This window comes from Pagrus pagrus, assembly GCF_965226575.1.
Source record: "Pagrus pagrus genome assembly, contig: HAP1_SCAFFOLD_198, whole genome shotgun sequence".
NCBI classification, from domain to species: domain Eukaryota; kingdom Metazoa; phylum Chordata; class Actinopteri; order Spariformes; family Sparidae; genus Pagrus; species Pagrus pagrus.
Genome location: NW_028175265.1, coordinates 179 through 72,267, shown reverse-complemented (window position 1 = coordinate 72,267; position 72,089 = coordinate 179). Strand labels below are relative to the sequence as shown.

At 40.9% G+C, this 72,089-nt stretch overlaps 2 protein-coding genes and 1 long non-coding RNA gene across 5 annotated transcripts in view; 2 read left to right on the top strand and 1 right to left on the bottom strand.

Annotated features, from left to right (window-relative positions):
• Window positions 1-6,394, top strand: part of LOC311254055 (uncharacterized protein) — a 15,936-nt gene extending 9,542 nt beyond the window's left edge. For both annotated transcript variants that reach the window (XM_084384477.1, XM_084384476.1), the window contains one exon: window positions 6,150-6,394. In XM_084384477.1, coding sequence (XP_084240603.1) covers window positions 6,150-6,295 — 146 coding nt within the window. In that variant the 3' untranslated portion in view covers window positions 6,296-6,394. The remainder of the gene's footprint in view (window positions 1-6,149) is intronic.
• A 33,102-nt stretch (window positions 6,395-39,496) lies between these two features.
• On the top strand, window positions 39,497-41,197 carry LOC311254054. The gene is made up of 3 exons (XR_014622171.1): window positions 39,497-39,582; window positions 40,424-40,515; window positions 40,965-41,197. It is a non-coding gene; the product is annotated as an uncharacterized lncRNA (long non-coding RNA).
• Window positions 41,198-44,749: 3,552 nt separating this feature from the next.
• Window positions 44,750-52,772, bottom strand: LOC311254056 (uncharacterized protein). Of its 2 annotated transcripts, none has more exons than XM_084384478.1 (7): window positions 52,539-52,772; window positions 50,754-50,862; window positions 48,378-48,590; window positions 46,958-48,010; window positions 45,676-45,844; window positions 45,083-45,591; window positions 44,750-44,982 (listed from the first exon to the last, which is right to left on the bottom strand). In XM_084384478.1, the coding sequence occupies exons 3-6, from the start codon at window positions 48,586-48,588 to the stop codon at window positions 45,456-45,458; spliced, it is 1,569 nt and encodes a 522-aa protein (XP_084240604.1). In that variant the 5' UTR covers window positions 48,589-48,590; window positions 50,754-50,862; window positions 52,539-52,772; the 3' UTR covers window positions 44,750-44,982; window positions 45,083-45,455. The 2 variants fall into 2 exon arrangements, with proteins under 2 accessions (XP_084240604.1, XP_084240605.1); XM_084384479.1 differs by lacking the exon at window positions 52,539-52,772 and adding an exon at window positions 52,439-52,510.
• Between the last annotated feature and the right edge of the window lie 19,317 nt (window positions 52,773-72,089).

The window sequence follows — 72,089 nt, the reverse complement described above, 5'->3', positions numbered from 1 at the left end:
CCCGTTTCTCTCCCAGGCCAGTACGGAGGTGCTAATGCATGCTTTTATTTCCTGTCGCTTAGATTACTGTAATGCCCTGTTCTCTGGTCTTCCCAAAAAGAGTATTTTAAATCTCCAACTATTACAAAACTCAGCCGCACGCGTGCTGACGAGGACCAGAGGGCGGAAGCACATTACACCGATTTTAGAGTCGCTGCATTGGCTCCCCGTCCACTTCAGGATTGATTTTAAGGTTCTTTTACTGTTTTTTAAATGTCTTAATGGCCTTGCGCCCTGCTACTTATCTGACCTGCTTTTACCATATCAACCCTTGCGGAAACTGAGGTCCTCTGGCACCGGCCTTTTATCCATACCAAAACCAAGAACTAAAACCCATGGTAAGGTGGCATTTAGCCACTATGGCCCCCACCTGTGGAACAGCCAAAAAATTGTATTTGTTTTATTTATCTGCGGTATTACTTTATTTTATTCATTATCTTATGTATTTTTATCCTTTAACTGTTCACTCTATTTACTTATCTTTTGTCTGGGTTTTTATCCTATCTTATGTTTTTAGTCTTTAAGGTTTAACTCCAGTGTTTCCCCAGGGGGTCCTCCACAGGGTTAGGGTTAGGGTTAGTTGTGTCTGGGCTGCTGCTGGGGGTGCTGTCCTTGGGTCCCTTCGGCCCAGCCTCGGGTCTGTTGGGGTCGGGGGGCCTGAGCACTGGTGCCCCCTGTGGCACAGCCTGTGACTCCTCCCAATATGGACGACCCCAAAGGTGGCGCTTCCTCAATCCTCAGTGCCTTGCCATGTCTCCCAATTGTCAGTTGTGTGTGTGTGTGTGTGTGTGTGTGTGTGTGTGTGTGTGTGTGTGTGTGCAGTATGGAGGGTGGGAGGGAGGCGCTTTCTTTATTATTGTTTTATCTTTCATGTGTAAAGCACTTTGTGCTGCACGCCCGTGTATGAAAAGTGCTATATAAATAGTTTGATTTGATATGAATATATGCTTTAAGAACTTTAATTCTACGCATGCACCATGGCGTCTCAATACACGCTTATTTTCAAATGATAATTTTGTTAACTTAGGGTTAGTTTGTTGTCTCACAACAAATTGATTTTTTTGTGAGTTTTAATAAAACACCCGATGTATCTGCCTCGGTACTATGGGAGGCCTTAAAGGCATACATCGGGGGGAGATAATCTCCTACACAGGTTATGAGAAGAAACTTAGAAAGAAAAAATTAACTAAGCTGACACAACTTATATCTAAACTTGACAGGTTGTATGCTACTTGCAAACCTCCAGAGCTATATAAATAGCGCCTCTGTTTACAGGCAGAATTCGATGTTCTGACGACACGACGTACTACTGAACTTCTCCTACAAACAAAGTCCCAGTTCTATGAGCATGGAGATAAGGCCAGCAAATGGTTAGAGCACCAATTACGTCAGGCATCAGCATCTCACCTTATCCCACAAATTCAGACTAACTCATGTAACACCACTGAACGCATGGAAATTAACAATGTGTTTAAGGAATTTTACACGTCTCTCTATTCATCTGATCAAGATGTCACTCCTGATTTTGACATTTAAAAAAAAAAAAATTTGGTCGTACCCTCGCTTGAGCAAGCAGCTGCGGAAGAGTTAGAGAGGCCAATCACTATTACTGAACTTAATACAGCTGCTTCATCTCTGCAAAATGGGAAGAGTCCTGGGCCAGATGGCTTTCCCTCCAAATTTTTCAAAAAGTTTTGGCAAAAGTTTTTGCCCCTTTGTTATTGGATATGTTCAATGAATCATCTGAATCGGGCCGCCTTCCTCAAACTCTCAATCAAGCCTCCATTTCCCTTCTCCTTAAAAAAGGCAAGGACCCGTTAGACTGCACCTCTTATCGTCCATTAAGTTTATCGAATGCTGATTTTAAATTGTTATCCAAACTATTAGCCCTACGCCTGGAATCCTTCCTCCCTTCCTCCCTTCTATCATTTCCTTGGACCAAACGGGGTTCATTCGAAATAGGCACTCTTTCTCAAACCTTAGACGTTTGTGTACTTTACAACGTCCTGAAGCCATAATTTCGTTAAATGCCGAAAAGGTATTCGATAGGGTTCAGTGGGATTACCTCTTCTATGCCTTGGAGAACTATTTCATGGATTAAGTTGCTCTATTCAGCCCCACAAGCTTCAGTCAGGACAAATAATATCCAATCAGAATATTTTCGCCTTTATCGCTCTACTAGACAGGACTGTCCTTTGAACCCCTTATTATTCGCAATCGCCAATGAACCTCTCTCGATAGCCCTTGGTCTAATCCCCTTATTACAGGCATATTTAGCAACCATACTCAGCTGAGAGTTTCCCTTTATGCAGATGACCTACTTTTATATGTTTCTGACCTGCCTGTCTCAGTTCCCGTTGCTCTTGCCACCCTTCATTCATTTGGTCAAATATCTGGTTACGAGTTAAATCTGAACAAAAGTGAGATATTTCCCATTAACCCCGCTGCTAAGATGTATCCCCTGGAAAATTTCCCCTTTAAAGTTGCCCATTATAGTTTTGTATATCTTGTAGTCCATGTTACACATACATTTGAAGACCTCTACAAAGCTAACTTTGCCCCCCTATTGACCCGAATCCAGAAAGACTTTGAATGATGGTCTCTGCTCAATCTGTCTTTGATTGCATGTGTCAACTCCGTTAAAATGAATATACTCCCTATACTCCCAAGACTCTCCTACCTGTTCCAGTGCTTACCAATCTTCCTCCCTCAGTCTTTTTTTCCATAAACTAGATAGCCTGATTTCAGAATTTATCTGGAATAAAAAGATTCCTAGGCTGCGCAAACAATATTTACAAAGACCAAAGCCACTGGGAGGGCTGGCCCTGCCAAATCTTAGATTCTATTATTGGGCTACCAATATCAGGATTCTTAAATACTGGCTTCAATATGAGGCTTTTGATCCTCCCCCAGCATGGCTGGTTATGGAGGCAAGTTCAGCAAAGCCAGTCTCCCTGAAAGCCTTAGTGCACTCCCCTATCCACTCCTCCACTTTTCCCTACACCAAAAATGTGATTAAGACCTCACTCAGGATCTGGGTTCAGTTTAAGCGCTACTTTGGCCTACAGACTTTCTTTATGTATGCACCACTTGCAGCTAACCATGCATTTCCTCCTTCCCTTATAGACAGGGTTTTCTTAAGGTGGACACATTTTGGCATTCATAACTTTAAAGACCTGTATATCAATAATGTCTTTGCTTCATTTCAGCAACTTCCAGACAAATTCTCACTTTCTAAGCAACATTTCTTTAGATATTTACAAGTCCGAAGCATTGTCATGACACTTTTCCTAGCTTTCCTAATTTACCCTCTGACTCAGCTTTGGAGGATTTTCTTGATACCAATCACCACTCTTAAAGGCTCCATCTCATATCTATAACCAAATGATTCTTTTACGTTCAGAGCCCTTAGGCTTAATAAAGTCTCTCTGGGAGGAGGACCTGGGGGTAGCGATATCAGAGGAAGTCTGGACAGAGATTTTGAGACGGGTACATAAATCTTCTATTTGTGCAATACAGTCTTAGCCAGTCAAACCAGGTATTATAGGTACGGTATACTAATTTGCACTGAATAACATTTATGAGGGTGTGATAGGTAACTCCAACTTGTGATAGGTGTCAGCAATCTCCTGCAAATGCTCTGGCATTGTCCATCTCTATACAGACCCTTTCCAAAAAATTAGAATATCATGGAAAAGTTTATTTATTTCCATAATTCCATTCAAAAAGTTAAACTTTCATAGATTATAGATTCAGGGCCCACAATTTAAACGATTTCAAGTATGTATTTGTTTATTTGTACATAATTTGTGCTTCTGGCTCCCACGGAAACAGGAATTCAAAAAATTAGAATACTGTGAAGAAATCACCATTTACTTCTCAGTTTTTGCAGGAAAAAAAAGAAATAAATTAGGATCACATCAAATCAACCAAAATATGGTACTTTCAAAACGATATGTCAATCTTCAATACTTGGTTGGGAATCCCTTTGCCTTAATCACTGCCTCGATGCGCCGTGGCATTGAGGCAATCAGCCTGTGGCATTGCCTGGGAGTTATGGAAGCCCAGATTTCCTTGATGCTTGCTGTCAGCTCTTCTTTGTTTTTGGGTCTGGTGCCCCTAATTTTCCTCTTGATAATACCCCATAGATTCTCAATGGGGTTTAGGTCCTCACACGTCTTCCTCCAAACCCTTGGACCTTGGTTCCCGAATGAAAGGCACACTTTACTTTCATCTGAAAAGAGGACCTTGGACCACTGGCCAACAGTACAGTCCTTCTTCTCCTTGGCCCAGTTGAGACGCTTCCTACGTTGGCTCAGGCTCAGCAGTGGCTTGACCCGAGGAACCCGACAGTTGTAGCCCATCTCCCGGATGTGTCTGAATGTGGTGGTTTTTGAAGCTGTGACTCCCGCCTCATTCCACTCTTTCTGGATTTCTGCCAGATTCTTGAATCTTCTCTGTTTGATAATCCGCTGAAGCCCACGGTCATCTCTTCTGCTGGTGCATCTTCTCCTGCCACATTTCGCCCTTCCACTAGACTTTCCATTGATATGCTTGGACACCGCACTCTGTGAACAGCCAGCCTCCTTAGCTATGAACTTTTGTGGCTTACCCATCCTATGGAGGGTATCAATGATGATTGAACCAAAGTGAAGCAATTTAATGACACCTGGGGAAACCTGTGCAGGTGCTTTGAGTTTAGTAGATGATTAGTGTGTGACACTAAGTTTAAAACATTCGTGCCCTGCAAAATTTGGGCTGATTTCTTCACAGTATTCTAATTTTTTGAATTCCTGTTTTCGTGGGTTTTATGAGCTGGAAGTCCAAATTATGTACAAATAAATACTTGAAATCGTTTAAATTGTGGGCCCTGAATCTATAATCTATGAAAGTTTAACTTTTTGAATGGAATTATGGAAATAAATAAACTTCTCCGTGATATTCTAATTTTTTGGAAAGGGTCTGTATAATTACTGGACTGAGATTTTTAGAGAGAGGTGGATATGTTATTTCTGCTGTGATGAGGGTTATATGTCGCTACTTTGACTTGGGATTTCTGTTGCTTTCTGTATTGCAGTTTACTGTTACCTGATTGATGTGCCTGTATTTCTTATTTGTTTCTTTTTCTTTTCTTTTTTTTTCTTCCTTTTTCTTTCTAATTGTCTATTTCTGTCCTAGTCCTACTTTTCAACTTTTTGTATTTAATTTTCTTCATTGTGGTTGTTCTAGTTTTATACAAGTTGTTCGGGCATGCAGCAATGCCTCAGTGACCACTTTTTCTTTCTGTTGTTTTTCTAAAAAGAAAAAATGTATACTTAACTCCTTGTAAATGTTTTGATACAAATGTATACGTCTGCAAAACCCAATAAAAAAAAAGTTTAAAAAAAAAAAATTCTGCTGCTGCCATTTGTATAAAGGGAAATGGTGTTTGAAATGGAATGTCTATCAGGTTTATCAAATCAACTGACAGAATTTAAGGACATGTGGTCACTTTTCTGTAGTTTTGTTTTTTTTCCCCGTATATCAAATGACCACAAAACTATATTATGATATTTAAGGACCTTGTCCACCAAAATGGCGGACACTGACAAAGTCTAATGCAACCTCTGCCCCTCAAATTACCAGCTTACCATTACCATGCACCATTGTATTGATGGTGAACACGTCAAATATTAAAAATACAGTAAACAGTAACCAATGTAGGCTTCTTGTTTGTCACCCATGGAGAAAGTCCCCAAACTCCCTGAAAAAAAAGCTCAATTTTGTGAGTTGTTGAATTGGGAGAAACTTTGTGAAACACTGTCTCTGACAAATTCTCTATTATTTGTGATTTGGTGATGTACGTGTTAATCTGTATAGTGCAGTAAAGTGAGATGTGATCACAAGTGGTCACTCGGACGCATGTTAATGTCAGTTGTGAACTGACAGACAGAGCTGTTTATATCAGATCACTTAGGACATATGGTAATACCAGGTCTGACCAGCCTCATAATTTCACTTTTACTATAGATGTAGGTATACATATACTCATACAAGACTTGCAAATTATAGGAACTGTAGCTCCTTCCATTTACTTTTATTTAAACATTTGTTTTTGTCCTCACTTACAGGTAAAGGAACACCCTGGCAGCAAGCAGAAGTAGAGGCAGTAGAGAGACGAATGAATCGATTCATCCATTTTTGTATTGTACCATCAAAGAGTGAATGCGAGAAATGTTTAAGGGCTGAACCACAAGCTCTGAAGAGTCGGAATTGACAGAAGTTGAAATGTTGTGTTTATAACCGCATTACAGCCCTCAAAAGGAAAATTCAGCTTAAATAGTATGGAGAATACAATGAAAAGGCTGGTACTGAAGCATTGTTTTTTTTCCTAAAGTCTGATTTCTCAGCAAAACACTGTTCCTGAAATTGTTGAATGTCAAATTAATTTCCCATGTTTAAAAATAGAATTGTAAGGAAATCACCTTATTTGAAACTAACTTGCCATGTACTCCATCACAGTCTAGGGTGTCTTTTGAGAAAGTCTAAATTATTAATTTGTGGTAATGTATTTGTGAACAGGAGAACTTGGTGTGTCATGCATGCCCTAATTTGGCACTAAAAGTAAGCCTGTCCTTGTAACAACATGCATGTTTCTTGTTGTTTGTTTCTGGTATAAAGTGTTCTGATGCAGTTTGTAAATGCAATGGCTTTTGAATAGCTGATCAGCGTGAGTGTTCAGCGTCAGGCTTTCAAAACATTCCATGGTCTCAGCAGTATTGCTAAAACCTGACTAAATCACAGATGGATTACTTGGCTCAGATAGAGATTCAAGTCTGGTTTATTCTTCTTTGTGTGAAATGGCTATCTTTAGGGAAATGTAAACTAGGTCTGTCTTTTCTAATCAGTGGCCATAAACCTGTAAATTTTATCCTTCAACATGGACACGAGAATGTTCTTAAGGTATTTTGGTTTTACACGTTGAATAGGGACTAACCATACAAGAGTAAAAAAAAAGTCCTTTTACAAATGTAGGGAAACATGTCCCTTGCCTCTGCTTTTAATTGCGGTTTTGTTTTCTGAAAGGCAAACATTCCTTTACAGATATGAGCTATCCTCTTCACCTGGCAAGGAGGACAAGTAGAGGTTCATCATCAAATTAATCCACTCTCCAGACATCAAGAGGAACAGAAGAACTGTGACAATCATGTGTTATTTTATGTCTTAGCCATTGTTCATCTCATTTACAATTGCATATTTGCTATGTTCTCTCCTGATCCAAATTAACATACACACACGCACACATTCCCAGAGTGAAGGTCTGGTAAAACCCCCCTCTTCGTTACTGATCTGGGTCAACAGCTCAGAAATTTACATTCTTGTTTTTCTCATCGGTTGCATTCCACTGTGAAGTTCCCCACACTTCTCCAGATTTCAACAAGATTCTAAATAGCTATTAAGCCAGAACCTCATCTTCCTAATTTAAAAAAAAATTATTAAACAGAAAAGTTATTTAATCTGATTTTCTTACATTTCTCTACGATTAAGATTGACTGAGATCAAATTCAACGTGTAAAATGTCCTGTGTTCCGTGGAACCACAGTACCCTCTAAGGATGAGTCCTGGTATGAATGGGAAGAACTTTTTAATCATCTTGTTAATACATTTTTGGATTATTACCAGTGAATTGATATGCCCTGTTTAATAAGTAAGAAATATATGAGTGGTTAGTTCTTCTGTATAATCAAGTGTGTTTAGATGTTTTGATCCAGTTTTAATTCCTTTTTGAATGTTAAAGTGGTTTTAATAATGACATGATTTTGTGTAAGACAAAGTCCACATATTAGGCCATGGTGACATTCTGTGGATGCATGGTTTTGAAACATTTAAAACTATAGTTTAGTTTTAGTAAGTTCCTGTGAATTTTCACACTTTCTACTATCTACTTGGAGACAATAAAGCCGGCAGCCCTGCCCCCAGGCACGCCTGCCATTTGGAGACAACAAAACAGAGACATCACTTCTCTCTACTCTTACTCTTAAAGGATAAGTACCGTTTTTTACAACCTGGACCTTATTTCTGGCAAAAGATATGGTCATTTACTCACCCAGATAACTTTGGTGTCATTCGGCGTCGTTCGGACGAAATTAGATCCAGTGTAGCGGCGATATATCCATATAATGGGAGTAACGGGGCATCGACACACAGCCTCTATATAACACATTATCTGCCACGAAACTAGTTCATTTCATCAATATTTTGTTATGAAATGCTAGCGCTATTAGCCTCTGAGTCCGGGCTCGTCTATTGTCAACATCCGGGGTCTGTAGGCTGATCTACTACCTCTGACCTGGAAGATGTCGTCTCTGAGCTGCGCGCGCACCCGCGACAGCGCGCCTTGTTTACCTGTAGCTGCTGCTGCTAGTTTGACCCCGGATGTTGATAACGGACGAGCCCGGACTCAGAGGCTAATAGCGCTAGCATATCGTAACAAAATATTGATGAAATTAACTAGTTTCGTGGCAGATAATGCGTTATATAGAGGCTGTGTGTCGCTGCCCCGTCTCTCCCATTATATGGATATATCGCCGCTACACTGGATCTAATTTCGTCCGAACGACGCCGAATGACACCAAAGTTATCTGGGTGAGTAAATGACCATATCTTTTGCCAGAAATAAGGTCCAGGTTGTAAAAAACGGTACTTATCCTTTAACGCTCTCTCTTGAAATCTCTTACTCTTAAAAACCCTCTTCTTTTAATTTTTCCGCTCTTTATTTTTTACTTTGAAACACGCTTCAAGACAGCGATCTCAGCAGAAGTGCTCACTCGTTGATTTTTCTCACTATATTTTTCACCACATTAACTTCTTTTTATTAAGTTTCTAGCAGAACAAAGTTCTGTTTTAATTTGTTTTATACAGTTAAGTATTGTAACCTGATTTAGAGGAAGTGAACTTAATTTAAATGATCTTGTATTGAGTAATAACGGAATGTATCATCCTCAGTTATTTTATTCAAGAAGTTAAATTTAGTTTACAAAGTCACAGCCTGAGAGCCACTCGAAGGAACAAAGAAGTACATCTTTATTAAAATCATCATCACGACACTACAGCAACTTGCTGTCCTAAACCGTGCAAGCGGTTTCCAGCGAAAGAAACTCTTTGACAAGCCATACCGGCTCTGACCCCAACGCTCACTAGCAGTACCATCCCGCTGGGCATTGAGCCAAGATTGTCACCGGCTCGGTAATGGACGAGCTGCGCTCTTCCTACGACATCGGACCGAGGTCGCCAACCGGCGGATACCGGACGAGCTGCGACACTCGGCCATTGGACCGGGACTGCCAGCTAGAGTCGCAAATCACTGGAGAGAAACCTGCCGCTGCTGACTCCACAACTCTGCAAAGAAAGTAGGTTCTCCATCGCTCATAACAGCTTGAGTCACACATGAAACACGAGTTGGTGTCTTTTGGCTTCTGATTCATATCTGTTTATCTTAAGAGAAATTCGGTTAGGGTTTTGTTAGTACCAAAATTATTCTTGTAATATTTGAAGGCTTCACCCGACCCGCGATCTTACCATCCGCACATGTTCATATAATCCCATTACCTTTATCATTACAGACTCCAAATTTACTGTTATCTTTTGTTGTTTAAATTACCATTTCATTTATTCACCCTGATTTATCTAGTTAAACATATTTAGCCGTATGTCGTTGTCTGTGCAGGTTTGTTTTTAATGTGGAGAACCGATGGATACTGTAGAAATCACTACTTCAGCTATGAGATTGAATAAATTGATCTGAAATTGATTAGAATTGTTACAAGTTAACCTTGTCCAGTCGGATTTGATTAATTCCCCCCGGATTATTCAAACAGACAAACCATGGAGGTGGTGCCCCGTCACATAAAGCGAGTGCTTTATTGATCGCCAGTGATTAATAAATAACATTTATTATTAGTGTATCTGTCACCGAGTGGAGTGACTGGGACAGGGTGCAAGACCACAATTATTTCTGTTAGGGGAGCAACCACCCCAAACAGCAGAGACCAGAGGGGAATGTTCTTCTACAAATATATTATTTTATTACAAGGTCAATAATATGAATTAAAAGATACTTTTAAGAGTCCATTAAAAGAGTCCACAGTCAGTTTTGCTTCCAGATCAGGGACGTGCTGAGCTCCTGGGCAACAGGTCTCAATCCCACTGGTTGTAGATAGCTTTAAAGGAATAGTTCACTCTAAAACAAAATTCAGTCATTATCGACTCACCCTCATACTGATGAGAAGTCCGGTGTAGTTTCTTTTTCCTCAAAGTGCAGCTGGAGACCCGAGGGGGGTACTCTCCGGCAGGAATAATCCATATAACGAGTAGGGCTGAGTATCAATCAAAAATGTTCGATACCGGCACCAATACCGATACCTTCATTTCTATACCGGTTCCTGAACGATACTTTTTTCGATACCAATTTTATAATATTAGTTCTAACACAAATAATATTACATAACACATTACAGTACAAATCTTGAGTTTTATTTTTCAGCTGTTTTTCAACAGATTTACAGTATTTGATTTAATTTTTTTCATTGCAGGCAACACAAAACTTTTTTTTTTTGCAAAACAATGATTTTTGTGTTCACTGTCTGATAACTGAACAGGTCCATCACTCAACAAAATATAGAGAAATGTCCCACAAAGCAACATCACATGACCATACTGTGACCATACTGTAAGGTAGTAACTGGTCGTGTCTTCGGCAACTTATATGAGGAAAAGCCTCTGGCCCCCTGTCTGTCCGACCGACTCTTCGTCACATTTCTGGCCGAAAAACAGCATCTGTCCCTGTCAAAAAACTTAAACTCACGAACTGTATGTCAACCCTCACAGGCGCCGACTTTCTGTGTGAATTATGCTCTGGTTCGTCTTTTACGCTGGAGCTGCTCGGCTCTGTGTGAACAACCAATGGTGGAGAATTGGCGAACCGCCGCTACGGCGATAATGCGGCGTCTGTGTGAAAAGGGCTGGTAACTTGTGGTTGTGATGGTAACTTGTGACCTTTGCTCGCACACTGTACTCCAAAATCATTTTCCCGGTTCGCACATACATTTTTCAAGGGGCAAATGCGAGTGAAATACTCGCAGTATAGAGCCCTGCACAGGCGGACTTAAGTGCTGAGAGGAGGATGGTCGGTCCGCTTGTCTTGCAGTCAAACACTTCCGGCATGCCGTAACGTTACAGCCAATCATCGGCAGCATTATCAGATCTTGATCCCGTGATTAACCTCTGGGAACCGAAACTTGGCATCGAAAGACAAGGCATATTTTGATACTCGGTACTACAGAAGCATTTCGGTCGGTGCCATTAAAGACCCGAAGTTCGGTACTCAGCCCTAATAACGAGCGTCAATTGTGCCCGAGAGGAAAAGGTCCATAAAACTACACAAAAACTTTGTAATATTCCTCCATACTGCTCGTCCACTGGAGGCACACTCCGCGTTAACGCGAGTCTCCCTCACAGCTGATTGCACAATGGAAGCCGCGCCGGACAAGATGAACAAGACTCGCGATAGTTCAGATCGACTTAGACTTTGCCCCAAAGTGAGGTTTAAAATGGCCAATGACATTTTACTTTAGGGTGCATTATTCCAGTTTCACACCACCATCTTTTTTTACAGTGCCATGACATGTCATCAGCTCATCCAACTAGAGCATTTGACCAAATGAGTTTAATGTCTGAATTACCTCACCCGTCTTGCTCATCTTGTGTATTGATGTGATATCTTCCTCTTTCATGCTTATTAGAAGTGGTTCTGCAGCCACATCAATTGACTTGACACCGTTGTGAATCTCACATGTGCATCCCCCATTAAAGTAACGGCACAGTTGACTGATAACTTTTCTCCTGTTTTTTTCCCCCTTTATTTTTATAGTTTATATGAAATGTGTGTCTGGCTAAGCTGCTATGTTGCTGGCGAATGTCAGTTCAAACATTTTGCTCTCCTAGCCCTGTCTGTAGGACTTTTAGATGGTGATCATAGTCCATGAGGCCTACTAGAGGTTCCCGGGAGTTGGTTTTGTTATCTGTGTTTATTTATCTGATGTTTTTTCTTCTTCTGTGAAGGACTTTGTAAGCTTGTTTTGTGCTATATAAATATGTGCACATGTAGTAAATTAATTTGTTAAGCAGTGTAAAAGTAAGTCTGGATTCAGTAACGATGTTATCAGTAGTGTACAAGCTGTTTTATTTTTCTGATCATGATTATCTATCATCATCAGTCTAATGACACCTGCCAGTGAAACAGGCAAAGGTGAAGACGCATAAATCCAAAGGAAGATGCAAAATTTTATGTGACTACTGGAAAGGACAAAGTGGGACTTGACATCAAATACATCAATGCCTTCAAAGGTAAGTTGAATCTTCTGACTTTTTAGTCATGATTAAACTTTAAATTATGATTTTACTATATGTCACTACTTTGCTTTTTGTGTCTCAAATAGGTCTTGGCATCTTCACATCTGCTCCATTTGACAGAGGAGACTTTCTGTTGGAGTACATCATTGTTCATGCTGCATGTTGTAAAGGCTTCTACCCATAATGCACAGCATAGCAGGCTATGGGAGGTGGTTTAGTCGAAAACATGCTTAATGCTTCCTGCAGTTGGGTCGGATCGAGGTTGGATCATGTTCTCACCACAAACGAATCGTACCAGAGTTTGTTTGAAATCGGACCGAGACCACCTCTTCAACAAGGTCTCGGTCCAGTTGTTTTGGTCCGCACCCGAGTGCGATTGATGTGTTCACACCTTCCCAAACGAACTGCACCAATAGGGTAAACGCTCCAGGATTCGCCCTAAATCTTTCGTCCTCTACATCAACAGCACTGAAGGTTTTCCACTTCACCATACTCTGACACTTGTTTCATTACATCAACTGTCTTTAGCCAGTCAACATCAAGCAACCAAGTCCTGGCTAAGACAAGACCCCTGACATAATCACTGACTGTTAAAAATACAAGATGAAAAAATAAAATGTTCTGTGGCCTTGAAGACCTGGATTCAGAACCACTACACTACACTGAATGACACTGATGGTACTCTCACCTCATCCGTCTTACTGCCCTCCTCATCAAGGCTGCAAGGATCAATTTCTGACACACCCTCCCTCATGGGCTTCTGCTTAAAAAGATACATCACAGAAATTGCACAATTTTGTATTAAAAGTGTTCATACTGATAAAATAAGTAATTTTTTCCTGTTCAAATGTAAAAAGGGGTCAAACCTTCATCAACACATTTTTCAGAATAATCAGATAACCTTTGCCTGGTAATCCAGACCCTGATTAGACAACCTAGATACGTGAGCTCTGCATGATTTTACCCTAGACTTGTGTGCAAGTTAACTTATAACTGTAACCACATCTTGAGAATCCAGTCAACTTCTCTTTTAATGGGGATAGCACTTTTCTAACTAGAGGGACACATGGAGAGGACAGGAATTGGGTTCAAGTACAAATGTAATAATGGGTTTCTGCTTTAAAAGATACATCATGGAATTTGTACAATTTTGTGTTAAAGTTCTCATACAGAGTGTGCTCATACCGAGAAATATGGAGAGAATTTTGTTCCTTTTTTTATTCAATCAAATAGAATAGAATTGAAACCAAAAAAGAGATGTGAGAGAAAGTGGCAATCAATTTATTATTATTTTTTAGATCGAAACAGAACAGGTTGCAATTTAAAGACAAATGTTAGAGAGCAAATTTCTTCAACTTCAATCAAAACTAATGTTTGTAAGTAAAAACATACAACCATTTTGGGTCTGGGTATGAAAGTATAATCCGTTTTTCTGTCAAAACCAAAAAAACGAATAAACGGAAACAGCGCCACTTTTTCCTTTTTTCGTTTTGAATCAAAAACGGTAAAACGTTTTTTGCTGTCAGCATCAAAAAACGAGAAAACCAAAAAACCAAAACGAAATAACGGCCGAAATTTGGTTTTTGCAAATTCATTTTTTTCGTTTTTCGTTTCTTTATTTTTATGAATATGACGGCAAATATGACGGAGGACAGACCGGAAGCGGAAGTGAAGTGTAAAACCGTCAAAATAATAGTTTAGGTGCTGGCGCTAACTTCTTAGCATATTATAGACTACCGTCCTCTTTCTACACCATATGGTTCACATTTATTTTACTTCTGTGAAACTATAACAGCTGGTTGTTTGGAAGAACGTGTTAGGCCTATAATTATAATTTTAGCCGAGTGTGTGAATGCACTTTGTGGAAAAACTTTACTATTAGCTAGGCTTTACGTTCCCTGCCTAAATTAAGAACATCTATCAAGTCACCCACAGTCAAGACTAGGTGTCCTGACAGTGCAGGTCTGCAGCCAGACTGTCTTGAATGATTTTGAAAATGAGAACTTAAGTGCAGTTGTTTAGCCACAGGGTGGCGCAGTTTTTACATGAATAGTAGACCTCAGGGCTACCACGGCGGATAATGGCCAACACAGCCAGGCTCTGTGTTCATGATGCGGCTCAACAAAAACTAAATCCCCTGACAGACCCAACTGGTGTCACGGCGGTGATGAGCTGCGCCCGTGATCACTTCATTTCAGTCGGGAGGAGCAGGTTGATTTAATGGAGAGCTGTGAGGAATAGCCTACAAAAAAGTGATCACAGCCAAATATGACAATGAGGCAAGCTTTTAATTTCTGACAGCTGAGCATTGCAGATCAACCTTCGCCCATTTAAACAAAATAAACGATAGCAACAGCTATCTGTTTTCTTCCTTTTGTCTTTACCCTTGCTGCCGCGACACAGTGATCAGTTCCACGATAGCCTCCTGGAAGGGGCGTGGTTGTTGGTTTACAGTAGGGCTGTCCCGATTAATCGACCTAATCGATTACGTCGATGACGTAAATACGTCGACACGTGCAACATACCGTCGGGTTGTTTTCGATTACGTCGATGACGTAAATACGTCGACACGTACAACACACCGTCAAGTTGTGAAGACGTGCAGCGGCAGCAGAAGAAACGAAAATGGCGGAGGCTCCAGGTCCCAGCGCTTCTGGCGAAGAAGAAGGCAGTGGCACTTCAAGGCAGCTAAAAAAACGCTCAAAGAAGTCTAAAGTATGGACTTATTTTAAAGAAAAAACAAACGACTTGGTCATCTGTAGCCTTTGCAAAGCTGAGTTGGCGTATCACAGCAGCACCACGGCCATGAATGAACACCTGAAGCGGCGACACCCAGGTGTGCTGCTGGAGGATGACAGAAAGCAAAAAGCTGGAGGATCGTAAGTCCAACTAACATACTTGGGGGGGGGGGGGTGGTCGGTGGTCGGATTATCCGGCGGGGGACGGGGGATTTCAACACTGTACAATTAGCGCGATATAGCGCATTACCGTTTATGTACCTGTCCATGCACCCGTGTCTGTGTGTGCGTGTACGTGTGTGTGTGCGCGCGCGAGAGAGACGGCACTCTGCTTTATCTGTCTATTTTCCAGGTTGAAGCAAACTGATGTGGCTCAGTTTTTCCCCTCTAAAAGAAAAGATGAAGAGGAATGCAGACCTGAAAGAGCATCTGAGCTCACACAAAGTATCCTTAACATGATTGTTAAGGACATGAGACCGATGGCAATTGTCGATGGTGTTGGATTCAAAGAAATGATTAAAACCTTTCATCCAGGGTACCTGTTGCCTTCCAGACACCACTTCACTGATTTGATGGAGGAAAAGTATAAGGCTACTCTTGAGAAAGTAAAAGCAGAAATAAAAAATGCAAACTCAAAAATCACACTCACCACTGACTGTTGGACAAGTGTCGCCACGGAGGCGTACTTGGGAGTAACTTGCCATTTTCTAAATGAGAAATGGATGTTTACTTCATACATCCTTACCACCATGCCACTGGAGGAGCGCCATGAGGCTGAAAACATTGCTGCCTGGTTAGAACAAGTAGTAGAAAAGATGGGCATCTCCTTCAGTAGAGACATCCTGGCTGTTGTGCACGACAATGCTGCCAATATTGTGGCAGCTCTGAGGATCCTCAACGAGAGGCATGGAGTTGCCTCACACAGGTGCGCTGGCCACACACTTCAGCTGGTGATAGGTCATGCCCTAAAGAAAGATCCCCAAATAAACAAAACACTTGGGGCTGCAAGGTCACTTGTAGAGCACTTCAAGAAGAGTGAACTGGCCAGCAGCAAGCTAAAGAGCAAACAAAAGTCCATGGGCGTTGATGAGAACAAATTAATTCAGGATGTATCCACCCGCTGGAACAGCTCTTACTACATGGTGAGACGCCTTCTGGAGCAGCGATGGCCAGTGACTGCAGTCCTGTCAGACCCAGACATCACTAAAAGGGGAAAGCACTACCTGGATTTGAAGACTACCCAGTGGGCCCTACTAGAAGAACTTGAGGTAGTTCTCAAGCCTTTTGAGGAAGCCACAATCTTCCTAAGTTCAGAGAGTTATGTGACGGTCTCTACACTACCTCGCCTGGTAAAGGGTCTCCAGAAATCAACGCAGAATAGATCCTTTGAGTGTGCTCCTATCAACTCATTTCAGGCAGCTGCAGAAGAGCAGATAGCTTCAAGGTGGACCAGAGAGACCACATTCACTGAGGAGGATGGTCCAAATGTGTGTGTCCTTGCTACTGCCCTTGATCCCAGGTTTGTGTGTTTTATTATTGTTATTGTCTGGCATGTGTATAACCTTGTTTACCTGTTGTTATTACTACCTGCTGCTTGTTTTTGTTTTCCTGTTTCCTTTGCTTTTAGTGTTTTGTCTATATGTTTATGCTTTATATTATGGAAAGTGTTTTAACATTTTTTTTTAATGTTGTGTATTTTTATTTTTATTAAAGGTACTGCAAACTTAGTTTCCTGTCACCCAATGAGATCCAAAAAGTGAAAGCTGAACTTCAGGTTCTTGCACGTGAAGCAAGAAGACGGAAGAGCGAACGGCTTCAAGCAGGTATGGAGCAGGGTGCCTCAGCCAGTGACCAACCAGGAGGAAAGCTGCCCATCAAGGGTAAGAAGTCTCTGCTGGACACACTGATGGACTCAGACTCAGATGACAGCAACAATGACGATGACCAGGAACATGAGGGTGAAATGTTGAGAAAGGAGGTACTAATGTACTTTGAACAACAGTCACTTAAAAAGGACAAGAGCCTCTGCCCACTGCAGTGGTGGAGGAATAATGAAGAAAAGTTCCCCAACCTGGCTCTGCTGGCCAGATCATACCTGGCTGTCCCCGCAACATCAACACCATCAGAGCGTCTCTTCTCAGCTGCTGGGAACATTGTTACAAAAAAAAGAGCAAGCCTGACACCGGACCATGTGGACATGCTCACATTCCTTCACTTCAATGCTAGATAGATAGACAGGTAGACAGGTAGACAGACAGGTAGAGAGACAGACAGACAGGTAGACACTAGACAGATCTATCTATATAGCATTGAAGTGAAGGAATAACACATCCTGTTGGGGAAAAAAAAGTTCAATTTTGCACTCAGGAGAAGGACGTTAGTGTCTTAAAGGAGTTATTTATTTTTTAGTTATTTATTCTTGTTAAATTTTATTCTTAATTATTTTGAGTTATATATATTCTTGTTAATTCTTTGAGTGTTCTTTTCAATACTTGAAGCTTGAAGTTCAAAACTTTGTTGGGTTTGAAAAAATAAATGAATAAATGAAGAATTTAAATAAGAGAAGTGTTCAGAAGTGTTTTTTTTTGTAAATGACTAATCGTCAACCAAAAAATAATCGTTAGATTAGTCAAAAATTAATCGTTAGACTAATCGACTAATCGAAAAAATAGTCGATAGATTAATCGGAAGAAAAATTATCGTTTGGGACAGCCCTAGTTTACAGCATTGTCGAATAAACTGCATAAAATTATAATTATAGGCCTAACACGTTCTTCCAAACAACCAGCTGTTATAGTTTCATAGAAGTAAAATAAATGTGAACCATATGGTGTAGAAAGAGGATGGTAGTCTATAATATGCTAAGAAGTTAGCGCCAGCACACTAAACTATTACTTTGACAGTTTTACACTTCACTTCCGCTTCCGGTCTGTCTGCCGTCATATTCGCCATCATATTCATGAAAAAAAGAAACGAAAAACGAAAAAATGAATTTGCAAAAACCAAATTTCGGCCGTTATTTGGTTTTGGTTTTTTCGTTTTTGATTCAAAACGAAAGAAGGAAAAAGGGGCGCTGTTTCAGTTTATTGGTTTTTTGGTTTTGACAGAAAAACGGATTATACTTTCATACCCGGACCATTTTGCTTATAAATCAGTCCTCTTTGCTTTAAAGTCAAAAACCTTTGCTTGCTAATCAGTCCACTTTGCTTGCGAGTTATAAAGTTTTGTTTGCAAATCAGTCCTCTTTGCTTGCAAGTTCTAAAGTTTTGCTTGCAAATCAACTGCACTTGATGCGCCCACTGCTATGGCCCTGCCTGACCGTGGATGCGCCCACTGCCATGGCCCTGCCTGATCGTGGATGCGCCTACTGCTATGACCCTGCCGGATCGTGGATGCGCCTACTGCCATGACCCTGCCTGACACCCACTACTACTGTCGCTAATATTAGTCACATCTGTTACATACGTTCCACTACTATTATTGTAATGCATTACTACATACTATCCTTACCATTAATCACTACTACTGTTATCACTAGTAATCACATTTCCATGTGCATTTCATTATTATTGCTGTAATACATCTTTATGTACTTTCACTCCTGTCAACCATCGCTTATAATTGAATACATTGTGATCTCGTTGATCTGCTCTGTACATGCGACATCTATTGCACGTCTGTCCGTCCTGGGAGAGGGATCCCTCCTCTGTGGCTCTCCCTGAGGTTTCTTCCGCATTTTTTTCCCTGTTAAAAGGGCCTTTTTTGGGGCAAGTTTTTCCTCACTCGAATCGAGGGTCGAAGGACAGAGGGTGTCGTCTCTGTACAGATTGTAAAGCCCTCTGAGGCAAACTGTGATTTGTGAATTTGGGCTATACAAATAAAATTTGATTTGATTTGATTTGATTTGATGGGCGAGGCCTACGCTGGTGGATAAGAGAAGAATTTCTATTGGTTGGTTTGACCTGGCTCCAGCGCCAGCTACGCTTTTCGCATTACACCTACTTCTCCCTTGTGCTGTGCTGCTTGGAGGTAGAGTTTAGATTCTCTGGCCAAGCCCGAGCCCAGACTATCCTCAGGCCGGGCCGGGCCCTTGATCAGGCATTTGTGTATGTTTTTTTTTTTTAAAATCATTACTTTATTCATTTGTGATCCATTACGTTCTGAATGAACAAACAACGCAGTGTACATGCTTCGTCCTTGTTGCATTATTCATTAAGATAATTGTAAACAGATTTCTGTAGTTCAAACAACTCGGAGTTGTAGTTGAGAACATCAGTTATAACAGCCCACTGTAATGTGGGCTGGTGAAGGGGAAGGTGATGGTCCACTTTAGTGCGGGTGCCTCCGTTTACTCAAGAGACAGCAGGCAACATGTGGGGGTTTCTGCACGGCACTTTTATTCATAATACTGACCATACCATGCCAGGTCTCTACGGCACTAGATTTTACAGGCATACATGCAAATAATCCAGGCAGAGGTTCTTGCACCAACACTTAACAAAATAAAATGGGGAGTCTTTGCTCTGTCGGCAGTATCCTTTCTCTAGGGGAGCGGAAGTACACCTGCTCTTCTTCATCATACAGGTTACATTACCCACTAAACAAAAGGAGGCGCCACCTAGTGGCGCTACATTGAATAACTCTGACTGTTACACCACGTATTAAAAAAATTGGCGCGTTTAAATCGGGCTCATAATTACAGTTAATGTGACGGGCCGGGCCGTGCCAGGCCGGGCTTGGACACAACGTACACAGGCTCGGGTAGGATCGGGTTTGATTTTTTGGGCCTGATCTAAGCTCTACTTGGAGGTAAGTTGATAGCCCGTTGCTTTTGAAACGTTTCCCATAAGTAATGAATTGCGCTATATATCGTTGGCTACAGCCTGCCGTACAGTCACAACAACAACAACAACAACAACACAAGTTATGAATTATAATGCCCTGCTGCTGCAAGCACACTGATTGGCAGCAACATGGTTGTCTCTGCTAGTTACGGCCTGAGCAGAGTAGCCTAATGAGTGAGTGAATTACAGGGAGGCATATACAACGTAGGGCTGTGATTTAAACATTTAGTGTTGCATGGTACTCGCGGTGCCAAAACGTCACGGTTCCCACACAACAATACTACTGTGGATTACTAAACTACAGCTGAACGCGGTGCCAGTTTCCACTGTGTAGTGGGCTGCCGCTACTCCTCCTGGATCCGGTTCTCACTACAGCTGTTCTAATGTCAACAAACACACATGGTGAATAATTTAACAATGCCCTTTGGTCTGATTATACAGATCAGTGGTGCTGATATTTGCGTTTCTCTTCTATAGCCTACACATTCTACATCTCGGAGGTCAAAAGCATCATTCAGTGTCATTTAAGTCTGACCGTCTGACACAGCTACTCCTGTATAGACCAGTAATGCTGGCTGGTTAGAAATATGGGTGTGAATTTGTTAAATTGTTGTTGTTGTGAATGTACGACAGGCTGTAGCCTGTACATATGCCAATGACATATAGCACAATTCATTACTTATGGGAAACGTTTCAAGAGCAACAGGCTATCAACTTACCTCCAAGCAGCACAGCACAAGGGAGAAGTAGGTGTAATGCGGAAGGCGTAGCTGGCGCAGGAGCCAGGTCAAACCAATCAATAGAAACTCTTCTCTCATCCACCAGCGTAGGCCCCGCCCATCAAGTGCAGTTAAATTCGCAAGCAAAACTTTAGAACTTGCAAGCAAAGAGGACTGATTTGCAAACAAAACTTTATAACCCGCAAGCAAAGAGGACTGATTAGCAAGCAAAGGTTTGAAGTTGAAGAAATATGCTCTCTCATATTTTTTACTACTTATTCTCTTTTGCTCTCAAGTCAAATCAAATCAAATAAAAGTTTTTCGTTTCAAATCTATTCTATTTGATTAGATAATGAAGGAACACAATTCTCTCCATAGAGAAATGGGTAATTTTCTCCTGTTCAAATGTCAAAAGGGGTCAAACCTTCATCAACACATTTTTCAGAATAAACACGCCTAGTAATCCAGACCCTGATCAGACAACACATGGCGCATGACCTCTACATGAGTTTAAGTTAGACTTGTGTGCAAGTTGATGTATACCTGTAATTTATGTACACATCAAGCCCATTTGTATACCACTCACTTTAGTTTCATCACCAGCTCGTGTACCATGTTTCAGGGATCCAGCTGACTTCCATTTTAATGGGGAAAACAGCAACAGCGACTGAAGAATATTCAATACATTATTTAACTCAGAGGACACAGAGATGGAATTTGAGTTCTTAATTTCATTATAAATGCCAAAGTTCCACGTTTTCATCATCAGTATATTGAAAAACTTCAGTTCACCACATTAACTGAACTGTATATCCAATCACTGGTTTTGGTCCTGAAAGGACCAGAGGACTGAGGAGATTACAGTTGTTTACTGTTTCCGTCACAGCATCAGACAAATCAATAGACAGAGACATGCACTCAATGTGTTTTACATATATATCAGAGTATTACTCACAAAGTCCTCTTGCTGCATCTCTTTGTCCATAGTCTTGAGCCCTCCTTCCATATTATCATACATGATACATGTTTATTAGAGCAACACACTGTTGTGTTCACTTAGATTCCTGAGTTCACGTTCTGCCACAAGGGGGCACTGTGAGATAGTGAAGGAAGAAGAAAGAAAGGGGAAGTAACTATCTGTTAGGGATGTGCGATACCACTGTTTTTCCTTTCGATCTGATACCAAGTAATACCAAGGCTAGTATCCCGATATTGATATTGATACTTAGACGTCCACTTGTGTATATGTAAATTATGACTTTTACAATGAACACTTGTGAATGTGATTATGAAAAATGTATTTTATACATATGTATAAGAATTAAACAAGCTGCCAAAAATCAGATTTTGTTTTCTCTTTAATCAGAGCAATTAAAGACGATCTGTGCAAATCCACATGTCAACTGAAAATCAACAGGTCAACTGAAAATCTGAGCAAATCACATTTTTAAAAAAATCTCTCTCAAAAAAAAAAAAAAAATGAAAATAAGAACAGTTACTTTGACTTCAATATAATTCTTTTTGGACCAGACGGAATGGTCTTCAGGTTAGAACTTGACAGAACTTGAACTTGAACTTTGACAACAAAGGTCACATTTTACATTCTCTATCATTTCCTATTTACATGTTTTTGTTAAGAAACAACAGCATGTTGACATGATCCCTCTTCAGTCTGTTTCTTCTCTGGCTCACTAACTCTCCTGCCTTGGAAAATATCCTCTCTGAGGGTACAGATGAAGCAGTGATTCTGAGGTACTTGGTTGCAAGTCTGCTTAGGGACGGGAAGGCTTGCTCGTGGCTTTGCCACCAAAGTAATGGGTCCTGGTCCCTTGGAACTGGCTTTTCCTCCGCGTAGCGACGTATTTCAATAAGTGCATCAGTACCCGTTGTGCGGTGTCAAAATCGGCCCATATCCCTTTTTTCACTGGGGCAGAGCTGGAAGAAGGTGCAGCACTCCCTGGTGAGGCAGAGCTCGGCCCAGGTGCTGAGGCAGCTGCTGGTGGGGCTGCAGAAGACGACTCTGAGGTTAGCTGATAAGTTTCCTGCATTTCAGCGAGGAGTCGCTTTTTCATGTTTTCTACATTGTCTTTGTCACGGAATGCAAGGTTTAAAAACCTGACATCCAAGAAAGTGCTGGCAGCAAGACTGTGGTAGGTTTCAATCCCATGGAATCTGCGTTGAGATTGCAGTGCCAGCTCTGCTGAAAGAGACCTTGACGCTCAGTGGCTGCATTTGCTCTGTGAAGAAGTGATACAAGGGGGATTACTTTTGACACACAGACATATTTTTCTGCTGAAACCTCTCTTGTCACCTCCTCAAAGGGTCTCAAGGCCTCAACAATTAGGTGGATCATGGAGAGCTCTTCATCATTTAAGCAAAAAGAGTTCTTCCCAAGTAGACAAAGGGCTGTGATCACGGCTTCCCTCTGTTCATGGAGCCTCTCTAACATGTAGAAAACTGAATTCCACCTAGTTTCCACTGATTGGATCAGTTTATGCTCTGCAACCTTCAGTTGTTTTTGGATCTGCTTCAGCTTCTCTGTAGCCTTTGTGCTATGGTGGAAAAAGGAGACTATGCTGCTGCATTTTGTCAAGAGCTGAGCAACTTCAGGGACCGCTTTTATTGCATCTTTTATGACAAGGTTTAAGGTGTGAGCGATGCAAGGGTAGTGCTTCCACCCAGCCTTGTGAACTGCAGAAACCACATTAGCACCGTTGTCTGTGACAACTGCTATCACCTTCTGAGTTATGGCCCATTCATCTGTGATTCTTTTCAGCTCTAGACTGATGTTGTCTGCTGTGTGCTGACCAAGGAAACAACGAGTTTCCAAAACAAATTCTTGCATTTGCCAGTTGTCAATGAAATGACAGGACACAGTCAAATATGCTTCTGTGGACCACGAAGTCCACATATCTGTTGTGAGAACCACACTGTGTGCACGTTGTAGAGCTGCCTTTACTTTCTCTTTACAGTCGTTGTACAAGTCTGTAATTGTGCATTCCATCATATGTTTGCGGCTTGGGATTTTGTAGCGGGGATCAAGAGTCTTAACAAATGCCTTAAAACCTCTGTCTTCTACTATTGATATTGGCTGTAGGTCCTTTACGATCATTTCTCCCAGACTTCTTGTAATCTCTGCAGCTCTTTGGGAGTCATCTATAAAAAATTAAAATATTTTTGATGTATAAGGAAGTCTTTTTATGGGAAGTATAACTCAAACACAACCAACAATAGACTTAATAGCTACAGGTTCACTTGAATGTGCCATTTAAGTAGTACAAGTTTAATTATACAATGCATTATCCAACTTTTGATAAAAGTGACACTGAATTGTGTTAAGATGATGGCAGGAATACGAGTTAAATTTACTACATATTGTTCTGGAAGGCAACGTTGTTTTTCTAACTAAACACTAAAATAATAATAAAAAAAATAAAGATTATGTTTTAATGCAAAATTGACAAAATACATTCTGGTATTTTATGTAAATTATCTAATCTACGTCTATAGGCCTGTGATGGGCACTGTGACGTATTTTCACTATATACCTGGATATTGCCTGCCTCTCTGAAGGGCTTTCCATCATAGAGGTCTGTCTCATTCGGGCGGCAGGTGTGGGGTCATTTCCCTGCGCTCCCTCTCTCTCACGCTCCTCTAATCGCCTCCGCTGTAACTCGTCATGCTCTTCTATGTGGTTCATCTTCAAGTGTTTGTTTAGATTTAGGTTGCCACAATACCTCACAGACTTTCGACACATGTCACAAGTTGCTTCATTTGCTTTCACTGGAGTGAAATAACGCGAAACTATGTTTCTTTTTCTGTCTGCCATACTGCAGAGCTTCACTTATTCTCCCCTGTGATGATGTGACTGACAAGGCTGCTGGCGTGTGCGCGCGTATCAGTGCGCGGGCGCCAAGCATGAGGAGAGAGCGGAGGAAAAGCAGTTCCTATATCCTACACAAATACTGACTACAGATTTCACTTTTTACTTTTTTAGAATTGATTACAGATTCGGTGTCACAAAAGTATTAAGTATTATTAAGTATTATCTTGTAAAAGCGGACTTGGGATCTGTGGTGTAGGTGAGTAAAGTAGAGGAGCCAGACGAACAGTTTAGTTACTTTACTGAACTCTTAGTAGCAGGGTACATGTATATCTCGTAGCATCGCTTTCTGAACTCTCCTTCGTGCTTCTCTATCCAGTCTTAATCCACTATCACCATCTTACAGCGCCACTCACTGGCCATACAGTGTAGTGTCTCAATATTACCGTTCTTATCTGTGTCTGTAAACACAACAACTCCCCTGTTACTCATAGAAATACTACTTCTCCATATGAACAACTTTTAGCAGCAGTAGTAAACATTTTCTTCTTCTGTAAGGTAACATTACCACGTAACTTAATGTTCAACATTTCCCAGCTTGTTCTATTCAGTCTGTTAATGTAATATTACAACTGCAACAGTGTTATTGTAACCTGAAATCATATCTTTCTATATACCATACTTAGAAAAGTGACTGTACCGTACGTCAGGTATTTCCAAACATAAACAAATGCTGTATACATATAAAGTAGACCAAAATAAATTCTTCAGGCATTTCACTTGACCTTACTTCATAAGAATAACTGAAAATGTGACCTATATCAATTCAAAATGTAGCAACTGAAATTCACATTACTGTCACTTAATCAACTTCACATTTGTTTTGCTTTAGGCTTGGAGCTATTTCAACACATAGTCTTTGGTCCAGGCTGGTTTCTGTCTCTCTCTCTGAGCAGTTTGTCTTGTTATGGTCTCAGCTGGACTGGTGGTCTGTACTGTACCAGCTCTCTGTTCCTCCTCTTTGCTATTTGGGCAGAGAGAAAGGCGTGCTGCATTCCACCTTTTCCCGTTGCTCAGGATGAAGGTGCTCAGTCCTGTCTGTTGCTCCACAGACATGGGATCAGTGTACTGTCTCTCTCCTTTTCCAACATGAAAAGGCTTGCGTCCCCGGACGTTATCACCGACTGTGACCTTGGGAGGTTTCGCACCTCGTTTCATGTCCGTGTAGCGTTTGCTCTTTTCCTGCTGTAGGGCAACTCTGGCTGCAATGTGACCATATTTTTCTCTGTGTTCAGGGTTTAGCAGAACATTTAATTTTGTCCACATCGGTCGTCCTCTCAGAAGCTGGAAAGGGGATTCACCAGTTGTCGCATGAGCTGTTGCTCTGTAGCTGTGTAGCATTTCAGTGACTGCTGCTTTCCATGGGCGTTGGGCTGCTTGAGCTTCTGAATACAGTCCTTGAGCACTCTGTTAAAGCGCTCGACACCTCCGTTAGCTTGAGGATGGTAAACACTTGTTCTGATGTGTTTGATGCCCCTCTCTGTGAGAAACTCAGCAAAGGCAGAGGACGTAAACTGTGGGCCATTATCAGTTGTAATGGCACAGGGATTTCCCTCACGTGCAAAGATGGAAGACAGGAATGTTATGATTGTGTCTGTAGTTGCAGATGAAGTAAAGGCAACTTCCGGCCATTTACTGAAATAGTCAATGAGAGTAATGGCAAATCTGCAGTCATAAGTCCCACGTTCAAACGGGCCGACAATGTCCACAGCCACATGCTGAAAAGGGCCCCCTGGAAATTCAACAGGCTGCATTGGGGCAGGAGGAGTTTTGGCTGTTTTGTCACATGACTGACAGATCGTACAGGATGACAGAACTGTGTGAACTAGGTCGTCCATGTGTGGCCACCAGTAAAGGTCTCTGAGGCGTTGTTTCGTGCGGACCACGCCCTGGTGCCCTTCGTGTGCCAGTTGTACTATCCTCTGTCGAAGAGACTTAGGCACTACCAGGCAAGTTCCACGGAAGATCAGTGGTGCCTCAACAGCAAGTTCATATCGCATTAGGAAGTACAGCTGCACATCACTTGGAAGAGACTTTTTCGTCTTAGGCCATCCTGACTGAATGACCTGTCTCAGCTTTGTAAGTTCAGGGCAGTCCTCACATTCAGCTTTGAAATCTGCAAGTGGCAGGGCTGACAGGAGAGGAGAAATCTCAGCAATCTCTGCGAATAACTCTTGCTCAGCTTCCGCAGCAATGTTGGAGTTGGCGAGGGGAACACGTGAAAGACAGTCTGCCATAACATTCTGTGAACCTGGGCGGTACTGCACATCGTACTGAAAACACATCAGTCTCGCTGACCATCTGGCGATCCTCATGCCAGCTCTGTTCATGCCTTTGGTGTTGAGAAGGGTGGTAAGAGCTTGATGGTCGGTTCTAGGTGTGAATCTGTGCCCCCACACATATGTACGCCAACGTTCCACAGCCCATACACAGGCTAGGGCCTCTTTTTCTGTTGTGGAGTACTTCCTCTCGGCAGCTGAAAGTGTACGGGAAGCAAAGGCAACAATGTGTTCAGCATTGTCTGAATGCAGCTGCGTCAGGACAGCTCCTAACCCGTAGTCTGAGGCATCTGTCGTAATGAAGGTCGGAAGCTTTGGGTTATAGATGGCAAGCACTGGACTCTCAAGTTTTCAGCTTAGCGAAGCTTTCATCTGCTGCCGTGTCCCATTGAAGTTCAGCCTGAGCATTTGTTCTGAGCAGCTGTCGTAGTGGCTCAACCAGTGTTGCATAGTTCGAAAGAAACTTGCTGAACCAGGAAGTCCAGCCGAGGAAAGAGCGTAGTGCTGCCATGTCTTTTGGAGCAGGAGCTTCAGCGATGGCAGTCAGATGATCTGGGCTCGGGCGCAGACCCTCCTTTGAAATGACATGTCCAAGTAATGGAATGCAGGTCTGACCAAACGAGCTTTTGTTGAAGTTGATCTGAAGGCCAGTATCTCTCAGTCGCTGCAGAACAGCTTGTAGATGTTGATCATGCATCTCTTTTGAGTCACCATAAATTATGATGTCATCCAAGTAGTTCTGAACTCCTGGCAAATCCTTCAGGATGGTCTGCATCATTTTCTGAAATGCAGACGGTGCTGAAGCCAGGCCAAAAGAGACTCGTGTAAATCTGAAGACACCATCATGTGTTATGAATGCCGTGAGATTTCGGCTGTCAGGGTGCAAAGGCAGTTGGTGGTAAGCAGAACTCAGGTCGATTTGGCTGTAGTGTGTAGCACCTGCCAGTTCTGTAAATATGTCCTCCATATGAGGGAGAGGATAACAGTCCATGATGACACTCTTATTGGGCTCACACAGGTCAACACACAGTCGCAGCCCTCCCCCACGTTTCCGTGCCACGACCAGGGGACTCACCCACTCAGACGCATCCACACGTTCTATGATGCCAGCTTGAAGTAGGCGGTTGAGCTCTGCTGACACCTCCTTACGTATTCTCAGTGGTAGGCGTCTCAACTTTTGACGTACTGGATGCACTGTGTTGTTAACTTGTACTTTATGAATGAACCCTTTGACACATCCAAGCTGATGCGGTGGAGCTAACTCAACCATCTGCACTGTGGATTTTTGGATGTCATTAGCAGGTAAGTTTGAATCAGTTTCCTTGCTGTAGTTCACCTTGCCTCCAACAATGTTGACATTGAGCGCTTTAATCAAGTCCAGGCCCAGCAGAGGTGATCCAGCTTTAACAATGTGGAAGGAGGCTGGGACCCTGCTGCCTTGCTCTGCTATGGCTGCTTTTGCTGGCAGGCAACCAATAACAGGTACCTCACGTCTAGCATAAGTGACCAGTTTGACTTGAGGTTCTGTCAGTGAGCAATCTGCAAAACATTGTCTGTACATTGTCTCTGGCAGAATAGACACAGATGCTCCCGTATCAACAATCAACTCCAGGACATGAGAATTTCCCTCTGGTGCTTCAACATTGACATTGCAGGTGATTTTATCATAAGTTGCTGCAGTAAGTTTAACGTTATCCATCCACAGTACAGCTAGCTCAGGGACTACAACTTCTCTTACTTCACTTACAGTAGATTTACATATTTTGGCGAAATGCCCCTTTTTGCCACATTTATTGCAGTTTACTGAAGCAGCTGGACAGTTTTTATCATTAGCCAAGTGCTTGTTGGAGTCACATCTGAAGCACTTACGTTGCTGTTGGTTTGTGTTCCTCTTTTTATCACGGTCTGGAGCTGGGGCTTTGGCATGGCGAGCTCCTCTTTGCCCTCGGAAATGCTCCTTGGATGCACCGACAGCTTGCACTGGCGCGGTCCGGACCGTTTTAGTTGAAGAAAGCAGTGTGGCGTTTTTAACCGCTGCCTCCACCTGGCATGCGATTGTGTGAGCTTTCTCCAGAGTGAGGTCGTCCTCTAGCAGTAATTTGTCTCTCACAGCAGCGAGGTAAACATTTGAAATCAGCTGATCACGGATCATCTTGTTTTCCATCTGTCCAAAACTACACGATGAAGCTAATGCTCTCAAAGCTGCCACATACTGTGATGCCGTCTCATCCGCTCGTTGAGTGCGTTGTCTGAATGTGTGTCTGCAGGCCACAACATTAACTTTCGGTACAAAGTGTTTCTCGAGGGTGGACATGGCGTCCTCATATGTCGTACCTTGGTCTGGCAAAGTGTAGAAAAGTAGTTGTCCTTCCGGACCCAGGCAATGAAGTAACACTGCACGTTGCCTTGCATCCGGCCATGCGTCTCCTCTTGCATGAATGACGAGCATGTAGTTGTCGAAAATCTTCCGCCACGTCTCGAACAGTATTTGCAGCTCACCCACATGAGGAAGGAAGGGCGGTGGACTCGGTACAGAAGCGCTCATCCTCGTCGCCAATTTGTGGTGTAGGTGAGTAAAGTAGAGGAGCCAGACGAACAGTTTAGTTACTTTACTGAACTCTTAGTAGCAGGGTACATGTACATCTCGTAGCATCTCTTTCTGAACTCTCCTTCGTACTTCTCTATCCAGTCTTAATCCACTATCACCATCTTACAGCGCCACTCACTGGCCATACAGTGTAGTGTCTCAATATTACCGTTCTTATCTGTGTCTGTAAACACAACAGGATCGATATTTTGATGGGAAGATCGATTCTAAAAAACACACGTCTAGATCGGAAGTATCGATATTTCTGGATTGATACGCACATCCCTACTATCTGTGGGAGTTGTTGATCCTGAAAGTTAAAAAGAAAGGTGATTTGTACTCGTGCTACCATGCAGCAATAAAACCAGTTCCTACCACACTATTCATCCACACTACACACACCACAGTAACCCCATGGTAACTTCTAACTTCTACCATGTGAAGAACAGGATGTTTGGTCACACCTATTACCTCAGTATCAAACCCGACATTTTCGTACTGTCAGGTCATGTGACCCTACATCTCCTTAGGGTTAGGGTTACGACCTTGCAGTTGTTTACAGTGGTGCTTTTCATTCATATTCAACTGCTACTCACAAGGTCCTTCTTCTCAAGGACCTTGTGAGTAGCAAGGTCTCGTATTGTATCTTTGTCTGTACTCTTGAGGTCTCCTTCCATGCTTTCGTAACTCATCACAGATGTCTTTTTGAGCAATAGGAGCTCATATCTTCAAGTCCCCTACTACCGCACCAGAGCACTGCACTCCCAGAGTGCATTCATGGTTCCTAGAGTCTCAGAGAGTAGAAAAGGAGGCATACTCTCCCCTCTCTCTCCTTGTTCAAGAGCAGACTCAAGACCTTCCTTTTTGATAAAGCTTATAGTTAGGCAAGGTTAAGCCTTGAACAATCCCATAGTTATGTTGCCATAGGCCTAGACTGCTGGGGGGATTTCCCATGATGCACCAAACCCCTCTCCCTTCCTGTCCCTCTCAATCTCTATTCATATTCATCCCCATTTATCAATGCCTGTTACTAACTGAGCCTTTCCCTCTTCTGTAGTGCTGTTCTTCCTCTTCTCTCTCCTGTCTCCTCCTGTCACTGTCTACAGGTGTTTCTGCCTCCAGCGCTGCAGAGTCTGGATCTAAGGCTGTCTTCAACTGACCCGTGATCAATCATCATTACTCGTCTCATCATCATTGTTATTTATTACTGTTACTATTATTACCACTGTAAGTACTGTAATTACTTTTTCTGTTATGTTTATTAATTTGATTACTGTCCTATTACTGTTATCAGTAGGTGATTTGTTAATTTTTAACAGGGGGGATGGCCCAATGGGAGCACCACCCTGACACACCTATGTACACCCCCCAAAGGACAATGTTGCAGGACGCTTTAACCATAACTGACATTTCTAAGTCTACAATTTCATTTTATCCAGGTATCTTCCTTCTCTCCCTACTACAATCTTTTTAAAACTGTATTAAAGTCATGAGTAAATACACCTTTAAATTGTATGCAGTGGACTGAGTTTATTCAGGCAGGGTTTTCTCATGTTTCTCCCAATACACTACAAGCAGGGTAATTTTAAGTTACATGACCCCTTGGAATTTTTTACCATCTAAATTCCTTGAAGGACACACAGTGAACATTGTGCAAAATAGTAGAGCCCGACTGATTTATTGGTAGGCCGATTTTTCGGCCGATATTAGCCTATCGCAGATATATCGGTATCGGTGTAATATTGTCCGATATGCACCAATATGAAAACCTTATATTTAAAAACTATAATGGAGAAAAACATGTTTGGGGTAATTTAAAATTCGTGTAATGATATAGTTTGTCTAGCAGAGTGCGCTTCAACGGGGATAAAACAGCTGGTGTCAGGAAATGTAACAGCTACCTCACTAAAAAATGACAATTACCAACATAACATAAACCACCATGTTCTGAACAGGCACACTAAAAACACTTATAAAAAGTAACTTTTAGTTTTAGAACATAAATGGCAAAGTTACTATTGATATTAAACTGTCAGAAAAAACTAATCTCTGAAAAAACTTGAACATTACTGAAAATAAACATGAAATATTTGCACCCCTGATATAACCAGCAAAAGGAATGGAGTCTATGAATAAAGAACAAGTCTGTGAAAATCATTTGAGAGAACCCCAGTGGGAGCGTTTCAGAAGCTGAGCCTTTTGTCTGCCCAAATTTGTTGACTTGCTCAGATTTTGTTGATCCAGTCATTTTTCATTTTTATACAATCAGGAGTCTGCACAGGGTGTTTTATTTTGAAAATTGACCAGATGCTCTATGCCATTCCTGTGTCTCTGCCATTCCTGCCGGCGTGATCTGCTCTTTGCAGCTTGTTGCGGCTTCCGTCAAAATAGTCAAAATGCAAAGCAGCCGTGCACGGCTCGACTCCACTGTGCGCCGGAGCTGATCGCGGCCACATGTGATTTCTAACACACTATCTGCTACTAGGGGATGGAGAGTAATGGCAGGTTAACAAAGGGGATGCTTTTTGGTAATTTTGCTAACAAGGGGGACAAGCAACCCCCCTCATATCATCTATTGACTGTTATCACTACTGTATTAGTATGATCAGTTCTGTTGTTTGTTTCTGTGTGTTCTCTTTCTCTCAAGTGAACCAGTCGAGGCAGGTAACCCTAGACCTGCTCTCTATGGAAAGTGCCCTGAGATAACTTGTGTTATGATATGGCCTTACACAAATAAAATTGAACTGAATTGAACTGAAATCACAAAATTATTTTTGGATCGATGTATTTGATATTAAGAATTGTTTTTCAACATATGAACAAACTTGAATTTAAGGGACTGGTACAGAAAACTGTACTGTTTATTCTGGTACTCACCTCTGTGTCCACAATGTTGCTGGCCATCTGGTCCCACAGCTTCCACACCTCAATCACTCAATCTTCCTGCTCTCCAAACAGGAAAACGAAACTATCTTATGGACTTACTTGATATTATGGATTTATTTCCTACAAATAACTCAACTTCACCATGTCAAGGAGTCATATACTCCAATATGTGTGTATGGTAGCCTACATCTAAAGTGCATAACCATTAACACTTTTAAAACAGAAGAGAATGGGCTATAATACATGTACTATTACATCTAGGTTCTTCTATTGCTCCAGTACAATATCTTAATCACCTTTGCAATGTTCTGGGCTTTCCTGTCTCCAGACTTCGATTCATGGGAAGGAAGTTCAACTGTGAAGATTTCATTGCCAGATTCTGTTCTGCAGCAGTTGGAAATCTTAATTCTACTGATGGTGAGGACCCAAATTGCTGCTATTACTATTGCTACTTGATATTTAAAAAAATATTGGCACTACATCCTTATACAATTATGAGTAATTCAGCAGTTGTTGCAATGCCATTATTGCAATATGTGCATATGTGCTCATTTTGTGCATTATTTCGATCTACTCATAACTGATATCAACCCTATAAATTATAAGGCAATAATAGTTACTTTGTGGTTACATTAAAGTTAATGTGTGCATTAGTTTTTGGTATCAGTTAGAATAACTTCTTCATAAGCAGGGGCGTAGCAAGCTTTTCAAAAGTGTGGGGGATGGATGTGGTCTTTCCAGTTCAGAGAACTTGTTCCAGATGCCTTAACATTTGCATTCCCTCCTGCTCAAATCTTTCTCCAAGCTGCATGTCAATAACATCCATAACTTTGTAGAATTCAGTCCTGTAGTAGTCAGAAGGGGACGCATATACATGTGCAGGAGCACTACCTGTGAAGCACTGAGGTGGGATACGGACAGGAGGAGAGGCAATAGGAGTGAGATGGAGTGTCTCACACATCCTTGTTGCCTCTCATTGACCCATTCACACACGTATGAATATATCTGGGAAACAGACAGGTACCAAAAACAACGTCTGTAACGTTGTCTGATGATTATAAACATTAACTACTCCTTATATGTTCAGTAAACAGGTAGGCACCAAACCCACATATGTGTTTTTCTAATGTTTTTATGAGTGTTTACAGCCATAGACATATATACATATGTTCTTCAATGTGTCTCCTTGTACATACAGCTGTATAGATATAAGTATGTATATATGTTCTTCAGTGACCTGCTCTATCTAAAAGCCAGACAGCCAATTGCAGTGTCTTATTTTTTTATTTTTGATTTGCAGGCTTTTTTATAAAAAAAATTGTCTCCATGATTGTCATTTTTAGTAGTTAAAATTACTGGATATAAAAACGATTAATCAAAATAAGTTAAATGTAAAATGTAATGTAAACATCAGTGCTTCTTATTCCCACAGACATCACATTTACATGTCAGGATCTGGTTATTATAGACACAGATCAATATCATCACAGTAACAGAGTTACATACATTGGCAGCTGTAAACAAATTGGCATTGGCAGCTGTAAACTAATAAAAACTTTAGAAAAATGCATACGTGGGTTTGGTGCCTACCTGTTTACTAAACATATCAGGAGTAGGCTATGTAACGTTTATAATCATCAGAGAACGTTACAGACGGTGTTTTTTGTGCCTGTCTGTTTCCCAGGTATATTCGTACGTGTGTGAATGGGTCAATGAGAGGCATGAACTTATAGCGCTTTGTAGAAGGAGCTTTATAAAGTTCACTCCACTGACTTCGACATACGATTCAGCGCTCAGTGAAGCGTCTATGTATATGTATATCTATGGCTAGTTCCCGCCTCCTCAGCATGAGCTGAACGATAAATCTAACACAGCAGAGGCGGGACTTAAGGCAGAACAGCCAATCATCAGCCGGTCACACTGAAAGCCGTTGTCATGTTTGAAGCAACAAAAAAAGAAAAAGTGTGGCTGTTGAATCCTCTGACAGGGAAAAGTGTGGGTGTTAAAACACCCCCTGCCCCACTCTATCGCTGTACGTTACTGCTTATCAGTACGAGATCGGTATTCAGAGTATGTTCTTATGCACTTTTAGCATAACAGTATGAATGAAATCTGTAAAGTATTCACTTTTGTTGTCACAAAAGTCTTGAATAATGCAGTTGAGGGGACAAATGTCACTGTTTGGAGGTGCACAGAGCTGTAACTGTGGTTTCCATGCAAAGAAGGTATCAGAAGTCTCTCATACAATTATGACGTGCTGGTGTTGAATTCTGTAATATTACAAATTTTTTTCTTGTCTGTGAACCTGTAGCCTTCCAGTTCGCTCCCTGAGACGCTACAGCCAGGACCCTCGCCTGCAGGTTCACCACCACCACCACCAAAGGATGTCTCCTTAGCTGGTGGTGAACCTAGAAGGCCCATTTTGACTTTGGCATCAGTAAGTAATGAGGATTTACTTTTGCTGATATTTATATTAATATTATTAATATACTCAACTATATAAAATGTACAAAGCCCCAGTTAATGTCATTTTTTTCCTTTTGTCAGTTTACAAAGCCGCGGTTTGGTGGCTCTCATGGTGCCGTGTTAAAACCAAATTTAAGTTTGGCTAGGAAGCATTCATCTAAGGTAATGTAAAGAGAATGATACATAGATTGACTTTGATTTAAAAATATATATATACACTGTTATTGTTTTCATGTAGCAGTAACTATAGTGGGACTTTCATGCATTCATTTCATGTTGAAATGGTCTGGTTTTATTGACTGCTATAGAATCAGAATCAGAATTCCTTTATTGCTTTATTTATCCCGCAAATGATAGATTCATTCATTTATTCATTCATTATCATCTATGGTTATCCTATATTGTGAACTGTGCCTTTATTCCCCCAGACCTCTGATGTATCCAGCCCCATCACAAGCCCCACCAAAAGAAAGGTGGCACCACCTGGCCGCAGTCCCAAGAAGTTTCTGCAGACCGTTTCACCTCTGTCTCTTCCTCCCTCTCCTGTTCCTGTATCAAGCCCAGCTTCTTCCATTCTGCCCTCCACTGCTACAGTTGTAAGAAGATATCATACTACACTTGAAACAGGAACTGCTCTTGAGTAGATTGTTATCATATCTATTTACCTTATTTTATTTTATTTTATTTTTCATAAAATAGGAAGTGTCATCTGCCACCTCCTCCTGTATCTCCTCTGGAACTCCCTCTGCTCCTCTCACCTCACCATTGCCTGAAAATGTGGAGATTCCACCTGTTTCAGACGCAGCTTGGCTGCCCACAAAGCTGCTGAAGACCATACCACCTCAAGATCAGAAGTGGATTTCAGCGGCCCTGTGGAAAAAACAGCGTCTGCGCACAGACCGGAAGCTGTGGTATGATCCACCAGAGCCATCTCTCATATACCATCAGGTCCCCACTCTGGAGCGCTTTTTCCACCACCGGCTTCTCTTGTGGATGCCATACCACCTGTGGAAGGTCAGGCTGTCCTGTCCTGCTTATGGCACACAGCTCACAAGCTATGGAGCTCACAAGAGAGCCCGCCACATTCTGGATGTGGACAGGTATCACCTGATGATCACAGAGACTCTCAGCTGGTTGGAAAACAACATATCTTTCCTCCAGCAAGACAATCTTGGACCAGCTGGACTTGGAGATGTTGCCTTGCTGCATCAGGCCAAGCGGGAGCAGCTGAGACAGGAAGGTGTCCCTGGCATCACTGACAGTCTGGTCCATCAGCACATCACCAAAGACGAGCTGGCACTGCACTGCCGGAGGCAGACAAGAGGACAGCGGCAGACAGTAGTCATGATCGAGCAGCTCCTTAATGAACTGATGGGGGCAAAGGGCAGGGATTTTCTTGGTGTTTCTCTTCTGGACCAGGAAAGGATGCAGCACATCTGGTGAGTCCAACAGAGGCATGTTAAGTGCATACAGGACGAACCAGGTGTGCTTCTTTACACCCAGACAGCCACCACCACCAAGGCAGGCATTGTGCTGCCAAACTACAGGTGTGCCAGAGGGTCCACATCATTGGAGTCCTTTCACCTGCATGTAAACAGGTTCATTCCAGGTCAGTATGAATCATTATTCATCAGTAAGATTCTTTAACATCGCAATTCTGTTGTTTGTCATGGTTTAAGTTCAGGAAGTAGTGGAGCTATGCATAAAGCCTATTAATAATTTACAGATGACCAAACACAACAAATAAACGTATCATTGTGTTTACCTTTCTACTATCTTAAGGAACGAGTGCCAACAGCTTCAATATCCAGCTGTACCTCCTGGAAGGACTGAACAGGTGGAACCAGGACCGAGAAGCTGCATCCCTAGCAGTCAAGCCTGCCCCCCTGCTGAGTTATTCTGGAGACCTTGTTCACTGTGTTAACACCCTCAGTGTCAAGGTCTTTGGAAGGCACCTTGTCCCGTCTTTTCAGCCACCTGCTGTTTACACTGGTAAGTTTAAGCTTTTCATCCTGATGAAGCTACTTGCCATATTCACTATACAGTATATTCTTTTTAATGCATTATCCGAAAGTTAATTTTCCACCCTCTATTGTTCTCTCAACTGTCCCAGGTAGGCTTCTCGGCATAGATTACTTGTACAGCCAGATGGGAAAGGCCTTGCAGGATGTACATCCTGACTCAGAGGAAACTGAGGCACTGCTTGAAGATGTAGGCACTGAGGAGGAGCTGGAAGGTGAGGGTTTTGAAGAAAGTGGGTTACACCCCACTGTAGAGCTGCTGGACGTGTCTGATCCAGCCCCTGTCACCACCAGCTCAGCTCACACTCCAACTCCCACCTAGGGGTGGGCGATATGATGATATTAGATTGTGAAGGATTAGAATGTGAAGACGATCCGCCAAAGTGCAGAGATCGTAGGGATCGTCTAGGGCACATTCTATAAATTGTAGTTCTATGCTGATGCACCGACGCACCAAACGTATAACGTCGTCAACCTGACTGACCAATCATAGCAAATTACGGGCAGTGACGCGCTTTCTTACCCGTGTCCTTGTTTATGTGTGTAGCGGTAGCCACATGGAGAGTCATGTCTGAAAGCCAGACGGAGGAGTTGGTCGCTTTTTAAAAAACAAAACAAAACAGCGTTTCACCATCTCTCATCTCTGCCGCCTCTCTCGGGTGCGGACACACGGACACACACTAACGGACACACACAGGTCGAAGAATAGAAGTTTTGGGCTATTTTTATGGGGGTAAAATGTCGCCATCTTTTGGTGAATTTAATTCATAACAGTATAAGATTAGATAAAATAAGATAAATTAAGATAATCCTTCATTTGACCCACAATGGAGAAATTCAAAGTGTTGCAGCAGCAAAGAGCAGTGTAGGAATATAGAACCTAAGTACTAAATGTAAAAATAAGTATCTAAAAATATTTAAATATAGAAATATCATCGAACCAAATCATAATGATTATAATTAGTTGTAGTCGTATTTGCATTAATTGCATTTTAATCTTTGTGAGGAGGCTAGTCCCATTACAGTTGCCTTTGCTGAGCAAAAACTGAAGCTCATCAATGGCGCAAGAAAGCTTGAGTGGCCTGGCTATCATAAGCATCAACTCAGAAGTGGCACAGCAGCTGTCATATGATGACCTCATTAATGACTTTGCATCCAGAAAATGCATACGTGTGCATCTGTAAAAGGCTTGTTCCATTGTTGAAAGAGTCATTTTGTAATGGGGAGGGGGGGCCTCAAAATAAAATTCTGCTAAGGGCCCCAATTTGGCCAGGGGCAGCCCTGAGGAGCATTCACAAAGCAACACACAGGTCTGTTACAAAGTGAAGACTCTATGTCTGAGAAGAAACGCATGGTATTTATCTGTCTCTGTGGGTGTGTTCTCACCCTGCCCTTCTGTACTTAAAGTAATCACTCACACAGAAGGAAGTGATAATATTGAGTATACATTCAGTACCTTGAGTGATAGGTGGGGAGGGGAGGGGCCTAGTGAACCTGAGTGAGCGGTGTGGAGAGGAGTGCTGAGTGATTTGCTGAACTCATAGAAGAGAAACTACAACAAAAATATCGATCTCATCACGCTAGTATCGATCCGATACCAATACTCACCTTGGTATCGATACTATCGATATTTGGAACGATCCTCCTACCCCTAGTGCGCACACTATTGCCTGGCGTTCATCGGGAGAGGGCTCTTTCTGGCGTGCTCCAGTTGTTTGCACCGAGCAGGGTATTTGTATGGTAGGTATGACTCCTGTTTTAGCTGTACAATCCGTCTGCCTGAGTGTCCCACCATAAGCTGTATTATAATTTTGATTCTTTCTTTTCCAGGACAGGAGCGGGTGTAGTGTGCGGCAGACTTCCCCCGGTGGTGGTTCCCCTCTCACTCCCCTGAATTTGGTGTGGCACGTGGTGGTTTGTAGTAGTTTTCTTTGGTTTGAGTTGTGTCCCCTCTGTTGTATTTGGAAGTCTGTCTCTCGTCCTCTTTAAATCTATTAGTGTAACAAATCTCTGTGATCTTCTATAGTAAGAGTGGCTATTGTATTTCCTGGGGTGCAATTCCCCAGGTGGCATTGTCTGGCAATTCTCGACTCTCCCCTCCATTTTTGGCCACGCTTATTTTTGACCTTTAAAGGAAATAGTTCACTCTAAAACAAAATTCAGTCATTATCGACTCACCCTCATGCTGATGATAAGTCTGATGTAGTTTCTTATTCCTCAAAGTTCAGCTGGAGACCCACGGAGGTACTATGCCGTTATATTTGAGTCAAAAGCAGTGAATTATTTCGTGTCACGCTCGCAGATTTCACCTGCCGCGCGCACTTGTTTGATCGTCGCGAACATATTCAGCAACAGAGTGAAGCAGAGGCAGGTGCGAGCGAGTAAAAAACAACAGCGACACACACAGCAACACTGTGCAGCTGCTTTGCGCATGCTGGCTCGTTCCCGCTTTCGCTCTCTCTCTCCCCTGTGCTCGCTCGCGGTGGAGCTCTGCTCGCTCGAAGCAAGACTTTTGACACTTTGGTGGCGGAGACCAAGGCTGACCCTGGCCCTCCTATGATTGGTCATTTTCTGGCCTTAAAACGGAGAGAAGACGAAGAATAATAATAATAAGAAGAAGATGACGATGACGAAGAGAAGACGGAGAACATTGAACAGTAACAATCCAGAAAAACTAATAGGATAAAGGGTTCAAATTGTACGTGTCCAGTTATATAAACAACTATGAAGGTAAGTTAACACTTCACCAAACCGACTCTGATACATGCTAGCCCTTAACTAGCCAAAGTTAGCTCAGTAACAAAGCAACGTTTATTTACTATGTATAGCTAATGTTAGCATAGTGGTAGGTTAGCGTCTGAAGTGTATGGGCTGTCGTCCTCCAAAGGTGTCGGTGTGTAGTATGTTGATAAAGAAATTCTGCGGAGGCAGGCTGGGTGAAGGATAGAGCAATCTTTATTGAAACAGATCTCAAGCCAGCGTCCGAACCAGAGTGTGCACTCCCTGGTATTCTCAAATCTTGGCAAAGGATGCCCAAAATACTTTGCCCTCTGCTCTATCAGAAATCCTCTCTGCTCTAGGAAATCTACAAGTGTCCACCACAATCTGATCTTCTCTGCCTGTGTGGGCCTTTTTAGATCCCTTCTGCCTACAACTATCTACGTCTTCTAATTGGTCACTTTTGGTGGATTGAAGGTCCATCTATCCAATAGTAATTGAATCTATACGTTGCCTAACTCTGCTGATGTCACTTCTGGATTTTACGACCTAAAGATGCTCTGCATCTCTCTCTCTGTCTCTATATGGAAATGTATACGTTAAGCCAGATCCAAACAATTGGGATGAGAGCCGAACTCAGTTCAATACCTTTTTAGGCCTCATCTTATAGCTAACATGTAACACACACACATGCAGCTGCATTCCTTAAACCTCTCACAGATGAACACCCTATCACAGTCTCATTACTCATAATACAGAATGTGTGCTGTTGTTCAGATACCTCATATTATTAACTGTTTTTTTTTTTGTTTGTTTGTGCAATGTATTATCCTAACCCTAATGTTAATCTCAGTTTTAAACAAGGAGGCAGGAGAGGTCACAGTTAGGGCTGAGTGCTACAGGTCCATGAGGAAAAGCCAGAAGCCTCACTGTCTGAGTGTAAGGGTAAGTCATCCTGCAGGTTCAGTTCAAGCTAAGAAACAGGTTTCTGTTTGTCAAATCAAGTTTCTGTGAGTCATGTCATTGCTGCGAATAGCGTATAAAGACTATCATTGAACTATGTCATATGGTACCCGAGGTGTCATATTCAGAAAGAATGCAAAATTAATGGCTCTCACAGAAACAAGATTGTGCTGAGTTCTTATAATTTCCTATAACTTCAATTAAAGATTTATCTTGTATTTTTCTTTGAAATAAGTAAAGTGAGATTACACATATCTATTTTATATGGTAAACTACAAATAAATTGTGTTTTTATGACACTTTTTCCTGTTTCACTTTTAACAATTTTTAAGTTTACTAACAGAAGTTCACTAATTTAATGTTGTCTTTCTATTATTACACTTGCAGCCAGTACATTTTGTTCTCTAACTAACATTTGCTATTGTAAACAGATTGTGCTAAGGGAATCAAAACCAGTCGAGTTGCAGAGATGCCAGTGCACCTGTGTGGCAGGTACAGCCTTGTGCAGCCACGTGGCAGCTCTGCTGTACCAGACGGCCCACTACTCCCAGCTGAGGCTTACATCTGTTCCCCCAGTGTTCAGCTGTACAGAGACTGAACAGAAGTGGCACAAACCAAGGACCATAGTAACCAACCTATTAATGACTTTTATCTTATGTATGGATATCGGTTCAATGTTTATTGAAATGTGTTTTTGTTTGGATGCAGGGCATTAAACCTGGTCCAGTTAATGACATGGTCATCCTGTCAGCCAGACCAAGGGAGAGGAAGCTTGTAGAAGGAATCAAATCAAATCAAATCAAATCAAATTTTATTTGTATAGCCCAAATTCACAAATCACAGTTTGCCTCAGAGGGCTTTACAATCTGTACAGAGACGACACCTTCTGTCCTTTGACCCTTGATTCGAGTGAGAAAAAATACCCTTTTAACAGGGAAAAAAAATGCGGAAGAAACCTCAGGAAGAGCCACAGAGGAGGGATCCCTCTCCCAAGACGGACAGACGTGCAATAGATGTCGCATGTACAGAGCAGATCAACGAGATCACAATGTATACAATTATAATAGATGGTTGACAGGAATGAGAAAAGAGGTATTACAGCAATAATAATGAAATGCACATGGATATGTGACTGCTAGTAATAACAGTAGTAGTGTTTAACGGTAAGGATAGTATGTAGTAATGCATTACAATAATAGTAGTGAAACGTATGTAACAGAGATATGACTAATATTAGCAACAGTAGTGGTGGATGTCAGGCAGGGCCATGGCAGTAGGCGCATCCACGATTCACGACCCGGGCACGGCCAGGATCCATGAGAGCCTGTAGGACTACACTGTAAAAAAAAATCCGTAGAATTTACGGTAAAATACTGGCAGCTGTACCGTAGAAAATACAGTCACAATGTATGAGACATTACGGTATGCTGTTTTGGCAACCGTACATTTTACAGTAGAGAACTGTTATTTGTTTACGGCAATTTGCTGTAAAAATAGCAGTTATAGAATAAAACTGTTTACGGTAATTTGCTGTAAAAATAACAGTTGTTATATAAACCTGTTTACAGTAAATTATTTTAAAAATAACAGATATACTGTAAACCTAATTACAGTCCATCAGTGAAAAAACACGGTAAAACTGTAAGATATAGTACGGTATTTTATTGCAAAGTTCAACTTTACGGTAAAATACTGGCAGCTGTGGTTGCCAGAATTTTACGGTAAAAAATACGGTACAACACTTATGGAATTACAGTTTGTTGGCGTAGATTTTACAGTCAGCAAATGCAAATGGTAAATTATAAAGGAAATAACCAATTAAGCCCATTGTAAACCAAAGTACAGACTATAATTGACAAACTTTAAGAACTTCTCTTTGCATATACACATTCTCTGTGAAAAACAGAACTTGCCCAGTATACTCACAAGGCAGTGTTGACATCTTGAAAAGACAGTGTGTGTCCATACATATGAAGGATAGTCCATGGTAGAAGAAATAAACATCATGAAAAAAGGAGCCACTTGCCCTGTGTTGATCAACACTAATGAGTCACTGAGTCCAGACTTGGCTGAAGAGGGCTCTTAACATGGACATGGTGTTCAAGAAACTGGAACTTAAAGCATTCAGCAGTCACCAGTTCTGCTTGAAGACTCATATGTTGTCCATCTGGTGTCCACTGTAGACTGGCATGATCCTCTCTGCAGCCAGAAAACAGAAACAAAGCAAAGGTTAGATTGATGCAGTGCCTGAGCATGATGCCTACAGAGATAAATTCAGCCTTCTGTTGTTAAACTGAGCTCCAATGAGCTATACATAGAATGAAACCAGCACTCTGGAATATAGTTTTGCAGGTCATCAGGAGTATTTCATTTATTTTATTGTATTAGTGTGAAAGGTAGAAACAGTCACTTTTCAGGACTAAGTGATCATCAGTATTTGTTTCACCCTTGTCGAATTGCAGCCTAAATCCTGAATCCTGTCCATAATACTGATTTTTTTTCTGCTGTATGTTTGTATGAAGCTGTTGGCACCGTGCACTTGAGGGAGATCGATTGAGTGAAGTTTGAGTTGTGCTTGCATCTACTCATTTGCTATACTGACATAAACCATTGTTTACCTCTAATTAGCCTTGACAAGACTGGTGTTTGAGTCATTGGGTCCAGACTTGACTGAAGACAGGTGAGACAGAGTCTCATACAGACATGGTACAATGTTAAGGAAACTGGAACTTTGGGCAGGTGTTGTCATCATTCCTGCTTGAAAATTCACCAGCAGTCTTCAATCAGGTGTTTACTGTGGACTGGCATGAATCTCTCTGCAACCAGACAAAGAAAGACAACAAAGAAAAAATTGTTAATGATAATAATGATAATTATTATTATATAGCACTTACACTGTTGCAAAGTGCTTCCCGCAACAACAACAACAACAACAAAAAACAAAACATTAATTAAAGAAGTTGGAACAGAAAAAAAATTAAATGGTGAATGAAGAGTAGGTTTAAAAAATCTCATAAAAAGGCCAACCTATAAATATGATTTCAGGAGGCACTTAAAACAGTTAACAGATTTAGCAGATCTAATAGATTGAGAGAGATTGAGGGAGAAACTGTGGAGGCTACAGCTGAAAACACACAATCCTTTGGATTTGACATCGAATCAGTGATTTTGATTTTTTTTAAGGATAGTTCCGAGGATTTACCCTTAAGGAACTCCAGATAACAGGGTAGTAGACATATATGGGAGAAATAATTATTGATGTGGCCATGTAAGTATTTGACAGGTATGAAGAAACAAAAACATTTAATGGCAGCACCAGTTCAGAAGCCTATCTATTTAAATGTACTCACTGAAGCTGAGTGCTGATAACGATGACGATGAATCAGAGTACTGGCCATACCGCACTCCTGCAAAGTTGACTGCCTTGCATTATCCAGCTGCACCGTGCTGTGGAGAAGGTGAAATTATTTGTTAAAAAATTGTATGGCTAAGGTGTTAAAGGGATCATTCTCACTTGTTATGTTATCTTTGAATTCGCCTAGATCAAGTGTCAATAAATGTTTCCTTCGTAATACATCCAAGTCTCCTTGTATCATCTTTTATTAAGAATAAACCAGTTTCTCCATTATTTCCATCACAATTATATTATGAAAGGCCTAGATTTATGCTGTGCTTAAATGTAGAGTATGCAGAATTTTCAAAAAAACAACATATGGACCTGTACAAACATAAATCCTCTCAATCATCACTCATGACCCACTAGAAGAGTGTGGTGGTCTGTTTTTCTCATGAGACTCAGCCCTCAGCCATTGTTTTGATGTGTGGCCGGTCTCCTTCTGGGTGGCAACCAGTGCTTATAAAAAGAGATTAACATAAAGCCTTCTATTGTTAAATTAATGCATGGTCAACTGTGCAATCACTTATCACTATTTATTCTTGACAAGACTGGTATCTGATCACAAGGGTAGATTAGTAGGCCAGCAAAGAAGTTGATGAGTCCATGTCAAGTACAACCACTAGTAGACTACCTGAAAGAAAGTGTAAGGAGAAGACAGGATATACATCCCCTCAAGTGAAATATGAAATCATCAACTCTTTCACTCTTTCCAACACATAAGGTTGCAAATTACAATCAAATGACTCAAAAACATGAGCAGCTGGGCCAGCCAAAGACCATGTAACACATATTTTTAATATCACAGCGGCCAAGGTTCAATTGTGGCTTGGGCCATGCTACATATCATCCCCTCTCTCTCCACTGTGTTTCTTGTCTATCTCTACTGCCACTGTCCAGTAAAGCAGAAATAATATCTTTAAAAGTTAAAAACAAAAACAGCTTGTTTTTGGCATTTACATGGATTAGAGACTCACCATTTTCCTGGCTGACACAAAGCCATTAAGTTGTTCCCTCTAAGTCCATAACCAGTCATAGAACTTTGGATGCAATGCCTGAAAGGTGACAGTAGCATAATATTTAAATATTAACACTTGTTAAAGAGACAAGCTAATTTATACAAGTGTACAGATAATTAAGAGAATTTGCTCTTACCATGTTAAAAGATGTAGTGGATGTCTTCAGTTTACCTACTGTAAAGGAGAACTCTTAGTAACAATGTCACCAGCCTTCAACCTACTCTGTAGTGTCACAAATGCACTGAAACACAAGCTCAAATGTTCTTCAGTTTTATTAACTTGAATGCATGAATACAAAATGTTCACATAAATTTAAAAGAATATACTACTAACTAATATACTTAGTGGGCATTTGTACCCCATGCAACCCCACCTAAAAAAAAAATTAACTATCCCTTTAAAACTAATCCCACTCAGCACTTGTTATATTGAACAGTACATGCTTTGCTGTACTTTAACTTTAACACTGACATTCAGAACTCTGTCAGTTAGCTTTGAAAAGTCCTTGTCTAACATGTCTCTCTCCATTCATGATCAGAGAGATCAGCGATGAGGGTGAGGACTCTCGGGTTGACTGACAGTTGCTTCTTGTGTCTTTTTGATTCCACCTTGGTGCCCTTCTCCGGGTTGATGTTGAAGAAACACCTTTGTGAACACAAAAATTCATAATCAACAACTATATACAGTGATTTGTTCTAAAGGAGGAAATAAAAAAAAAAAATTCTTTACCTCTGAAGGAACTCAAGTGTGGAGCCCAGATCCATGGGATAGTGAATGTTGAAGCAGTAATAGCTTCCGAGCATGAGGCAGACGGCAGCGATGAAGGTGGGGATGTGGTCATTCACGACCTTGCGGTCTACGGCAAGCATGAACCGCCTTGAAGCATAGCAAGAGGTTCCTGTAAAAGCAGAAAAGAATTAACAGCACATTAGTCATTTCCATTCAAAAGTGTTGCATGATATACAGAAATGAAGATACTTCAGATTCAAAACGTTCAATTAGAATTTCCCACTGTTCGGTACCTCAACATCCTTTACCAAACTAACAGAGGAAAATGCATGACATTGCACTGTTTTCATACATCATCTTGTGCTAACTCTGCTAACAACTTCTTACTTCTACCTTGTGGCCTGTATGAGTCACTGTTCACAATATTTTAACTTAAACTAGAAAATTCCCCCCGCGGGAAATTTTGAGAATGAGACAGTGCGCAGCAGTTGGGGGTGTTTGCTCTAGCATTAGGCCTAGTGGTCTGTGCGGGGCACTGTCTCACTAATTACCAAAAATAGATAAATTACTCTTTTGTAAATATTTTACTCTTTTTAACCTTTTTAACTAAATTAATTAATTACTTACTGCATGAATTACCTATTATATGAATTATTGTGTCAATAAAATAAAGACAGAACAGTAGGAGAAACACAAAGCTTGTCTATTAGTGCGAGGTGTCACTCAGGTTTATATTTATTGGCCAAACTGAATTGAGTATCAAACTGTGTCAACAGTAATTAAATGAATTTTAGACCAATAACACTTGTCTAACCTACTACTACTACATTTCCTTTGTGCTGCTGAAATCTTGAGCTTGCTAGCACCAGTGCTACCACCTAATAAAGTGATCATACAGTCCTGTGTAATAACATTGAAGTGAAAATGGCATGTTGGTAGATTATTAATTATTCATAAAGCTTTGGTATTTGAGTAACTAAAGTATTTTCAGTAATTTTAGTATTTTTTCAGTTTAATATTGTGGTGTTTTAACTCGAACATCCACGGACATTTCAGAAAGAAACAAGTCCAGCAATGCATTTGACATTCTATTTCTGATCTATTAGGTATTGAGTATCGTTTCAGTATTGTTTCAGTTTCAAGTATTGTTTTGGTATCGAGTATCATGATAAAAACTAAAACTAAAACTTGGTAATGTTGGTATCATGACTACACAAGTGCATTTTATGTAATATTTCCTTGTAATCTTAGGTTCTTACATTAAAACTGAAAATCAACTCACCACATACAATGATGCATGGTGTCACAGGCAAGTTTTCCACTTGTACTTCTTCTGCCAGACATGTGTCCTCCACATAGTGGAAGAGGTTCTCCTCTTTTTCATTGAAGTAGGAGAGAAGAAGGAGCACCATATCTTTCACGTCTTCTGAGCATCCTTCCAACTGTCCTCTCAGAATTTTCAGCTTTGTGACAGCCTGCAGAACTTGTTTGCTCTTGTCCGCACAAATGGTTTGCATGAAGTCCAGAAGCCGTTTTCCCTTTTTTTCGACACTGGTTAGGAAAGTCTCCTTTAGTGCTACCCCAGTGAGCTCTTGGAAGTGGATTGTCATGCCTATCTCCTGGAACAAAAACGGCCACTCCTCCATGAGGATTTGCAGATCTGTTCCCTGGTTTATCGATTTACGTTGGGAGTAGTAAGTGGACTTCATAAGGGTTTTTACCTCATCTGGGCTGAAGTTAGCCTGTTCAATGAGCACCTTCATTTTAAGTTTCTTCTCCTGTTGGCTTTCTGTTGTCTCACTCATTGGCATGAATTCCATGTCCCACTTTATGCAGCCATATGTGTCCTGAACAACTGCCCTTTTTTCAGCTGGGATTTCGTCTGTGTCATCTGACCCCCGTTTGCGCTTCATTATTGTTGGTGCAGAAGACCGCTTCGCATTTTCAATGCGGACTTGTAACTGCTTGACCAGTGAGTGATATCCTGGTCCCACCACATCACCCTCTATGACATCTTGCAGTGACCGTGGATACTTGGCAACCATTTTTTTGGCGACTTCTGTGGAGGCTTGTTTACTGGGAGAAGCACAAACCTTCATCATCTCAGCGACAACCATACGGATCATTTCTCTACGCAACCGGGGCTTTGGTCTTTTCCCCCTCTCAAAACAGTGCACCAGGGCTTCAGGAAAATTCTTCCAAGGAATCTGAAAGCTGTCAACCCAATCTACAGCAGTAATCAGGCGGCTAGGCGATGGGGAGGCGGAGAATGAGGAGCATGTCGAGGAAGATGGGGAGGCTAATGGTGACTGGCTGTGGATTTCACTGCTCTGTGCTGTAAAACAAAAACAATGAAATTAGGGCTGTGTGATATGACGATATATATGGTGTGACGATAGAAAAACATCTATCATTTCATATTATGCTCTATCGTTTATTTTGTTTTGTCACAGATCACACTCTTTACAGCGATATTTTACATAATTTTTATGACTTTTTGGCAACTTTTTTCCTGTTATTCCTCACTTTACAGAAAATGTGCTATATCGTGATATGTATGGTTATCTGGATATAATATAACCTATATCGGGATATGAGGTTTTGGTCATATCGCACAGCCCTAAATGAAATGATAAAAATGTATTGAATGCTGTTTTATCCTTGCTAATACTTGAAAATAAATTTTGTTGAAATATACTTACTGGTTTGTTTCCAGGCAGCCACCAGTTTTCTTGCCTGGATTGGTCTCAGTACTGAAAGCAGATCAGCTTCCTGGATGAACTGAAAATCCTCTGTGGTCTCCACCCCCAAAGATTGTAGTGTCTCCTCTAAAATATCTAGCATTGAAGCTGGGAGGTCTGGCATCACCTTTGTAATGGCGCTCCGTACGTTGCTTTGGTGTGCATCATCCATTTCTGAATATAAAAAAGAGATAATAATAAAGTTTTAACACCAGAATGACAGCCCAAGACATTAGGGATGCTCCGACTGAAATTAGCCGATCTTCAGTAATCAATATCAGATCAGCAAATCCTGATATTGCTTTATTGTTATCGACTGCTCAACACTTGAGCCATTTCTCAGCAGAGTTGGTGTTTGTATGCTGCTCAACACTGAGTTTCTACCTGGACAGCTATAGCAGGCGGACCAGGTTAGCACAAACACTACTCCACATTAGTGCTCACATTAATGGAGAGCTGCTCTTTTCACAGGCCGCTTACTGTATACAGATCAATTGTATGTGCTAAATGTGTTTATCCAGGTATGTGTAGCATCATATTTTCAGCAAGGTGTAAATTTAAGCTCATAAACCAGACTATTTGCTAACATAAGCTGAGCTACATGTTAGCTGCTCATGTAAACCTGCAGCGACCAGCATTTTGCACTGCTTTTTAAGGCCAAAGACTATTCAAAAAAGAAAAGTAAAAAATTGGATCAGCCGATATTTCTCATTAATAGAGCTAGACAATACAGATATATGATATGAGACTAGAAATCATCATATCGTTAAATTTTGGATATCGTAATATTGTTTTCCTGGTTTTAAAGGCTGTATTACAGTAAAGTGAGATAATATTCTGAACTTACCAGACTGTTCTAGCTATTCAAAAATTTCCCACTTGCCACTTGGTCATTACATCCACATTACTGATTATTATTTATCAATAATCTTATTATGTACATTTTTTGTGAGGGGGAACTACAGTCATCCCTACAATATTGTCACAACATTGAGAGGTATTTTGGTCAAAAATACTGTGTTTTATTTTGCCCAAGGAAGTCCTGATGAAATTTAACGTTCAAGGAAACTTTGATGTTCAAATATTGACTTGATTCATAATGAGATGTATATTTATCGATTGATATGAAAAAGATTATAGTGATAAATGTTTTGCCATATCGTCCAGCTCTACTCATTAACAATCGGCAAACGGTGCGTGGCAGCAAAAAAAAACGTGATCAGAGCATCCCTACAATACATCCATTAGTGTGACAGCACACTGTGTTTAAATGGAACTATTTGGCATCCATCCTTAATGTAAGATGACAATGGATAGTAATCAATCAAGTCAGTGATGTTCACACACTGCATCTTTTCATTGTTTTTCCTAACAGAGTACATATGGTACTGAGGAATGAATTCAGCCTCGTACACTGAGACCAGAAAATGAACAGTGTCATTTTTGATCAAAATAAGCGCGAGTTCACCAAACTCCACGGAGTCCATGCTCCCTGTGACGAGGAATTGTCCTTTCTTGTATGACGTTCCTTTATACAGCATTTCTAATGTGACCTTTGTGTTGGTCTCAGTGAAGTCAAATGGTCTCACTGCACCTTGAATGGCTTTACTATACAGTGCTGAATAAAATGGAGAACTATCTTTGACTTGTAAGACAGCTTGACCCATTGGTCCTGCTGAAAGATACGCCTGGAAAATTTGGTGTCTTTCAGAGAGTGTAAGGCAGAGGTTTTTGAAATTCTTCAAATTTCTTGCACATCTTTTGAAATAACTGTGCTTACTTTCAAAGCGCATTGTCCACACTCTGATCAAGGGACCAAATTTCAGAATCAGTGCTGGGTAATGACGTAAATAATGGTGCTTGGGTTTCAAGTTGCTTTCTGGAAATAGAGCCTTTCTTGACTCTAAATATTCTTGAATGAGAATATCTAGATATGCAACCTGAGACACAGAGATTTTCTGAGCACATATCAGGTCCACAATGTCTTTCAGCTGTAGAGTCAACTGCCACACATCATCTGCTGTATCTTTCACTCTGTCACCAATTATGAGAGGCAGCAGCCTTAGAAGATTCCAGTTCTGTACGGCCTGTCCTGAGAGTTTAGCTGCTTGAGGGCTAACTTCACATGGTTTTGTTGAAGCATCAGCGGCGCGGTATTTGAACTGTTTAATACGCCGATTCAGAGAGGAGTAGGTGAACCATGCCTTTTTCTTGATGAAATACTTCAGATACAGTGCTACATCATATGACAAAACACCTTCAAAGATGTCATGACCTAGGCAAGGTGGCAAACCTGGCTGACAGACATTAAAGTATTTCAAACTGTTGAATACTGACTTGCACTTTACTCCTTCCACATCTGGGGTGTCTTCAGTCTGGAGGCGCTCGACAGCTGCGTCGTAATTCTCAGCGGTGCGCTCTGGTCCACACAGATTAGGATCGTCACCTTGAAATTGAGATCGGGTTATTAGGCAGTACCTACAAAAATACTGTGAGCGACTGAAATTTTCAGTAAAGCCACCAATGCAATGCGAGCCCAAATTATCTCCACCAATGCAATACAGGGTTCCTTTAACTGTTTCATCTGATAGTACAATCCCATTCTCCTCCAACTCCTTCACGTCTGCTAGTAACTCAGAGAACACTTTAGCATGCCCAAATGCTTTGAAATCTTTCTCTCTGCACAGTAGAACAAGTAACATGTGGTCTGTGTTTGATCGTACATGAAGTGGCAGGTTAGCAACAGATGCATAGACAGCTAATACCTTATGTCTTGTCTTTGCAGAACCTAAAGGGTTAACGACTTCAAAGGCATCTTGGTACAGTATTAGCTTGAGACATGATGGATTCTGAGCAAAAAACACATTGGATTTGAATAGCTGACCATCACTAATGTCACTTAGAACATCTGTGGGAGACTCAGCTGAATGCTCCCCTGATTTCTGCCACAGGTCAGACTCTAACAGACATTTCAAAGTCTCTCTCACAGGCACATAGTAGGCAAACCTATCTGTTCTGTTCTCATCTCTTCCTAAAAAAATTTTCTTTGGCTCCACATAGTTGAACTTTTTTTTGAAAGTCTGAGTTCTTGAGTATGCTGTCCTCATTGGCCCTGTGTGACATGCAGAGAACAGATCAGATCCCCTGACAGAATCACAAACTCTGGTGATATCCTCATCTGATAATGCTGTGTCATTTTTTAGCAGGGCCGTAAGTTTACTCAAACTATATGTCTGACCCAACTCATGTATGTTTTGTATCTCCTCAACAATGTTCTGTATGGTCGAAGCAGGTAGTAGAAACTCACCCTGCAATTTCAAGTAGAATAAAGACACATTTCTGAGAAAAAGATCACTGAAATCCTCTGATATATCCATATCACCCTCATCTTTACCTGTCCCTGTACTTGTCTCATTCACTTGAGCGCCAAAGTTATCTGATTCAGTTTGAACAGATGATGATTGTGAAGCAGACTCTCTGAATAAGTCACTGATACTGATATCTGTAAGATCTCTGTGTTTCCGTGACATGTGTGCGGAAAATGAGGATTTGACCTTGAACACATTTGTGCATCCTTTGACTGGACATGTCACAGCACGTCCTTCCACAATATGCTCCCTCAAGTGAGCTACCAGATCTTTTGTATCGTGACACTGGCGCTCACACATCGCCATTGCACACTTAAAATCACTTACAGCCGTCCCGACAGTAATGGGAGTAGGAGCAGATACACTATGCCTCCGGTAAAAATGCGCCCTAAACGCTCCATATCTGTAAAATGTCTGCTTGCAACCGGCTCCAGTGCACTTAAATAAACAACGTGGTTCATTTCTATGGAGTTTGCAATGAAGCACATAACCCCTCAAAGTCTTAACCGACTTGCTACAGAAGTTACAGCTAAACATTTTTCTAGCATTAGCAAAGTTAGCTGTAGCTAGCGACTTCTCAGAGCCCTTAAGTGACTCTTCTATTCTGCAAAAAGCAGATAGGGACACGTCCAGCAACTTTTAAGATATAGCTACCTGAACTCCTCTGCTTGAAAGTCAACGAATAAGAGCTAATGTGGCTCTGCGGCTAGCTAACGTTGATCGGACAGACTCAATGAGCTGTGAATGTGCTTACCTGAAGAAGACACTCTGCTCCTGTGGGCGCGAAGAAATGGCGGTGAACTGAAATTTCCGTTAACTCCGCGGTCCTCTCTCTGCGTCTCTCTCTCTCTCTCTCTCTCTCTCTCTATCTGTCGGTCTGTCTGTCTGTCTGTCTCTCTGTCGTTCTCTCTGTCTCTCTCCTCAATTCAAACACTGCTCCTGTGGGCGCGAAGAAATGATGGTGAACTGAAATTCAAAATTTCTAGCTTCTGTTAACTCCGCGGTCATCTCTCTCTCTCTCCTCAATTCAATAAAGCTTTATTGACACGGAACAACAAACACAACAACGTTTTCATTGTCATGTTTTACATATAATAAAAAATGTACATGTACAAGAATAAAATACATATACAATAAACAATAAACATGTATAGTTTTCTATTGCATTAAGTGCTTTGCGTCGGCCCAATGCCCCTTAACTGTGATATAATAAGCACATACCACTGCCTGTCCTGATGTATTGCTTAAATATACCATACTTTTTAACATTCTACTTTCTATAGAAATGATGGTATGATTTTATGGTTGTGTACCGTAAATTTAAATGTAAACACCAGCAAAATCTGTAATTCAGACAGAATGATACCGTCAATTTTAAGGTAATTACACGCTTGTGACATTATGGTATTTTACCGTGAATTTTGCAAACTTTTTATAACATTCACAGTAAAATTCCATATTTTCTACTTAGTAAGACCGTACAATTTAAAGTTATTTACTGTTTCTTGATTTACAGTAATTCAATGTATTTACTACAGTGATATACTATTTTTGATTTTACGGTATTTCACTGTTGCTATTTGGCAGTTTTTTACCGTAATTTCTACGGACATTTTTTACAGTGTAGGAGATGACAAAAAAGGCAAAGATGGCTGCACAAGTCCCTCCCCGGGTAGGTGTACTTGTATTAGACAATCTGGCTCTATTGACGCCTTTAAATCTAAACTCAAAACTCACTTTTTTGACTTAGCCTTTAATTAGTCCTTGACATCGACTGCTAGCTTCCTCGGTGGGTCGGTCTCAGTCTCAATGAGTAAGCTATAGTATTAGATTCCACATTGTCCTGAAACAAGCTATTGTTTTGAAGAAAGTTGCATAACTGACAGGGGAGGTTAGAAATGGGTCTACAGTTCGCCAATACACCTGAATCTAGAGTAGGCTTTTTAAGAAGAGGTTTAACTACAGCTAATTTAAATGACTGAGGTACATAACCTGTAACTAGAGACAGTTTGATCACGTCTAAGAAAGAATCAGAATCAGAATCCTTTATTAAGAACTTCTTTAAGCAGACTGGTTGGGACGGGGTCTAGGAGACAAGTCGATGGTTTTGACAAAGAGATCATTGAGGTTAATTGTTGAAGCTTGATTGGAGAAAAACTGTCCAGGTATACAGCAGGTTTTACAGCTGAGTTTAAAGTTCCTGTGCACTTGACACTAACAAATCTGAAGATCAGTGTGATGAGAATTTTGTACTACATGTAGAAGAATGTGAATTGATGTTACACAGCCCTCTTGAGAGAGACTGTTGGGTGTGAACTGTGACCTGTAGCTTGTGACCTCTTCTATGACCTTGTTTTATTACTTGTTTTGAAACTTGTTTTATGACCTAAGTAAGGAACCGACAGACACTGAAGGTAAACATCCTCCTCTCTGTAGGAAGGCTTGAATATAGTGATGACACACCCAGAGTGACAGAGAGAGATAAATACCCTGACTCCCTCTTTAGACAGCCAGTCTTCACTTTGTAACTGATCTGCGTGTTGCTCTGTGAATGCTCCTCTTGTACAAGATTAAAACCCTTGTTTGAACTTTGAGCTGACTCCGATCCCCTTCCTCCAGTTCTAAATGAACGCAGAATTATTTTAACAATCAGTATTGGTGTATTTTACTTGAGAACCTGTTAGTGTTCATTTTTGATTTTTCTCTCTCAGATGAATTGGGCAGGGTGCCTGAGGAGAAGAGGACATCATGGAGACAAAGAAGTCAAAGTGGAGAGAGGGCATCCAAGGAGAAAAGGAACAGGTGGAGAAGAAGCGGGATGTCCGAGGAGAAGAGGATGACATGGAGACAAAGAAGTCAAAATGGGTTTTAACAACAGTTAAACAGTCAATGGGTTTAACAGTCAATGGGTTTTAACAAATAAGGTGCGAGTGACTTTGGAATCTTACTGTAAGCATGTACTTTCTAAGTTACAATATATCTGACAAGAAAAAAAGCAATTACACTGATTTACCGTATACTCCCGAATTACAAGTCCATCATCCTCACCAAGGTAGAGGCAAAGTGCCTTGAGAACTGCTGCCTTTTTGAGATTAACATTACTTGTAGCCTGTGTGAAGAGATTCCACCGATTAAAACATTCAGAAACACATAAATAACTGCAAAGACATTTTCCAATATCCAACCTGTGGTAACCTACAAACACTGACTTCCAATCAGCTTTGTCAAGTTTGATCTATATAGCTCAAAATTATGTCAAACATACTGTAAAAGGTCATCCTTTTTTAATTACAAAATAACTGAAGCGTGGCCTAGTTTTTATTTTTTTTAAAAGTGAGGTATAAACATGTTTTAACTCCTGTTTATTAAGGGATATACAGTACAACCGACAACAATGCTGTCCTCTTAACACATAGGTGCTTAGTACATCTACAGCCCGATCTTTTTATCACCACCTAAGAAAACAGGATTGAACTGGCACCTGTCTGATCACATGGCTGCATCTCTCGCCCATATGGTATTATTGCCTTAAAAAGACAATATTTCTTTAGAAATTATTTTTGCACCTTTTAAATACTCCAGGCTGTTACTGATGATGCAAACTGGGGCTTCATATGGACAATACAATTACACAGTGTATGACACATGTATGAAAAAAAATTCCATAACATTGTATATTTCATATTCTGTTCTGTTTTTAGGGTGACTTTAACATCTGTCTAGTTTCTGGCCAGAAACATCTCCCTTCTTCTGGAAAACAGATGTCAACTGGGGTAAAAGATTGTCCAACTGTACCATGAAGTTTGTCTCAAGTGGAAGTGTTGTAATCTGCTGGAATTCAGCATTTATCTGTTAGAAGTTAGAAGAGTAGCTTGCCATAGAGTTATTCTGTCCCCAAGTGGCCAAAATAAAGAACTGCTTCCTCTACAGGAGATTTTTCTCTCTCCAAATGTTGGTTGTTTTACCGTATCAGACTTTAAATTTTAACAGGTGCACACTGAAATTGCACAATAAGAAGAGAGGAAAAGGCAAGCATGTATTTACCTGATCAGTATGAAAGAATGCAGACCATCTGGCTTTAAACTCTCTGGCTGCTGGGTTTTGCTTCACCACCTCACTGTTTCTTTGTCTGACATCATTCAAAAGTTCAACTCTCACATTTTCCAGACTTTCATCTGTGAGGGTGTAATGTACAATTTTTTTTGTATTTTGATTAATAGTGCATGGGTGACATAATACATAATTGATAGTGAACCCTTGCCAAAACTTTGACCACATTTGAAACCAGACAGACCAGGTAAATATTTCTACACTTCTTCAACAACACTTCAACTTCACGCTTGACCTTTCCTCCAATAAAGTAATGACGACATTAGTGTTCTGTTATTTTGTCACTTTTTGAATTAAATTCTTGAGAATTTGGATAAAACTGGTTTGAACTTTGAAAAAAACAAAAGAATTAAGAAATCTAAACTCATGTTTATAGAACAATTTCTCAACAATTAAGTAATGTAAATAAAGTTTTATGTCATTTGTTCATAAAATATGTGTTTTTCCTGTCATAACTTAGTTTTTGTCAACACTGTTAGACACAATAGAAAATTAATCATTCCTATTTGTTTGGTTTGCTATAGATTTAACCCTTGTGTCTTCACCTTGACTTCACACATGTTAAATGTTGAATATTCCTTTTTATTCAATTTTTGTGCTGTGTCACATGTGCTCTTTGAAAACTCTTATGTCACAAAAGTCTTATCATTTGCATTTAATACAAAGAATAAAAGTTCTGGACATAAAAGAACACATTATTTCATTTAAAGAAACAACTACATTAATAATTTGGCTGTTTTAGAGAAACAGTTTGAAAGTATTCAAAAATACATGCAAAATACTAAAGATTTTCTCCACTCAAATACATTTAACTTTGCTCATCCACTTAATTAAACATTTTGGTACAACAAATAACTCATCATGTAAATTTGACTTTCTTTCACCACCGTCAGACAGAGAAAATGATGGTGTTGACAAAAACAACAAACATATGGGAACTTTTTTGACCTTTTTATTTTAGCAGATGTGAAGAGTTGTTGGGGGGTCGTCAGGAATATAGCTGACTATCTATTTGTCTGATTTTACTGCTAAATTATAAATGGCTTTTTCCTGTCACGCTAGTTTGGATGCCTCTTTCATTTTACTTTATTCCAGGCTGTTAAGGACAAATGCCTAAAGACATATTCGCCATCACAAACCCCTGCTTATGGTAAATATACCATATTTCATCATATTTCCATTGCACAGTCAGTAGTGTAGATGTCAGAGTTAGATATTAACTACTATATGATATTATTTTGCTTCTGGATTCTTTCTCTTCAGAAAAATTGGTCAGAGATTATCAAGGCCACGTTGCGGGTGCCAACCCCACAAAGAAAATGCTGGAGAACGCTAAACAGCGTGCAATGCACATCATTCAGTTTTTGCGGTTCATGGCCAACTCAAAAATCCCAAATGTGGATTTACTCTTTCTGAAGAATTATGGAAGAGTTTGAGAGTAAGACTACACACTTTTTAAAGATTTATCTCTTGGAATTAATGTGTAATTAAAATAAAAGACATGAACTTGAAAAAAATGTTCACCAAGGTTTGTGGCTGAACTCAAAGGGCATGGATTCAAACCGAAAACACAGAAAATTTACCTCACTGATGTGAGGTGAGGTGTGATTGGATAAAAGTCTACAGTAACTGAAGGAACTTACAGCACCATGAGTGAGGAGGACTTTGCTGTCCTTCAAGACAGTATTGAGGGCAAAATAGCTCCCCTGGAAGTCAAAAGATGTCATGATCATGATAATGATATATAGGAAATATTAAGGATATAGATGAAAAAAGACTTGACTTTATTGATCCCTTTGAGATGACTCCCTCAGGAAAATTGAATTTCCAGCTGCTTACAAAGTAAGGAAGCAGCACACAAGGCAGTTTGCAAACAACAACAACAACTACTCGCAAACGGGTGTATAAATATATATATATCAAATCAAATCAAATCAAATTTTATTTGTATAGCCCAAATTCACAAATCACAGTTTGCCTCAGAGGGCTTTACAATCTGTACAGAGACGACACCCTCTGTCCTTCGACCCTCGATTCGAGTGAGGAAAAACTTGCCCCAAAAAAAAGGCCCTTTTAACAGGGAAAAAATGCGGAAGAAACCTCAGGGAGAGCCACAGAGGAGGGATCCCTCTCCCAGGACGGACAGACGTGCAATAGATGTCGCATGTACAGAGCAGATCGACGAGATCACAATGTATTCAATTATAAGCGATGGTTGACAGGAGTGAAAGTACACAAAGATGTATTACAGCAATAATGATGAAATGCACATGGAAATGTGATTACTAGTGATAACAGTAGTAATGATCAATGGCAAGGATGGTATGTAGCAATGCAGTACGATAATAGTAGTGGAACGTATGTAACAGAGATGTGACTAATATTAGCGACAGTAGTGGTGGGTGTCAGGCAGGGTCATGGCAGTAGGTGCATCCACGATCAGGCAGGGCCATAGCAGTAGGCGCATCCACGATCAGGCAGGGCCATAGCAGTGGGCGCATCCACGATCAGGCAGGGCCATAGCAGTGGGCGCATCCACGATCCACGACCCGGGCGCGGCCAGGATCCAAGGGAGCCTGTAGGACTAGAAAGCACAAGGACTCCGGGGAAGAAGCAAGTCAGTGACATGCAGAGATGGGGCATGTATACAGGCATAATGTATACAGATGGAGAGGAGAGGAGAGGGGAGGAGAGAGAAGCTCAGTGTGTCATTGTCCCCCGGACTAGGCCTATAGCAGCATAACTAAGAGCTCGTCCAGGACAGGCCTGGGCCTGTCCTGGACCAGCCCTAACTATAAGCTCTATCGAAGAGGAAGGTCTTAAGTCTACTCTTAAAGGTAGAGAGGGTGTCCGCCTCCCGGACCAAAACAGGAAGATGGTTCCACAGAAGAGGAGCTTGATAACTGAAGGCTCTGGCTCCCATTCTACTTTTGGAGACTTTAGGAACTACAAGTAATCCTGCGTTCTGGGAGCGTAATGCTCTAGTTGGGTGATAGGGTAATATGAGCTCCTGGAGATATGATAGTGCCTGACCATTAACAGCTTTGTAAGTGAGGAGAAGGATTTTAAACTCTATTCTTGATTTTACAGGGAGCCAGTGCAGAGAGGCCAGTACAGGAGTAATATGATCTCTTTTCTTAGTTCCTGTCAGTACACGTGCTGCAGCATTCTGGACCAGCTGGAGACTCTTTAGAGACTTGTTAGGGCAGCCTGATAATAGAGAATTACAATAGTCCAGTCTGGAAGTAACAAATGCATGGACTAGCTTTTCTGCGTCTTTTTGAGACAGGATGGGCCTGATTTTTGCAATGTTACGTAGATGAAAAAATGCAGACCTTGAAATTTGTTTTATGTGGGAGTTGAAGGACATATCTTGATCAAAGATAACTCCCAGATTCCTGACGGTGGTGCTGGAGGCCAAGTTAATGCCATCCAAACTCGCTATATCATTAGATAATGCATCTCTAAGGTGTTTAGGACCAAGTACTATAACTTCGGTTTTATCTGAGTTTAACAGCAGAAAATTGCAGGTCATCCAGGTCTTAATGTCCTTGAGACATGCATGGAGTTTAGTAAGCTGATTAGTTTCATTTGGCTTTATTGATAGGTATAACTGTGTATCATCTGCATAACAATGAAAGTTTATGGAGTGTTTCCGAATTATATTTCCTAGAGGGAGCATATATAAGGTGAATAGTATGGGTCCAAGCACGGAGCCTTGAGGAACACCATGACTAACCTTGGTATACAGGGATGACTCATCATTAACATGTACAAACTGAAATCGATCCGATAAATAGGACTTAAACCAGTTTAATGCGGGTCCTTTAATGCCAATTAAGTGTTCCAGTCTCTGTAGTAGAATGTGATGATCAATGGTATCAAATGCAGCACTAAGATCTAGTAAGACCAGGACAGAGACAAGTCCTTTGTCAGAAGCGATTAGGAGGTCATTTGTAACTTTCACCAGTGCCGTCTCTGTGCTATGATGTGCTCTAAAACCTGATTGAAAATCCTCATATAAACTATTTTTATGAAGAAAGTCACATAGCTGGTTGGCGACTGCTTTCTCAAGGATCTTGGAGAGGAAAGGGAGGTTGGATATAGGTCTATAGTTGGCTAAAGTTTCTGGATCAAGATTAGGCTTTTTAAGGAGCGGTCTAATTACAGCTAGTTTAAAGGATTGTGGTACGTATCCTGTTAATAGAGACAGGTTGATCATTTCTAGTAAAGATGTGCTAATTAAAGGTAAAGTTTCTTTCAGCAACCTAGTTGGGATGGGGTCTAGGAGACAAGTTGTTGGTCTAGATGAAGAAACCATCGAAGTTAGTTGGTGGAGGTCAATGGGAGAGAAGCAGTCTAAATATAAGTCAGAATTTAGAACTGTTTCTGAGGTTCCTGTGTTTAAAGATACAATAGTGCCAGTTGAGGGCAAGCGATGATGGATTTTGTCTCTAATAGTTAAAATTTTATCATTGAAGAAGCTCATGAAGTCATTACTACTGAGCGTTGTAGGAATACATGGTTCAGTAGAGCTGTGACTTTCTGTCAGCCTGGCTACAGTGCTGAAAAGAAACCTGGTGTTGTTTTTGTTTTCCTCTATTAATGACGAGTAATAGCTTGCTCTGGCATTGCGGAGGGCCTTCCTATATGTTTTAAGGCTATCTTTCCAGGCTAAGCGGGATTCTTCCAAGTTGGTGGAACGCCATTTCCTTTCAAATTTCCGTGATGTTTGCTTCAATTTGCGGGTATCCGAGTTATACCAGGGTGCTAACCTCCTGTGCTTTATAGGTTTCCTTTTCAGGGGGGCAATAGAGTCCAGTGTTGTTCGCAATGAGCCTGCAGTGCTATCAACAAGATGATCGATTTGTGAGGAACTGAGGTTAGTGGAGGAGTCCTCTATTATATTGAGACATGGCATTGAGTTTAGTGCCAGCGGTATAATTTCCTTAAATTTAGCTACAGCACTATCAGATAGACATCTAGTGAAGGAGTTTTTGCCTAATGGTGTGTAGTCCAGTAATAGAACTTCAAAAGTTATTAAGTGATGGTCTGATAAAAGAGGATTCTGTGGAGAAACTGTTAGATTTTCAATCTCGATACCATAAGCTAGAACAAGGTCAAGGGTGTGGTCAAAACAGTGAGTTGGTTTATGTACACACTGAGAGAAGCCAATAGATTCTAATAATGAGATAAATGCAGTACTAAGGCTATCATTAACGACATCCACATGAATATTAAAATCACCTACAATAATTACTTTATCTGATTTGAGGACTAGACTTGATAAAAACTCAGAGAATTCAGATAAAAATTCTGAGTAAGGACCAGGTGCTCGATACACTACAACAAATAGAACTGGCTGTAAAGTTTTCCACGTTGGATGTGAAAGACTCAGAACAAGGCTTTCAAATGAGTTATAATTTAATTTAGGTTTAGGAATGATTGACAGACTTAAGTCATAAATAGCTGCAACACCACCTCCTCGGCCGGAGCCTCGAGGAATGTGAGTATTAATGTGACTGGGTGGAGTGGATTCATTCAGGCTGACATATTCTTCAGGATGCAGCCAAGTTTCAGTAAGACAGAATAAATCAATATTACAGTCTGAAATTAAGTCATTTACTAGTACAGCTTTCGATGACAGGGATCTGATATTTAGGAGTCCGCATTTAATTCTCTTGTCTTGTTTTGAGATTGCAGAGTTGCTGTTAATTTTTATTAGATTTTCATGCACAACTCCTCTTCTGTGGACTTTTGATTTGATTAATTTAATTAATTTATTATTACATGTTACATTATGTTGTTTCTAGAGCAGCAACAGTAAAGCTAACAGCAGGAAAAACCACTATATAAACTAATATATCACTAGAAATTAGTCAAAATGTCGGTAAAATAAATACATATTCTTGAAATCGTAATATTGAGTGATGTTTAGAAAGGATACAGAATACAGACGTCATACAGTAACAGCCATTCATCCTGTCCTCCTCCCTCTGCTGAGGTGATGCACTGCCTGCATGTATCACCTCAGCAGCAGCTGCGTGGCTGAACCGTATACCAGCAGGGTCACCTTAATAGCTGGCAGTTGGCAGCACATCTCAATCATGCAGCCATGAAGTGAACTTAAATGTTGAAAAGGGAAAAAGCAGGAAGTGGAAGATAAAAATGATAAAAATGGATTTAAAATCCTTTATTCAAAACATGGCAAGGTACAGGAATGTGTTCTTGTGATGGATATAATAATGGATGCAATTTAATGTTTGGGTATTTCTTATAAGTGTAGGATGTACAGAATGAACATGTGGGGGAGGTGTGTCGTCTTAAACGTGACTTGTATTGGGATGTCCTGATGTCAGCCTCCTGTATTCACCAGAGCTGGGAATTGTGGAGTCATCAAGTCATCTCCATGCCATGTATTTGTTCTGCTCAGTCACTGAACCAGGTGCATTCACTAATTAGCTCACCTTCCTGGCTGAAGAGCTGTGCTGATTGGACTCAGCTGGTTTAGTGCATGAAAAGAACAAATACATGGCATGGAGATGATGTGACGACTCCACAATTCCCACCTCTAGTATTCACTCAGTCAGGGTTAGGTGGCCCCCCTTACCAAAGTTATCAACATTTTTGCCCTCTGTTCACCATTTTGTACCCTGATGAATGCCTTTTAGGTTGAAACAGGGCAGTGTTTTATCGTTCCATAAGTAGCCATTTTTTGAACAAAGGCATTTAAATCCAACTCAAGCATTTTTGTCCTGCTCCATGTTCCTGCTCCATTGCTTTTTTTCTCATGTTGACCCTTTTCTTTAAGAGCCCCAGCATTTTATTTAGTGTGACAGTATAAAGACAGGGCATGAGCACACCACTACCACTTTTTCATAAATTCAAATTAGACATTATTCTCGCTCTTTATCTACAGTGTGTGTTTTTAATACATTTAGCTACGGATCAAAAAACAATTGTAGTGGACATAATTTGTTTTTTTTGTCCTTAATTTTTTTCTTACAGGACGTGGTTCATTCACCCGAGTTTCATTCTGCAAAGGATACTTTGTGGTTGAATACAGGGGAGATTTGATTGATGATGACGAAGCCCAGAGGAGAAGAAGCTCTTACCACCCCTCATGCTCTACATTTTTGTTTGCATTCAAGTGGAGAGGGAAAACATGGTGGTAAGAGTTTCAGTTACTATACTGCTTTATAGTTATATACATTGTTAAATTTTTTCTTCAACAATATCTTTATTAGATTTTTTAACAACCCTAGAGCTGAATGAAAGGGCAATGTACAACAATATGACAAATAGGTACCAGATCAGCCCATCCCCACAGGTCCGACCATACATTCCTACAGAGTGTGTACCAAGTCAGATTAGTAAGAATAAATACAAGCCTTCAGTATATCATAAAAGAAAGAAAGAAAGAAACAAACAAACATATATAGCCTAAAACACAACTGTTGCAGAGAGGGATTAAATGGCAGGGAGAGGTAGAAAAAAAAATTAAGACAAATAAATATAAAGCTAGAAACAGCACCAAATGATGAATAAGCATGTTTAACAATCACATGACATTGTTTAAATATAAGAGGATTACTGTATTGTGAACTCCGTGTCCACATATGGTAGAAAACCACCCCAGATCTTTTGGAACTCTCCAGGTTTACCCTTCAAATTATACATAGTCTTTTCACCTGGTATGCATGATGCTAATACATCTTTCCAATGCATAGCTATACATTTGTTGGCTGTAATAAGGGCAATTCTAATAAATTTGAGTTGGTTTTTATTGACTTTCAACATAGATGTGTCACCCAGGAGAATTACTCTTAGCTCTGCGGGGATGGTTAGTCCTGTAATATCATTAAGCACTTTGACTATAGACATTTTATGTAGTCTGTCAGGGGTATAATATGTTCTATGAATAAGATTGTATTGTGTAATTTTATGTCTAGAGTTAAAAGAAAAACACTGACTACTAGTACACAATGATCCCCTTCTTCAAAATTACACTCCAGGTCTTCTTCCTGTTTACATTTCACTCTTAGCTCTTCCCAACCTCTAATCTGAGAAATTCCTGAGTAAGAGTAGTATATTTACGCTGCCTGTGACACATACCGGGACTTCTGTGAGATCGAAAGCTGTTGTTTACTGTGTCTCTCTCTTTCTCTATCCATCTTGGCTGTTTTTCTTCGATTTCTGAGTATTTCATAGTCAAACTGGTTTTGTACTGCAGCTAACGTTAGACTTTATAACTTGTACGTACTTTGTCGAACCGCTTTTCTGTTACTGGGTAGTCTGTTACTGCCCGGTTAGCTTCCTCAGCTTAGCCTAGCTCACTGCTTTTTGCCTTTCACCGCAGTCGACACAGCCTCGACAAACAAGTGTTACGATGGCTTGTGCTGACTGTTCTGCAGTTGCAGATAGGGTGTCTCTATTAGAGAGACGTGTCCGTGAGCTAGAACAGCTTCTCTCAGTTAGAAACACGGGCACTGCAGATAGTGTTAGCCCCAGGCCTGATAGCAGGTCGGCAGCTGCTGTGGAATTTGTCCCTGCTCGGTCGCGGCGTGGAAGGCACAGGAGCAAGCCACTGGTTGTGTGGTCTGTGTGGTCTGAGAGCAGATGGCCTTCATCCTACTGGAGTCGGCGCTGCTGCTTTGTCTAGCAATATAGACAGGTGTTTGATGCAGGTTTGACATCAGGGATGTAGCATTCGGCAGGTCACAGGTGACTAGAGAGCCTGCTAGCGATACAGTCAATGCTGGTGTGGAGTCTAGTTAACATGGTTAGTCAGGGACATAGTGCAGAGTACCAGACTGATACCCTAGTTTGCAACATTGAGACTGTCACCTTCCCTCGCCACTCTCTCATTGAATCATGCTCCAAATATGTAAACCACTAGGGGTGTCAACATTTACAATTTTTTCTACACGTGTACACGGGGCTTCTAACCGATGTGTACCCGGTTACACGTCTGAGATTTATGATCTCTTTCTATCGCAGTTGCCTCCATTCAACCGCCTCCTAATCCCATTAAATCAAAGCCATTCCAGTAGTTATCAGACAAAAACGTTTATTCAACGTTATTCTGTTATTCTTAACCCTGTTAAAAGGGCTTTTTTGGGGCAAGTTTTTCCTCACTCGAATCGAGGGTCGAAGGACAGAGGGTGTCGTCTCTGTACAGATTGTAAAGCCCTCTGAGGCAAACTGTGATTTGTGAATTTGGGCTATACAAATAAAATTTGATTTGATTTGATTCTTGTAGACCTATTTCAAATAGGTACTAAATTAAAGCCAACATAACAGATAAATCACAGAGCTTCATTTAACATTTTAAGGCTTAGGCCTACTTATGACAGAAAGTAAAATGAGTTGAAAATAAAATCTATCATTTTGACAGAAAAGAAAACGTGAGTGAAAGCTGAAAAAGGTTTAACCTTCTTCTTTAATCATTGTTTTAACTATTTCTCACAGTTGTACAATTTGTTTTTAAACTTATAGTTCAAACTGCATCCCTCTCTCACAACGGAAGCTGCCTCTGAATTTTAATACGTCTCATAGTAAAAGTAATCTGGAATTGGCGATAGAAAGAAACTAAAAAAGAAGCCAAAGTATGCTGAAGTGAGAGGAAAAAACTTCACCTTTATATCCACAAAGCTAAAAAAGTAGAGGGGGAATCTCACAATTATTCACTAAAACTGTCGGGGGGGGGGGGGGGGGGGGGGGGATGTTTTTTTCCTCCTCTTTAGACGCGAGGATATGTGATCAGGTCGTAAAAAGCCGACACAGAACACCAACCAACAATATAATGTATACAACAACACGTAACAATAAAGGCTAAAATAACAAGCCATTACAGTTTTTTTCGATTGCTAAGAAGCATTGGTTGAAACTGAAGCGACATGTTCAAAACTCTTAACACAGTCTGCATTTCCATTTGCAGCTCAGCTCAACAGTTAATCTCATGCCCAAAAGTGTGTCTCACCAACAAAACACTTCATACTTGTCTCAAGAGAAGCTCATTAGCACATTGTCTCACTTTGGAAACATACACAATCACTCTTAACAAACGGAACGACAAAATACTAACAACAAAGAACATTACGTCAAATACATCTTATATTTCAAGTTTGAATGATTTTTGTCAGGTAAATCAGTATTTTATATAGGATCTTTTGCACTTTAATGGTTCTAAATTATAGTATATGCTGTAATATATTGCAACAACACTGAATCAGGAATGCAGAGATTTATTCAAGAACATTTGTGCTTTTGCATAAGTACTTCAGGACCATACAAAAAATAAAGATTACGTAAACAGAATAATGCAGAATCTCAGAATTCCAGGGGTAGAATAAAAAATAAAGTAAGAGATAAAACTAAACTCCTTCCTCTCCTGGCTGCTCTTCTCTCTCTACCAACTTCGCCCGCTGCTCTTTGATCCATACTTGCACAGGAAAAAGAATCAGAAGCCACTCCTTTTGTATATGCTGTTATGGCTACTCTTGCATTCAAAAAAGGTCAAATATAATATATATATCCTGAGTCATCCTTATCATTAGCATTATTTTATACCATTACCATATACCATTTTCCAAATAATTAATACAAAGAATCAATAGGCTCCAACATCCCGGCCCCTAATTGTTGGCTTTAGCAAAACAATTACATAAATAAGATTCAAAAGGAGCCAAAATAGAACAATTACACAAGGGAAATTAATTATGCTCTTTAAATTCAAAGTCCATTCAGTTACTTGATGATGACTATCTGTCTTCTCAAAGTTCATAATCGTGTCAGAATATCTGAAACAGTCCATAGTGAAGGCTGGAAAATCACGGCCTCTCTCCATTTATCCTGCTGCCTCCATTAGAAGACAGAGCTTATCTATTGGCCGTTGAATCGCACTGCTTTTGGTTTTAACCAAAACACTTCTCACAAAGCCCTTGGCATCTGGAAATGTCTTTACAACACGGCCCATAATCCATGAGTTCCTTGGTGCTGTGTTATCAACAATGATGACCAGATCTCCAGGACTCAAGTTCCTTTTTATGCTCTTCCACTTGCTTCTTTCTTGCATGAGCGGAAGATACTCTTTTGTCCACCGCCTCCAGAAGAGATCTGCAAGGTACTGTGCTTGTCTCCACCTCTTCCTTGAATAATGATCTTTTTTTTCAAAGACTCCTGGTGGCATAGTTGTTTTCGCTTTCAGTTGGAGCAAATGGTTTGGGGTTAGTGGTTCCAAATCATTGGGTTCACTTGACACTGTAGTTATCGGTCGGTCATTCAGGATGGCTTCTACCTCACACAGTGCTGTTGATAGAGTTTCATCGTCCAGCGTTTGTTGTTTTAGAACAGATGTGAGGATCTTTTTGACTAGTCTGATCAGTCTTTCCCAGACTCCGCCGTGGTGGGCTCCCAAAGGAGGGTTAAAAGTCCATTTTACTCCCTCTGTTAAAAGGGTGTTTTGAATCTTCTGATGATTCAGCTCTTTCAAAGCTTCTTGTAGTTCCCTTTGGGCCCCGACAAAGTTTGTCCCACAGTCCGTCCTGATACTTACAACTGCTCCTCTCCTGCAGATGAATCTGCGTATAGCATTTATGCGTGAGTCTGTGGTTAGGAAGTTTGCCATCTCCAGGTGGATAGCTCGACTCACCAGGCAGGTGAAGATGACCCCCCACCGTTTCACCTGAGCGCGGCCCCTCTTCACTTCAATGGGACCAAAGTAGTCAATGCCAACGTGACTAAAAGGAGGAAGGTCTGGATACAAACGATCCTCAGGAAGATCTGCCATTTTCTGTTCTCCAGGTCTTGCCTGCATGCGTCTGCAAAATACACAGTTTCTGATGATTTTCCTGGCTAAGGAGTTTGCATGAGGGAGCCAAAACCTTTGACCTAGCCTGGAAAGCATATGGCTTCTTCCTGAGTGCCCAACTTGATGATGGATATGTTGTAGGATGAGGCTAGATATGTGAGAACCTTTAGGGAGAATAATTGGATTTTTCTGGTGCACTGGCATTGCACTTTTGTTTATTCTACCTCCTACTCTCAAGATGCCATTATCAAGAATTGGATCCAGTTTGCGGATGGTGCTTCTTGAAAGGACGGGTTTGCCATGTTCCAGGTAAGTAAATTCATGGCTGAAGTAGCGTCTTTCCTCAAAACGAATGATAGCCCTCTCTGCCTCTTGCATATCCTTCACTGATAGGTTTTGCGTTCCGTGCTCATCTTTCAGTTTTTTGTTCCTCTCTGAAGATACGTGTGTCTGACTCCTTCTTAGCTGACTTAGCAGTTTAAGTAGTTTTTTCACCTTCAATATCCAGGCTACAGACCTCTGAAGTCGGTTCCATGATGAGTGATACTTGATTAATGTGCATATCGGATGTTGGTTTTCAATCCTCACACTGTTAACTGTCTTCTCCTTTTCCACACTGTTAACTGTGACCTCCTTTTTCACCTCAGGGTCATTTGCTGATATCTCTCCTAGACCTTGTGTGATCTTTGGCCATGTCTTTTTTTCTCTGACCAGGTATTCAGGACCTCTCAGCCATCTTGATCTTAAGAAAGATTCCACGTGCAATCCTCGTGATGCGTCGTCAGCTGGATTGTCTCTTGAATTTATGTATCTCCACTGGCTTGTGTGAGAGAGATCATGGATCATTGCAACTCTGTTGGATACAAATCTCTTTGTTTGATTGTGAATATACTTCAACTCTGTTGGATACAAATCTCTTTGTTTGATTGTGAATATACTTCAATACAGGTGTACTATCTGTCCAGAAAGTTGAATCTGTGAGTGGTAAATGCAGCTCCTTCCTCAGCATCCGATCGACTTTTACAGCCAATGTTGCTGCAGTGAGTTCAAGCCTGGGTATGGTGATCTGCTTGAGAGGTGAGACTCTGGCTTGTCCAAATATGAAGGAGATATGGATTTGCCTTGGTGATTTGTTAGTCTAAGGTAGCTTACTGTACCATAACCTGACTCGCTTGCATCGCAGAAGTGATGCAGCTCAGCGGTCGCCACTGGGTCGTAGTTCTCAGGCTTTATGCATCTTGCTACTTGAAACCCACGTAACTCTGTCCTTTTCATCAACATGTACTTGATAAAGCATTGCCTCAATGTCTGCCATAACTGCAATTTGTTCTTGGCGAAACCTTAATAGCACTCCGATGAGGGTGTTTGTTAAGTCTGGACCTTGGAGGAGCTCCTTATTTAGAGACGTTCCTTGAAATGAGGATGTACAGTCAAACACCACCCTCAGTTTGAGTTTTCGCTTGTGGTAGACGCCATGATGTGGGATATACCAGACCCGTCCATCCCCTCTGCGAAGCTGCTGAGGTGGAACCTTCTCTGCATAACCCTTTTTGAGAATGTCCTCCATGAAGGAGGTGTATTCCTCGGCATACGTCTTATCCTTCTTACATTTTTTCATAAGGTGCAGTGTGCGTTCCTTTACCGTATCATAGTTATCAGGCATGACCTTGTCTTTATCCCGGAAAGGCAGTGGTAAATGACAGTGGCCATCTTTAAGGAATGCTGAGCTGGAAGCAATCTCCATAAAACGTTTATCCTCAACTGACATCTCAATTTTCTCCTCATACATGTTCTCAGAGAAATCGTGGTTATATTGTCTGATGAGTAGATCCTTCAACTCAACAACAGAGATTTTGTTACTTGACACTGCAATGGGCCCAGCATGTTCTGCAGGACTATTAACACTGAGTGGTCCAGTTACCACCCATCCCAGTAAGGTTTGGACTGCATATGGTCCATTATCATGACTGTTTATTATTTTCCATGGCTCCATTGCTCGAGGAACATCAGTCCCAATGAGGAGTTCAATGTCTGCCTCAATTTCCTTTAACTGGATGCCACTGAGATAAGGCCACCCCTCCAAATCAGCTTCTGTGATTATGTTTTCCTTTGAGACAGGGATTTTGTTCCTCCAGTCCTCTGACCTCATAGGTCCCTGCAGGGTTTTCCTGTCCCATTGTTCGCAAAAGTATCTCTGTTTTGCCTCCTTTCGCATTCAACAGGTTCATTAGATTTTCTGTGCAAAATGTTGCTGTGCTGCCTGGATCGAGGAAGGCATAGGTCTGAATATACCTGCTCCCTTTTGCCACCTTAACTCTGACTGGAACAATCGCAAGTGCACAGTCTCTCCCGGCCCCAGTTGCATCACCTGCTGAAACAAGAGCATTGCTTATGGGGTTATCTTCTGTCTCAGCAGTGGCTTTTGGTTGATTTTCCTGTTTTGGGCCTTTTGCACTTTGAATATGAAGTACAGTAGGATGTTTCATTTGACAAACTTGACACATTAATCTTCTTTTACAATTTTTGCTTAGATGACCTTTTAGTAGGCAACCAAAGCAGTATCCATGGCTTCTTAAGAATTTAACCTTGTTGTCATGTGACTGTGTTTTGAATTGTGGGCGGTCGATCAGAGTGTGTTTTACAGCGCATCCTGCTTTCTCTGTATTCACTGCTACTGAAGTAGCGAAGCTGCTGTTTTTGCCTCTTATTAATTTTGGTTCACTTTTGCTTCTTGGGATAGACTTTTTTGTTGTCATTTGGTCTTGAATGTCCCCGAACAACGGATCCAAAAGCATCTTAGCATGTTTTTCCACAAAATCCACAAGGTGCTGAAATCTGATTCTCCTGCCAGTTCTCTGTTGTGTCTCATAAGCTGTGGCTCGCCACCTTTCCCGGAGTTTGTAGGGTAGTTTGGATGCTATTCGCCTTAGGTTTGATGGGATCTCGAGTTCCTCTAAATACTGTAAATCTTGCATTACATTACAACATGCTCTCAAATACATTGCATATGCATGCAGCGTTTTCCCATCCTCGGCTTTAATCGCTGTCCAGTTCAAGGCTTTTTCCAGGTAAGCTCCAGAAACTTTCATTTCATTCCCAAAGTGCTCTTTTAAGAGGTGTCTTGCTTCACTATAGCCCCTGCTCCCATCCATGTGCAAACAGCTGCGAACCAAGTCTCTTGGTAAACCACAGGTAAACTGCTCAAGATAGTAGAGTCTGTCCTGATTATTTTTAGTCTCGTCTTCAATCAAGTGTTCAAATGCATGGATAAAAGACTGATATGCCAATGGGTTACCATCAAACACAGAAATCTCTCTTGCAGGTAACAGAGACAGGTTTTGCTGTGAGACAATGAGTTCTGCTATGTCATTTTGTCTTTGAATAACCACATCCAAGTTATCATGAGCAGCATTAGTTATGGTGTGATTATGATTTGCAGTTTCATTTTTATGTTTTTCAGTTAAATTCTTGTTTTGAGGTTTATTTTCTGGTGTGTTGGTACCCCTTGTAGGTGGAGGTCTGTGGAGACTTAAGATGGTTTGGTGAAGTGGAGTTTTGGGTATTGCACCTAACTGTGCAAATTCTACATTGCTCTCCATTGTTTCTGGTTCATGGTGAGAGTCATAATACTCCATCATGCCATCACCCAGAGCTTCCTGATCCACCTCATCACTTTGAAGGATTTTTATTTTAGCAGTTGATGCTGCAAGGTCTGCTTCCAGCTCCATTTGCTCCATCTTTGATTTCAGTTTTGTTTCCTCCAGTTGAAAAGTGTGTTTTTCTTTCAATGCAGCAGCTCGAGCCATCACAGCAGCTTGTTCCGCTTTGGCCTTTTTTAACTCTGAGGAGACTGAGGAACATCTGGAGGTTGATAATCCAGTGGAAGTGGAAGACTTTGATTTGTGTGACACATTTGATATGCTGTCAAGTGGTCCAACTTTTGATTGTGCAATTTCTCTTTTCCATGTTTCAACATCTTTCATGAAATAATTCAGGTTAGTTATTCTGGGTTCATACCAGTCATAATAATCATTTTCCTTTTCCTCCTCTGATAAGAGCTCTTGCACAGATTTGTGAGCATTTTTAAATTCATCCACAGCTCCTTTAAACGCTTCAAATGTGTCATTGACTTTATCAACATTTCCAACGTCAGTCATCAAAGCCTTTATTTCATTTGTCCTCCTCGTGCATGCTCCCAATCTGCCTCTGCGCGAAGCAATGCGCGATTTCAACATGTCCTCAGACTCAGTTGCGGTCTCAGGTGTGTCAGACATCATCACAAATAACCACACAAATTCCTTTAATTTCCGTTAAGTTCATTCTTAAACATCATTCCAACGTCCCCGTTTTATTGCAATCCACATCCACAATCCACAACTTTGC

What these genes read in the sequence shown, in the direction of transcription:
- LOC311254056 (XM_084384478.1), bottom strand. Translation starts at nt 48,588, where the DNA reads ATGGATGATGCACACCAAAGCAACGTACGGAGCGCCATTACAAAGGTG. An exon ending in ACCATGCATCATTGTATGTG is followed by an intron (nt 45,845 to 46,957) that starts GTGAGTTGATTT and finishes CTGCTTTTACAG; the next exon opens with GAACCTCTTGCTATGCTTCA. An exon ending in ACACTTGAGTTCCTTCAGAG is followed by an intron (nt 45,592 to 45,675) that starts GTAAAGAATTTT and finishes GTGTTCACAAAG; the next exon opens with GTGTTTCTTCAACATCAACC.